General features: G+C 39.5%; 1 protein-coding gene across 1 annotated transcript; it reads right to left on the reverse strand.

The window, feature by feature from the left end:
• Nucleotides 1-3520: 3520 nt before the first annotated feature.
• On the reverse strand, nt 3521-43662 carry LOC149138855 (vacuole protein). Its single transcript, XM_089446859.1, has 6 exons — nt 43302-43662; nt 40652-40747; nt 40308-40348; nt 4635-4752; nt 4431-4511; nt 3521-4030 (listed from the first exon to the last, which is right to left on the reverse strand). The coding sequence occupies exons 1-6, from the start codon at nt 43506-43508 to the stop codon at nt 3959-3961; spliced, it is 615 nt and encodes a 204-aa protein (XP_089302985.1). The 5' UTR covers nt 43509-43662; the 3' UTR covers nt 3521-3958.
• Nucleotides 43663-72089: the final 28427 nt, after the last annotated feature.

Genomic DNA, 72089 nt, shown 5'->3' on the forward strand with positions numbered 1-72089 from the left:
ACGTTGACTTTCTGGTTAGGGCTTTTTGTTTCCGATATTTGACTAATCAGATTTTCACTATATTTGGGCAAGTGAATATTATACATTGTACTCTCTCTCTGTGCTGAACTTTGAAGAATTATAAAAAGAATTGATCAAGGGTTTCCCCACATTGGGGTTTGTCCCTGGCTAGTGCCATATCTTGTGTCCTCTTGTCTTGGCTAGTCTTCTACTGTTATTATTTATGTTCTATCTGCATTTACTATGTCATTGTTAAACTGGATATTGATATTGGGCTAATAAAGAAATTGAAGTAAAATTGCTCTAAGCATAGAACATACCATTGTTATCCTAAAATTAACAGCTCTGGTATATAATTGCGAATTTATGTTATTGCAAATTGATTACCTTAAGTGTTATTATTTATTTTGAGCCCTTTCTGTGCATTTACATTTTCAAGCTCTTTTAAGTTTTGCTAAGGAATTGGAGTGCTACAAAATAGAATCACCCTGTTCCTTCTTACTTGTGAGATAGAGCTTAGTGGTGGAAGTCATGGGCATGGTTCCCTAGGCATCCACCATGTGAGGTGCCAACAACCAAGTACCGAATTTAGAGCATTGTTGACTTATTTTCTTTATGATTGAATGTGATCAAAATTTTATTCTTCCTTTTCATTTAGTAAATTAAATTGTATACCAGTTGGCAGTGAGTGTGACTAGAGTAGATTCTTCTTCTGTGTATACAACAACAATTGCCTTACAAGATCTAACAAGACTTCGGGTTGACAATTAAATGATAGAATAATGTGAATAGGCCTCACTTTAAGGAAATATATATTCACACCATCAGCGTTCAATTATTAGTCTTGTAGGGTGTTTCTATCAGTTCAAAGAGACATGATGGTATCCCTATTGTTGGAGACCAAAAATAGGCATGTTGGTAAGGATGTACATATCCCAAAATATAACTTTAGATCATCTTTCATGTGTTGTCATAGAGTATATCACTTCTGGGGGAGTATTCATTTGACGAGTACGAGAAAGATAAGTCAAGAAAGCCCAAATTGCACTATATAAGATGATTGATTCACAACTATTACTTGCTATGGGGAGTGTTAGATATAACGTGTGCTTCTTTTGTAGTGTCATGAATTGTGATCAAGTTGTCATGTTGTGCAATTTAGTATATGCTTTGTAATGATTTAATAAGTTTTTGTGTTGTTGCAACAAAGGCACATGAGAAAAGCTTGGGAAGCGAGGAATGTCACTAGAAAAGTTCCAATGAAACTTTTATCATCATGGATCAATTGGAAACTTTCGTATTTAAAGATATCCTCATGGATTATTAGATCATTACATGGAGCCCATTAAGAATAAAAAGATGCATCTATGAGCATGGAGATTTTACATTGTATGAGGATTTTCACCATTATAACCCCAGTGTCGCATTGTTGTGATGCTAGTTCTCTAATTTATTTATTTTATGGGTTGTTTTAGGCCGTGGTTGTTTACTACAAAAATTTTACAGGGTATCAAATCCGAACGGTATTTTTCCTTCACCAGTGGTGTCTCTCATGACTTCACATAGCTAGAACAATGTCCTTCTTTCATGACTTCACATAGCTAGAACAATGTCCTTGATAAGGACTTCCATGGAAAAAGGCATAACCTATATACACAATCCACAAACCTCCCTTGGGGAATAAATTTTGTTCATGTTGGCGAAACCATGTCAAATTTTATCAGTAAATAACTAATGCCTAACAGCCCATAAACAAATAAACAATGTTCCACCAAGACTCCAGGACGGGGAGATGCAGGTGCGGGAAATGCACAAAAGGGACGTGTGGGAGTACCTTCAAATTTTAGGAAAATTTAGGGGGGACTGGGGGACGTCAAAGTATATAATTTTTTTACTTTCTAATATATATATATATATATATATATATATATATCAAATTCATATTCTATAATGAAAGCATAAATACAATAATACATACATATTTGAATTAAATAATGAAATACATTGATCCATACTCATCATCCTTACTAATAAATACATGATTCATCTATGGACCACGAGATTCAATAATGGAATACTTTGATCCATATTCATTATTAATTATTCACCATTCTAGAATCTACATTGATTTAAAAATTAAATTCATCGTTCTAGATTCTAAATTGATTTAGAATTTAAATTCATCACTCATCATTCTTGAATCTAATTAGTACTAAGAAAAATAGACTATAATAGATATTGAAATCTAAAGTCTGGAATAGTAAATTGATATAGTTAAAACTCAAAAACAGTGGAGTGATGAGTCTAAAAGTCACTCTAAAATACACAGAGGGCTTGGTGCTCTTGTTTAAATACTAATTCCATACCCTTGTACATGACAAAATGCAATGAAAACATTGCAATCCAACGAATCTTGAATCCCTGAAAAACAGTTAAGTCTGCTAGATTTTGAGTGAGATCTAAAATTCTACTTTCTCCATATGAAATCCAATGAGGCCGGAACCACTCTCAAACATCCTAAGTCATTTCATGGTAATGTTAAAAATTTAAGTAAAAGGATGAAAATGAAAAATAAAGGAGATGTCACTTTTACTTTAAGAATTTAACATTACCATGAATTGCATAGCATTGGTAGGTAAATATGGTCAAATACTAGGTTTTCCCTGTCATAAATCATTGTTAACAAGCAAATTTAAGGGGGGGCGCATAGCCCATTTTGAGGGGGGACGCCCAGACACTGGGGAAACGTCCCCCCCTACGTCTCCCTGCATCTCCCCAAAAGGGGGACGTGGGGAAACGTTTCCCCAAACATCCCCCATCCCAGGTGCGGGGGGTGCGAGGGGTGCCCGCACCCGACCCTAGGGGACACGTCCCCGTAGAACACTGCAAATAAATAAGAGAACTAGTAACACAACAAGGACACATGAGACACCAGTTACAGCGGCAAAATCCCCCATATGCAATAAATCCTCCACTCTCAAAGATGAATTTTTATATTTCCACGTACTCCATGTAATGATGCATGAGGACATTTCTAGAAAGAACACTGCCAATATAGGCATAGGCCTTGTCTAAGGCTTGCTGCTCACTGTATTGTGGCCTCTAGGCTAATGAAATTTTAGCTTCGGAGCAAATCTGTTTCTACGCTTGCCATTGTGTTTTAAGAGTAACATGCTTCGTGCAAAATTCAAATTTAATCAACATGTATAGAAGATTACCAAAACATTCGTTCTTAGCAAGGCTGGCAATTCTTACAAGTTTCTTTCTTAATATGGTTCATCTAATGTTTTGTTGCTGCAATCATAAGAGAACTAGATAGTATTTTATATGTTCAAGTTCGACATTGGAAAAACTGAAGAGCATAGATTAATCACATTAAACTACAACAGAAAAAGAAATGGATCAATAACATTTGAAGAAAAGTTTCAAGACATTTGAAGAGAACTGTAACTAAACATGACATAATGTTGCAATGTAAACATGTTTTTAATCCATACTTGAATGTGTTTTGAGTCCAATATCAATGAACAAGAAAAATGTGTACATTTAATGGAAGTTACAAAATCAAACTTGAAATGCATCAACTCTTATACATGTACATGGCTCCTTAACCGAAACACCAAACCAGGGTATTCAGCAAGGTGCTTACTACCATTAATTTTCTCATTCCTCTCAAATAACAGTTGAAAATAATGTCTGAAACAAAGTTGCAATGTCAACCCAATCCACATCACAAAGGAATAATCTTGTTGAAACATCAGATCCTCGTTCACAATTAGGAGAATATTATTGAACGATAAAATGCATATGCAATATTTGCCGGTGCTACCTTTACACAAAAAATGTAACCTCCATAATACACCTTTTCAGACCCCAATTCTGAGACAATAACTCATAGTTACATTGCAGAACATTACAAACACAATCATAGAAAGGGTTACCATAAGAGGGTTTGATATCAATCCCTCTCAACAGGCCCCGGAGCTTCAGTTAACAGGGCCCGGAGCTCCTCCCTGCGCCTCTCCAGCTCCTGGTATTGTAAAATACAATGAGAACATTATGTATTATCAGCTGATTATAAATCAGAATCGCATTGGATCTTGCTCAAAACAGAAAAGGAAAACCTAGGTAACCCATACTCATTTCTGAGATGCTCCCATACAAATTTCCAAAGAATGAAAGCCATCTACCATGATATTGCATATGAGAATTTTATTAATGAAAGCTGTCTGCCGTGATAAGAGAAATATGATCAAAATACATCTAGGTAGGCATAGTATCGTGTAGAATTTCAAGATCTCTAACAAGGTCTCTAATTTCAAGATTTGAGAGCTTGACAATTCAAACTTTCTAAAGGATCCATCTAACTTATCCTTCCTGCTACTATTAATTAAGTGAGTTACTTAACATAAGGAGCACTCTGCTCTTACCTCCAAATCCTTGGCTGCTTGTCCTCTTGAAACTGATTTGCTTAAACGAGAGCGCTTTAGCCAGCCACAGCAGAGTAATCCCTGTTGCATAAATGATAGAACAAATTCTCAAATGAAGTAAATTAGCAACGACTGAATCTATCTGATTCAGATGAAAAATTCAACAGTCAATACAGGATTGCAAAAGGGGAATGGAATGCAGACCGCAATGACATATATGACACCACATGCAAGCAACATGTAGCTTGCAATCTCACGCAAAAGAATGATATATGTTTTACTCGCTGTTCCTTCTGACAGAGCTCTTGTCATGACAGCAACACTGCACATGGAAAATAAATAAAAACAATTACTCTATAAATAAAAACAATTACTCTTTGGCAGTATTATAGAGCAGGATACCACTACGTCATTAACTATAGGACTGTAAATTTTTTTGGAGTAACAAAAACCCTATATTATTTATATGAAGGGCTCGATATCAGAACACAAATACAGAATAATAGAGTTTAGGCTTCTGTGATCCATATCAAGTTTACAAAAGATTTTTCAGCGAAGATCACATGAAACATCATTTGTCGACGCGTTTCGAACCAACCAGTGTGATTCATCGTCAGGACAAGTTGAAGAAACAGATCCAGCTTAGCAAGTCAAATAGACAGAGCAGAGCCTCCAACAGCTAAAAAGACCAACAGCTACTTTTGACTAGGTACCAAGGTCAAAACCCTTTTTAATAATCTAGGGGAACCAATCCCTTAAAATAAAATAAATAAAAATATTTTATGATAATAGTTAGTTAAAAATATTAATAAATAATTAAAATATTAAGTAAAAATTAATTCATGATAATAGTTAGTTAAAAATAAATAATTAAAAATTATATTTAAGGGAAAAAAATTTACCCAAAGGGGCCAATCCCTTAAAATAAATTAAATAAAAATAATTTTATGATAGTAGTTAGTAAAAAATAATTAATAAATAATTTTATGATAATAGTTAGTTAAGAATATTAATAAATAATTGAAATGTTAGTTAAAATTAGTAATTAAAAATAATTCATGATAATAGTTAGTTAAAATAAATAATTAAAAATTATATTTAAGGGAAAAATTACCCTAGGAGGACCAATCCCTAAAAATAAAATAAATAAAAATAATTTTAATGATAATAGTTAGTTAAAAAATATTAATAAATAATTGAAATGTTAGTTAAATTAGTAATTAAAAATAATTCATGATAAAAATCATTTAATGATAATAGTTAGTTAAAAAATATTAATAAATAATTGAAATGTTAGTTAAATTAGTAATTAAAAATAATTCATGATAAATATATAAATAATTAGTTAAAAATAATTAAAATTTTATAAAAATAATAAATAATTAAAAATAGTAAGTTAAATTAGTATTAGAGGAATTAAAAACAGGACTATTCTTATATAAATAAATGAATGAAAAAATTAAAATAAGTCAACTTAAAAATAATAAAGTAAGTTAAAAAAATAAAAAAAATAAATAAAAATAATAATAAAGAAAAAATGAAATAAATAAATTAAAAAAATAAATAATTAAATAAAATCAAAATCACAATCACAATCAAAATCAAATAAAAAAAAAGACGACTAGGTCGAGAGTGCTGGGACCCAACATCGAGAGTGGTTCGAAACGCGTCGACAAATGATGTCTCATGTGATCTTCGCCAAAAAATCTTTTGTAAACAAATACAGAATATTAAACTATGGGGACAACATACAACAGGAGCCAAAAAAATTTACAGAGAAAACATATTGTGGAAATACACAAAATAAAATATGAGCATAGAGTCAACCATGCATTGGTTTGGTGGTGAAGTTGAGAGTGTTAAGCCATCTACCATGATGTTGGTATTTAGAACCCGTAAATTTTATAAACAAGAAAGAAAATGTACACAACAAACAAAAACTAAATTCACACAAGTAGACATGGAATTTTTACGTGGATAAACCCTAATAGTGTGTCAAGGAAACCTCCACGAGGCAAGAGATTGGAATTCTTATTACTCAAGGTCAAAAAATGACTCTCCAACAATACATCAATCCTCTCGGGCAACATCATTTTAATATGAAGACTTTGTTACATAACTTCTATCGATACCCAACTGTCTGAACGGCAAAGCCAAATTTACTGAGATAATTACATTTTTAATAATCTTAAATTGTTGTCATTCTTAACAATCTACACCTTGAAAACAATTTCCTAATCCCTTGCCCATGCCCATCATCATTTTTTCTGCAAGTCAAGAGAAGCTAAACACCACTGCAGCTCCTCTACCAATACTGGTTTCGTGAACATGTCTGCACATTTCCCCTGTGTGGGGACCTTCTTGAGAGCTACTTTGCCACCATCGATTCCATGGCTTACAAAATCGTATCTTACATCAATAAGCTTATTCTTGCTATGATAAGCTGGATTAGTAGCCAAATGAATAGCACTATGAGTGTCACAGAATACATTCACTTTCTTCTACGCCCTTCCAAGCTCATCAAGTAAACCTTTCAACCAAATTGCCTCTTTACAAGCATTTGAAGCAACTATATACACTGCTTTAGTAGTGGACAAATGTTAAAATTGGCAACTAGGGCCAAACTCCATGTGTGTCACCTTATTCATGGCTGATAATATTTTTCCTAGATTCCTCTTGTTGAGAGGTGTAGGATTGATCTAAAGATCATCCGATTCCGATAAGTATTTACGGAGATATGAATTTATTTTGATTATGGACAAATTGTCAAAGTCGGCCAGCGACTTATGTAGCCTCAGATGCCCAACAAACACATCTATTCATCTTCAATGTTTGGATATAAATACAGAATGCCTCCTCCTCATTTGGACACTCACTCTCATCATATCTCTCTCTCTCCTGCACAGATAAGAGTCTCTTCTCTCTCCTACGCAGAAAGACTCTCTCTCACACGTGTGGAAAAAGGACGTAGATTTCTAGGGCTGAAGCTGCAGGAAGGTATTTTGACCAGCGTGGACTCCTCTTTGACTGCAAGTTTGGTGTGGCTGATCCTCCTTGGAAGGCCACCATTTTTGGCACAGGAATCAAGGTGATCTGACCTCCAGTTTGAAAGATATTGACTGCCCTAGTTTAGGGCTGATTTAGGGTTTGTTGTTGCTGATATAAATCAGATTTTTGTACTATTTCTCTCTGCTGAATTATTGAAGATAAAAGAAGATTTGATCAAAGGGTTTCCCCATATTGGGGTTTGTCCCTGGCTAGCCGCCACATCTTGTGTCCCTTGTCTTGGCTTGTTTTCTGTTGATCGTTTAAATGTTCTATCTGCACTTTACTTAATGTACATGTGATTGCTAATCTGTGGATAATAATAAGAAAAACAAGTAAACTGCTCTAAGCATAGAACATACCATAATTTAACATGGTATCAGAGTTGAGGTGAAGACAAAGCCAGAGCAAGAGCAAGAGCAATCACCGAAGAGAAGGTTGGCAAGGTTATCTTAAAGAAATCATGGGGTCCTCAACACACTTCCCTGCTGAAGACAAACTCCGTGAGAAATCTAACTATCACGGATGGAAGATGTCTCTCGATCTAACATTAGAAGAGCAGAAAGTGTTGGACCATGTGAGAGGCGGGATTGTTGAGCCTCCATCAAATGCATCTGCTGCTGCTGCTAGGAACAAATGGTCCAAGGGAGAATTCAAAGCAAGGAAGATCATCCAAGACTATCGACAAACGCTTGGTGGCCTATGTTTCCGAGCTGAACACCTCCAAGGAAATCTACGATAGACTGGTGAGTTTATTTAAAGTTAATGATGCAAATCAAGTCTTGTTTCTTATAAATAAGCTTAAGGAAATTAAGAAGGGCAAAGATGAGAGTATGCAAGCATATTTCTTAAGAATCACTGAGATCAAGAACGATCTCCTATCTATTGGGGAAGTAATTCCTGACAGGGAGATGACACTCACTACTCTTGGAGAACTACCATCTGAATGGTATATATTCAGGACTATTCTTCTCAACAATAACGTAATTCCTGGATTTGAGGAATCAATGGCCAGATGCATTCAAGAAGAAACAAGAATGGAAGAGCAAGAAATACCCATACTTAAAGGTCATCCCTCTGCCTTTTCTTCTCATACTAAAAGAAGAAACAATTCCGGGGCTAAATTCAAAGGAAAGGCTGGACCAAAGGGTGGAAGAAAATGACGATGTTTCAATTGCAATAAAACGGGTCACTATGCAAGGGAGTGCCCTGATAAAAGGGACTCACACCAGGATGATGATCAAAATCCCTCTCAAAGCAATCAAAGGAATGACAAGTCAAATGGCAAAGGTAAAAGAAGTGTCGCAAATCAAGGAAGAGGACAACCATTCAAGAAGGCTAGAAATTCTAGGTATGAATCTAACACTGTTAACCAGTGTTGCACACATCGCGATAAAATCGTAAAATCGCGATTTTTTAAAATCGCCGATTCAAAGCGCGATTTTTATCGAAAAAATCGCCTCTTTTTTTTTATAGCGATTTTTTCGATAAAATCGCGATTTTTACGCTTAAAATCGCGAGGGCGCGCGGCAGCGGGGTTTTATATGGAAAAAAACGAATTTTTTTTTATTCATTCAGCAGTCCGCCGCGGAGGAGAAGGAGAAGAAGTGAGGGAGAGGGTTGCCGTCGGTTGTGGGAGCGAATCGAAGCGATTTTAGGAGGAATCCAAGCCAAGATCGCCAATTTGTCCATAAACCAGGTATGTAGATTAATTTTTTTTTGTTTTGGTTCTATAAAAACTTTGTTTTTCATTGTTTTTAAAGAATTTTTGGAAATTTTTCATTGATTTGGGATGGGTTATTTGTTATGACTATGAGAACCAATTTTTGATTTTTATTTTCTCATTTTCTTTAAACATTGTTTATTTTTTTTTATTTTTCATTGTTTTTTGGCATTTGGTTGGGTAACTTGGGTTTAGAAATTGGGATTTTGGAAATAATTAGCTTGTAATTTTGCAAATGCTAAATTGTAATTTGTATTTACTATTATCATTTATGTAATCCTAAATTCCTATTTCCTAATCCTTATTTTTCCATAGGTTTGCAAATTCAAAATTCAAAAACAAACATGCCAAGGAAATTGGATCCTTTCTGGGAATATGGTGACCCTAAAACTCCGAATGATAGACAAAACTTGTATTGCAAGTTGTGTGGAAAGGAAATATTCGGGGGGGTGTACAGGTTGAAGTTCCACCTTGCACAAATCCCTGGACGTGATGTGGGGCCCTGTCTAAAGACAAATGCTGAAATTATCCAAAAAGCCATGAGAGCATTGGGAGAATTAGAGCACACTAGAGACGCCAAAGAAGAACTCAAAAGGCAACTAAAAAGGTCAGTTGAAGGAAGTGGGCCAAGTGGCACAGGTTCTACTGCAGCGTCAGTCAATCCGGTAGCTGCATCATCATAATTTGTTCCTCGAACCACACCTGGTTCACAACCAACTATTGGTTCAATGCTAAAAAGAACTGAAAAAGAAAAAGCTGACAAGTTGATGACAAAATTTCTCCTCTGGAGTGATATTCCTTTCAGCATTATAAGGAATAATCCATTTTTCCAACCTACTCTTGATGCTGTTGCCAGTGTTGGCCCGAGGTACAAACTCCCTTCTCTTCATGATTTCAGAGGCCGGCTTCTTCAAGATGAAAAGCGTGACTGCACCCAAAGATTGGAGGATTTTAGGGCATCATGGGCACAAACAGGATGCACTGTTATGTCAGATGGTTGGACTGACCAAAAGGGGAGAACCCTTATAAACTTCTTGGTTAGTTGTCCCTTGGGGACTATGTTTATCAAATCTGTTGATGCAACTCATCAAATGAAAGATGCAAAAACTTTATGTGATTTGCTGGATGTGTTTATTTTGGAGGTGGGTGCAGAAAATGTTGTCCAAGTCATAACGGACAATGCTGCAAATTATGTTGCTGTTGGTAGAATGCTTATGGACAGGCATCCTACTTTATTTTGGACACCTTGTGCTGCCCATTGTATTGATTTGATGTTAGAGGACATTGGGAAAATTCCCTTTGTCAAAGAGGTTGTTGACTCATCAAAAAGCATCACAAAATTTATTTACAATCACACATCTGTGCTTAGTTTGATGAGAAAATGCACCAACAACAAAGAGTTGGTGCGCCCCGCCATTACACGGTTTGCGACGAGTTTCATATCTCTTCAATCCCTCTTGAATTCTATGTGGGATTTGAAGAGAATGTTTCTTTCAGAGGAGTGGCGTGCTTCGTCAATGAGCCGCAAACCAGAAGGAGAGGCCGTCTGCAGACTAGTTTCATACCAGGAGGACTTCTGGGCGGGAGTGCAGGAGGTGTGCGCTGTTACAGAACCTTTGGTAAAGGTTCTTCGGTTGGTTGATGGTGAGAAGCCCGCAATGGGCTATTTGTATGAAGCCATGGATAGGGCCAAAGAAGCCATTCGGTCCTACTATGATGACAAGGGAGATGATGGGTTCCAGAGACAACTCCTTCTACGGAACGTCATTGATGAGCGATGGAACAACACACTCCATCGTCCCATTCATGCTGCTGGCCTTTTCCTGAACCCTGCATTTTCTTATGCATGTGGGTTTAATTTTGATGTTGAGGTCGTGGAAGGATTATTAACCTGTGTCCAGAAAATGGTGAGAACTTCAGAAGAACGTATGGAGGTCTCTAGACAAATTGAGCAATATAAGTTGTCAGCTGGCACATTTGGCTTTGAGATGGCTGTCATTGATAGGACGGTTAAAATGCCAGGTATTTTTTAGTTTGTAGTATGTACTTTGTAACTTTGTTTCAAATTTCATTGTTTCTTCAAATTCCATTTTTTTCTTATGTTTATTTAAAATTTTCTTTGTAATTTTGTTGTAGACGCATGGTGGAAGATGTATGGTGGCAGAGTACCCCTTTTGCAAAATCTTGCCGTGCGGATCCTCAGCCAAACATGCAGCTCCTCGGGATGTGAGCGCAATTGGAGTGTATTTGAAAAAATACACAACAAGAAGCGCAATAGGTTAACACTTAAACATTTAAAATATTGCAAATTTCCAAATAAATTTTTGAATTCATTAAAGTTTTAAACAATATTTTTTTTATAATATTAATTATTAATTTATTATTTCATGAACTTTGTACAGGTTGGAGTCCCATAGACTTAATGACATGGTCTATGTCTACTACAATCTTCGATTGTGGGTGAAACAACTAGAGAAGACACCTGATACGGAAGCCATCTCATTGGATGGGATTGACACCACTGCTGAATGGAGGGTTGAGACCGAGAGGCCTCTCATGGATCCCACTGAGGATTGGTTAGTGCAGGATGAGGGGGAGGAGGAGGGGGAGGAGGAGCAGGAGCAGGAGCAGGAGCAGGAGGAGTTGGAGGAGCAGGAGGAGGAGGTGACACCGCCTACCCGGGCTACCCGGGCTACCACTACCACCAGTAGAGGACGTGGTCTCCGTCCACCTCAGCCTCCTGTAGCTGCTACTACTAGTTCTTCAGCTTCTAGAGCACGTCAGACTCCACTGCCATTTCCACCACCACAGGCACCAGCTTCTACATCTAGAGGGAAAGAGAAAGTTGTGCCATTTTCTCGCAAGAGGGGCAGAGGAAATCAATAGGATTAGACTTTCATTTTATTGTATATGACATTATGACATGATGAGATACATTATCATATTTTTTGTTGATATTTTGAGGCTGAGTTGGACTTGGGACTCAGGACTTACTATTCAGGACATGATTCAATGTTATGTGTGATTTTAGCGCTAGAAATGATATTGAACATCTTATATATTAGTTTTTTTATCATATTTATGTGTCAATGTATTTATTTTATGTTGTAGATGGTTTAGATATTAAAAAAATTGAAAAAAAATGAATATTTTTGTGCCAAACGATTTTTTCCCGCTTTTTTCCGATTTTTTCCCGATTTTAACGATTTTTTCCGCTTTTTTCCCGGCGCCGATTAAATCCCGATCGCGATGTGTGCAACATTGCTGTTAACAATAAGCAAGATGAATATTATCTACCAGCTGCTCTATCTACTACTGCTCCCCCGAACTCGCTGGGAAATTGGCTTATTGATAGTGGTGCCTCAAGGCACTTCACTGGTGACAAAGAAGCTCTCTATAATCTGGTAGAGAAAGAAACCAACCTGGAAATTGTTCTTGGAGACAATTCAAAATATCCCGTGAAAGGCGTAGGAAATGTCACTCTTCAACTGAATCAGGGTAATACCATCCACTTACAAGATGTATTATATGTACTTGACCTCAAAAAGAACCTGGTGTCCATTTCGGCAATGGAAGACAAAGGCTACAAGGTGGCTTTCTGCGATGGCAAGGTACATGTATGGAAAAAAAACTTTAAAGATGCTTTTATTCTTGGGTTTCAAGTTGATTCATTATATCAGGTCGGAGGAAGTCCGTTGTGTGTCATGACTTGTGACACATCTCTTCAGTCCAAACTATGGCATAGAGGTTTACTCACCTTCATTATAAAGCTCTACCTAATGTAAGAAAAATGGTAACTGGGATGCCCGAGTTCATATTAGAGCAAGAAGGTGTATGTCCAGGATGTGTCGAAGGGAAGCTCAAAAGGGGACCATTCCCCTCAAGCCAAAGCAAGACCTTCGATATATTGCAGTTGGTTCACTCAGACATATCCAGTGTGATGCCTGTGAACTCTTTGGGAGGATATTTATATTACCTCACTTTTACAGATGATTATTCTCGCAAGACATGGATATATTTCTTGAAAAAGAAGGATGATGTGTTCTCCTGGTTTCGACACTTCAAAGCCTTGATCGAGAATCAAACCGAAAAGAAGATTAAGATCCTAAGGACTGATAATGGGACTGAATATGAATCCAATGAGTTTCATGCATTTTGCAAAGAGGCTGGCATTAAGAGGGAGACCAGTACACCATATACTCCTGAGCAGAATGGTGTGGCGGAAAGGAAAAACCATACAATTGTGGAAATTGTCCGTGCTATGCTCCATGATCAAAGATTTCCGAAGTTTCTATGGGCAAAAGCTACAAACACCGCCATATATGTACAAAATCGATGCCCTCATCAAGCAATGGGTTCCAAAACTCCTGAAGAAATATCCACCACTAAGAAACCTGACGTATCTCATTTTAGAATTTTTGGAAGCCCTGTATATTTTCATGTGCCGAAAGAGAAAAGGAATAAATTGGGTGCATATGGAAAGAAAGGAATCTTTGTGGGTTATAGTGAAAATACTAAGGGCTATAGAATCTATGTAGTTGGTCAAAGGGAAGTCAAGATTAGTCATGATGTCACCTTTGACGAAGATATGGCCCTTAGCAAGGTGGACAATCTTCCTACTTTGAGGAGCTCTCAAGAAGCTGACACCAGGAAACCAAAAGAAAAAAAAGATGAGACAATGCCCGATGTGGAAGAACCCCTAGATCCTATTGATCCTCCTCCGCCTAAGCCTTCCTCTTCAAAGAAGAGGCCTTCATGGCTTAGGGGAGCACTTGATGATGCTGAAGGACACTAGCACCCCGAGGAACCTTCCGTGAAAGTAAGAAACCGAACAGGTATCAAGGATACCTGACCATCATGAGCACGATCATCCAAAATGAGCCGTCATCATTCACAAATGCCGTCAAGCATCAAGTATGGAAGGATGCTATGACCAAAGAATATGAGTCTATCATGAAGAACAATGTCTGGGATGTAGTCCCCAGACCCCAGGACAAGGCAGTGGTCACTTCAAAATGGCTTTACAAGATAAAGCATGCAGTTGATGGAAGTGCATAAAAGTATAAGGCTCGTTTTGTCGCTTGTGGCTTCTCCCAGAAGGAAGGTATAGACTATGACGAGATATTTGCACCTGTTGCCCGATATACCACCATCCGCTCGATCATAGCCCTTGCTGCTTCGCAAGGATGGAACCTACATCAGATGGATGTCAAGACTGCGTTCTTACATGGTTCGATCAAAGAAGAGGTCTATGTGGAGCAACCCGAAGGATTTGAGATTCATGATCGAGAATCTCATGTGTGCAGGTTGAAGAAGGCCCTCTATGGGCTAAAGCAAACACCCCGAGCATGGTATGAGAGGATCGATAGCTACTTGATGAAGCTAGGATTCACTAGGAGTAAAGCCGACCCTAACCTTTACTTTAAAGTTATAGATGACAAGCCTCTCATACTGGTGCTATATGTTGACGACCTCTTTCTAACAGGTGCAGACCCTCTCATTCACGAATGTAAGAGGGAGCTGGCTTCTGAGTTCGAGATGAAAGACCTAGGACTTATGCACTATTTCCTAGGATCGGAAGTCTGGCAAAAACCAGCTGAGATTTTCCTATCTCAAGGAAAATATGTGGTGAAAATATTGGAGAGATTCGGCATGGTGGACTGCAAGCTCGTAACCACCCCGATGGAGCTTGACTTCAAGAAGTTAAGCGGCAGTGTTGCTGGACCTGTTTTACAAAATACCACCGAGTATTGATGTTCCTAGTGAACTCCCGTCCAGATATATGCTTTGCAGTCAACACGTTGAGTCAACACATGGTTGAATCTCACCACATACATTGGATTGGTGCCACGAATCTGTTGAGATATCTTCGTGGCACAATTACTTATGGGTTAAGATACACTGTCGGAAATGTGAGACTACTTGGATATACTGATGCTGATTGGGCACGCAGTGTGGTGGACCGTAAGAGCACTACCGGGTGTTGTTTCTCCTTGGGATTTGCTTCGATATCCTGGATGAGCAGGAAGCAGAAGTCGGTGGCTTTGAGCACCGCCGAGGCAGAGTACATTGCTGCTATCATAGCCTCCTGTGAGGCAATCTGGTTACGAAAGCTCTTCAGTGAGCTGTTTGGATTTACATTGGATACCACCATGATCCTGTGTGACAACCAGAGCGGGATTTGTTTATCTGAAAATCTCGTATTCCATGATCGCTCCAAGCATATCGATATCAAGTACCACTATATTCGTGATATGGTGCAGCGGGGAGCTATAAGGCTCCAACATATCGATACAGATGAACAGGTCGCCAACATTCTAACAAAGCCCCTAGGAAAGGTCAAATTCCTGACTTTCCGAGAACGACTTGGAGTCGTTCAGAGACCCTCTTTTGAGGATCAAGTATGATGTACCAAGCTCTGGGAGCTCCAGGGGGGTGCGGGGTACTTCTTGGAGCGACACATGACCACAAAGTAACTCACCATCCCCTGTTGGTGCACTTTGTACAGGGTAAAAGGTTCAACCTTCCCCTGACACCCCGTGGCGACTATGGAACAGGATGATTAGTTCTCGTGGGCCAGGATGATTCGTTCTCCATGGCGATTGTGGAACAGGATGATTTGTTCTCCTGTAGGCCAGGATGATTAGTTCTCCGTGGCATCCACTGGACAAGATGATTCGTTCTCCTGTGGACAGGATGATTAGTTCTCTTGTCAAGGCATCCTACCCATGCAATCTGGGACTCATGGGAAGTCTCATCTGACCAATGAGCAGGGAAATGAGGATAGGGACCATAGTAGTTCTATCGATGCAAGCATCGTTGTATCTACTATACTCCCTATGCTAGGATGACCTCCATTGCCCTGGGATCAATGATATTGGTCTAGGACCAGTGAGAGTGGTACACCCTCTGAAACTGACTTCAGGTCAGTAGAGGACTGGTCTGGGACTAGTGAAAGTGGTACACACTCTAGACTGACTTCGGGTTAGTGGAGGATGGTATGATACATTCTCGATCACTTCTTCTTCTTCATAGTTCGAGGAGAGCATAACAGAACACAGCATAGCAGAGCAAAACAGGGGTCAAGCTGTACGAGGTAGTGCATTTGATGGATAAATAGTAGTGACGGTCAAACGAATTGCAGATGGAGTTCTCCCTAGTTGAGAGGGAGTGTTAAAATTGGCAACTAGGGCCAAACTCCATGTGGGTCACCTTATTCATAGCTGATAATATTTTTCCTAGATTCCTCTCATCGAGAGGTGTAACATTGATCTAAAGATAATCTGATTCTGATAAGTATGTATGGACATATGAATTTATTTTGATTATGGACAAATTGTCAAAGTCAGCCAGCAACTTATGTAGTGCGCAGAAAGACTCTCTCTCTCACACGTGTGGAAAAAGGACATAGATTTCTAGGGCTGAAGCTACAGGAAGGTACTTTGACCAACGTTGACCCGTGGACTCCTCTTTGACTACAAGTTTGGTGTGGCTGATCCTCCTTGGAAGGCCGCAATTTTTGGCACAGGAATCAGAGTGATCTGACCTCCAATTTGAAAGATATTGACTGCCCTAGTTTAGGGCTGATCTAGGGTTTGTTGCTGCTGATATAAATCAGATTTTTGTACTATTTCTCTCTGCTGAATTATTGAAGATAAAAGAAGATTTGATCAAAGGGTTTCCCCATATTGGGGTTTGTCCTTGGCTAGCCGCCACATCTTGTGTCTCTTGTCTTGGCTTGTTTTTTGTTGATCGTTTAAATGTTCTATCTGCACTTTACTTAATGTACGTGTGATTGCTAATCTGTGGATAATAATAAGAAAAACAAGTAAACTACTCTAAGCATAAAACATACCATAACTTAACAACAAAGCAATTGTTTCCTGAAGCTTTGACATCCAACTAATCACTCCACCTGCAAGAATAAAGACATATCCTGTAGTAGATCTCCTTTTGTCCAAGTCACCAGCATATCCAACATCAACATATCTGCAAACTGAATCTCCACAGCCATTAAAGATGATATAATGGTCACTTGTGCCTCTCAAACGCCGAAGCACACATTTCACTGCTCGCAAATGTTGTTCTCCTAGTTTTGCCATGAACCTGTTGACAACTCCAACAACATGTGAAATGTCAGGTCTTGTTGATACCACCACATACATTAAGTTGCCTACTGCGTTTGCCTATGGTACACGAAACATATACTTCTTTTCTTCATCAATTCTAGGACTCAAACCCGAAGAAAGCTTAAAATGGGAAGCTAAAGGAACATTAACAGGTTTCACATTCTTCATACCGAACTTTGCAAGTATTTTCTCCACATATTTTTGTTGTGATAACCAAAGCTTTCCATTTTTCCTATCTCTATGTATCTCCATGCCCAAAATCTGTTTTGCAGCTCCAAGATCCTTGATATTAAATGTCCGAGAAAGTTGAGCCTTTAATCTGTTGATCTCTTCCATGCTTTTGCTGGCAATAAGCCTATCGTCAACATACAAAACCAAGATAATGAATATGCCATTGAAATGTTTAAAGCACACACAATGATCATATTCACTTCTAATGAAGTTTTGGCTCACCATGAAGGAGTCAAACTTCTTGTATCTTTGCCTAGGAGACTACCTCAGACCATACAATGATTTCCTGAGCTTGCAAACTAATCTCCTGTTGTGACCTTGTACAAAACCTTCTAGTTGTTCCATATCCTCATCTAAACCTCCATGAAAAAAAGTTTTTTTAACATCTAACAGTTCTAACTCAAGGTCAAGTAATGCAATTAGTACTAACAACATACGTATTGAAACAAGTTTTACAACTGGCGAAAAAATCTCATTAAAGTCAATACCTTCTACCTGAGAGTACCCTTTTGCTACCAACCTCGCCTTATATCTTTCAATACTTCCATCAACATTTCTCTTCAATTTGAAGACCCATTTACATCCGATAACACTTCTCCCTTTAGAAAGTTCCACAAGATCCTAGGTTTTGTTTTTGGTTAAGGAATCCAATTCCTCGTCCATAGCCTTCTTCCATTTTTCACTATTTGCATCGTTCATTTCTCCCTGATAACAAGGTTCCCCATCTTCAATAATCCACGTAACAAATGAAGTAGAATCTTCATACCTCTTGGGTGTTCTTCTTTCCCTTGTATATCTCCTAAGGGTGACTGGTTGTTGAACTTGTTCTTGAACTTCTACAGTTTCCTTTACATCTTCTTCACCTTTTCCTTCAGAAGTTTCTTCTTCCTTCTGACTTTCTGAAAAAGGTTGAGTCTCCAACTGAGTTTGTTGATTCAACGATACTCGTTCCTGTTCAAAGTTTTCAACGTTTGATTTTAGAAAGGAAGATTCATCAAACGCTATGTCTCTACTAATTACTATCTTATGAAAAGAAGGATCCCACAACGTGTATCCTTTCACAGCATTGCCATATCCAACAAAGACATAACATTTTGATTTTGCGTCTAACTTAGGACGTTGATTCTTTGGAATAAGAGCATAAGGCATTACAACCAAAAATTCTTAAATATCAATAATCACAAGATCGACCCCACCAAACTTCTTCAGGAATTTTACAATTAATAGCACCTGAAAGTGATCTGTTTACCAAATAACAAGCAGTGGATACTGCTTCTACCCATAGCTCCTTTTGAAGGTTAGCATTATTGATCATGCTTCTGGCTCTCTCCACAAGAGTCTTGTTCATACATTCAAAGTCTAACCATTAGAAATTTTATTTGTATTCTTCTGGTTTATTTCTTCTACTTGTTAATTACGAACAAGTTATTTAAACATATAAATAACGAAATAAACACAATACAGTCTCAACCATCTACAGATCAACAGCTGAAAGAAAACAAACACACAAGTGACACCGTTATTTTTGGACAACTCGTCCCTGGAAAAACCCAATGTGGAAAAACCAGTGCAGCAATTCTGAGGGTTATTTATTATGCAGTATATCCTTGAGTACAACTAAGTGCCAAATTGGCTCACCCGATAGAGAAAAATAACCGGCAGTAATACCTCTCTATTCGGAAGCAAATATTCAGAAAATATGCCCCACGAAACCCTCTCCAGCACAACTGAAGCACTGCATCAGCCCTCTTGGCCTTTGCGTCAGCCTCAAACCCCTATGCGTCAACCCTCTGAGGCACCGCGCAACCTCTACGACCTTCTACGTCACTCCTACTGCCCTCTGGGTGGATGACGCAGGCCCTATGGCCTCTGCAATGTCCCAGCTAGCCTCTGCGTGACCTACTTTGGCTTCTGCGTCTGCCTCTTTGTCTCTACACTGGTCTCTCGGCACTATCTTTGCCTCTTTGTCCAATACTCACTTCCCCTCGCTGCAAATTGATCACTGATTCGACTTTTATTAGCAAACCCCACTCTAGGAAATCGAATGACTGATCACTCTGGTGTTTTCTCCCACTGACCCTCAAGCCTCTTCTTATAATTTTCCTGTTGGTCCTTCAACGGCCGAGATTACATCTTAATCAACAGCTAAGATTAGATTTGGCTTGATCCATGTCTTTTGGAACTTTCTAACCCAGTTTTATATTAATACCCATTAATATTTTATTTTCCTAAGTTTAGACTTAAGAACTCCATTAAAAATATTAATTATTTTAATATCTCCCAAACCGGGTAGAATCTGCCCAAACCATTTCTGGGTCTTGGAGATTTCATGTGCTTTAGCCTCTCCACCAATTTTCATGGCTAGAGCACATCCGATGCAACCCCAAATCAACACTCCCTCTTAGCGAGGATTGTGCTCTAATAATGCTCCACACTGAGCATCACTCTAATTATACGGCACCGGTACTTGTGTTGATGCTAGGCCTCCCCGCCCAACATCCTATGCACTGTTGCATCCTGTACTGCTGCCCATGGCTCTGCCACTGCCACTGCTACATGCGTACGGCAGCTCCCTCTGCATCCATGCTATTGTTGGTTCTTTCTCCCAACACTGCATCTGCACTGCAACCCCCTCTCATCATGTTGCATCATGCTACTACTTACCGCTACAGCACTGCAACCCCCCTCTCATCATGCTACTACTTACCGCTACAACACTGCAACCCCCTCTCATCATGCTGCATCATGCTACTACTTACCGCTACAGCACTGCAACCCCCTCTCATCATGCTGCATCATGCTACTACTTACCGCTACAACACTGCAACCCAGTTACTAAGAAGTAAGTAACTAATCCACCCAACTACTGACATCCCTGTCAAGCCAAAAACACACCAGATGCTGAAGCTCCCTCTACCGCTATCTCGTGCTCCCTCTACTGCCTCTACATCGCTGCAACAACTCCTTGCCTCTCACACCGCTGCAAACCTCTCTGTGCCATCCTGCACTGCTGCAACGTCCTTCGTGCCTCTCACACTGCTGCAGCCTGCTAGTTGTGCCATGCCCAGGACTACTACATTCTAGCACTCTCTGTCACTTCATCCGCATCTGTTTCTACCAACATCCACCAGTCCTGCTACTTCTCACTTCGAGGCTCCTGTAGCAAGGATCTAATCCAAGAGTTTGGGTACCTCAAGGATCCTACCCCTCATCGCCTGTAGTCTCCCTGACTACAGCTCAATGTCTCTTCACCTTTTCTTTAGAGGTACATGAGAGCTCATGGCACAATAGTCATCTTCCTCTACCTCCTTTTCCGCCTTCGTTGGCGATGCCTTGGAGTTAGACGCCTCTCCCTTTTTCTTCTTCCTCGGACACTGGTTCGCATAATGCCCCAATTCCCCACAGTTGAAGAATTTGACCTTGAAGAAGTCCTTTTTCTTCCTCTTCTCCTGCTTTCCCGCAAATGCCAGAGCTGCGTCCTCTTCCTCTTCCTCCTTGATCCGGACTCCTTTGCTGCTACTTCCCATCTTGCTCAGCTGTCTGATCTCTTCTTAACGAAGAGCCACCCACAATTCTTCCCACTCCTCGGAGACTGCGTTTAGAGCGGTCCTCACCATCAACTTTTGATCCGACGTGGCCCCTATGGAAGTCAGTTGATCCCAGATCTCCTTCAACCTACCAAGGAAGTGATCTATCTGCTCCCCCTTCTACATCTGGTATGAGCGCAGCTAATTCTCAAGTAACATCTTCCTCTGCACGGAAGTATGTTGGTACAATTTCTTCAAGGCATCCCACATTGTCTTTGTCGTCTCCTTCTCGACAATATGTTGGACCACATAATCCTTGACCCCATCAAGGATGATGCATTTCGCCTTGGTCATTGCCTCCTCGTACTTTTCATTATCAACTGGGTCAACTGGGATCACCACTGTTCTCAAGGCAAAGGCCTTGATGCGATGTCTATCTAGAATGGACAGGATCCTAGCCTTCCAGACCACAAAGTTGGATGCCCCGTCCAGCCTGTCCTGATCCCTCAGCCCATTCATGGCCATCTCTCTGCTCTTCTTGTCGACTCCTCCGAGTCTCTCTACTTCCCTCTGGAAGTTCTCTCTTCGACTCTTATTGAGTCTCTTTACTTCCTTCCTGGAAGTTCTCTGCTAGACTCCCTCTGAGTCTCGATTTCCCTTCTGGAAATCCTCCTGCCAATCGTCAAGTCGCACCTCTCCAATCTTTTGTGCACCTGCAACACTGATCCGGATTCCTTGGCTAGAAATTTGCTTCAGTGGCAACAACCTATACCTTGGTTTTTCCCTGTTAGGTACTGTTCTGCCCACAGTACCCCACCAGCTTCACTACCACAACTTCCCACAGCTTCCTATTCCCCAGCGACTTAAGGACTGAGCCTCTAAGCTCTGCACAATCCCAGCACTAGCTAAAATGCTCCCTCAGCGAACTGTGTCAACCCTCATGGTCTCTGCGTGGCTCTGCATGAGCCTTGTTTTGCCCTCCTCAGCCTCTGCGTTGGCCTCTCTCTGGCCCGGACTAATGACGCAGTCACTCTGCATCAACCTCCTTTTGTCGCTTTCTGCAAGGAACAGCTTCTGTCACTCGGAACAGTGCTCTCTGTTGCAAATGCTCTGCTTCAGCTGATGCCTTCAGCTCTCCTGTGATCTGCAACCACGCTCTGATACCATGTTGAAATTTCTAAGTCTAACCGTTAGAAATTTTATCTGTATTCTTCTCGTTTATTTCTTCTACTTGTTAATTACGAACAAGTTATTTAAACATATAAATAACGAAATAAACACAATACAGTCTCAACCATCTACAGATCAATAGCTGAAAGAAAACAAACACACAAGTGACCGTTATTTTTGCCCAGAAAAACCCAATGCGGGAAAACTGGTGCAGCAATTATGTGGGTTATTTATTATGCATTATATCCTTGAGTACAAGTGGGTGCCAAACTGGCTCACCCGATATAGAAAAATAACCACCAGTAATACCTCTCTATTCGAAAGCAGATATTCAGAAAATCTGCCCCACGAAACCCTCTCCAACACAATTGAAGCATTGTGTCAGCCCTCCTGGCCTCTACGTCAACCTCAAACCCCTCTGCGTCAACCCTCTGAGGCATTGCGCAGCCTCTACGGCCTTCTACGTCACTCATGCTGCCCTCTACGTGGATGATACAAGCCCTCCAGCCTCTACGCTAACCCAGCTAGCCTCTGTGTGGCCTGCTTTGGCTTCTGCATCTGCCTCTACGCTGGTCTCTCGGCACTATCTCTGCCTCTTTGTCCAGTACTCACTGCCCCTCGCTGCAAATTGATCACTAATTCGACTTTTCTTAGCAAACCCCGCTCTAGAAAATCGAATCACTGATCACTCTGGTGTGTTCTCCAACTGACCCTCAAGCCTCTTCTTATACTTTTCCTGTTGGTCCTTCAACGGCCAAGATTACATCTCTAATCAATGGCTAAGATTAGATTTGGCTTGATCCATGTCTTTTGGAACCTTCTAACCCAGTTTTACATTAATAACCATTAATATTTTATTTTTCCTAAGTTTAGACTTAGAAACTCCATTAAAAATATTCATTATTTTAATATCTCCCAAACCGGGTAGAATCTGCCCAAACCATTTCTGAGTCTTGGAGATCTCATATGCTTTAGCCTCTCCACCAATTTTCATGGCTAGAGCACATCCGATGCTACCCCAAATCAACAAGATGCACCTCCATAAGATATTATACAAAATGGTCCCCAAAAATCAGAATGAAGATAATCCAAAATTCCTTTACTATTATGACTATCGACGTTAAATTTTTGTCTACATTGTTTTCCATATACACAATGTTTGCAAAATCCAAACTCTACGATTTCAAATTAGGTAGTAATTTGTGATTCATCGGTGCCTGAAGGCCCTTCTAGCTCTTGTGGCCTAATCGTTTATGCCATAGGCAAGTTTCTTCTCATGCCTCCTCAATTACAATCGTTTCCTCATTGACTTGAGTACATCTGGCAATTATATAAAGGTTTCTGATCTTCTTTGCTTTCATAATAACCAGAGTGCCCTTTGAAACTCTCAGCACTCCACCTTGACCTATAAACTTGTAACCTTCCAAGTCCAATACTCCCAAATAAATCAAATTCTTTTTCAAGTCAGGTACATGTCTAACATCGGACAATGTTCTAATTGTACCATCATATATTTTAATTCTGACATTTCCCACCCCAATAGTTTGACAATATACATTATTACCCATAAACACAGAACTACCATTCTTGATATGAAGTGAACCAGTTTCTGTGCGAACTCATGTGATGAGAAGCACCAAAATCTAACAACCAATCTTCATAATGTTGAGAAACATTGCAATTAGACAAAGCTTCATCTATCATACCTAATTCAGCAAACAAAACTTCATCAATCATACCTGACTCGACTTGATTTGCTTCCTTCTTTGGGTTTTCACCGAACTCTTTTCTTTTCCAACAATCTTTCTTCAGATGCCCTATTTTGTTGCAAAACCAGCATTTTCAACAGACAAAACTTCATCAATCATACCTGACTCGACTTGATTTGCTTCCTTCTTTGGGTTTTCACCAGACTCTTTTCTTTTCCAACAGTCTTTCTTGAGATGCCCTATTTTGTTGCAGAACCAGCATTTGGCTTTACACTTCTTGCCTCTTGACTTTGATTTGGAATAACTTGTTGCTTTTTCTCCTCTCTCCCTAGACCTTCCTTCTTTGGGTTTTCGTCGGACTCTTTTCTTTTCCAATAGTCTTTCTTCAGATGCCCTGGTTTGTTGCAGAACCAACATTCGGCTTACACTTCTTGCCTCTTGACGTTGATTTGGAAGAACTTCTTGCTTTTCTCCTCTCTCCCTGGACTGGCCTCTGGATACCATAGCTTCTAGCGTGGAAGTTTTAATACTAGAGTTCCTTTGTACTTCTTCAGATAACAAAGCTCCTACAACATAATCAAATTCTAAAGATTCAGTTGTGCTCAAACTGATAGAAGTCACAAAGTGATCCCAAGACTCAGGCAAGGAGCATAACAAAGTAATGTCTTTATCTTCTTCTTCAAATTTGACATCCATATTAGTCAACTGGCAAATAAGTCTATTACATACGTTTCAATGTTTTGCAATTTTAGTGCCCTCCATTCAGAGGCTATACAACTACCTCTTCAAATAAATTTTGTTGGTCAAAGACTTGGTCCTGTACAGAGTTTCCAATTTACCCCACAAACCTATTGCTAAGGTTTCTTCAACAATGTTGAAATTTGTCAACTGCATAACCTGATGGTACTAAAAGCTCAGGCATCCAAATCCTCTCATTCCAAATTTGTCATGCCAACAAGTTTCTTTCTAACCCCATATAATGCTTTTTACAACCCTTGTTGCACCAACAAATCTCATACCTTCAGTTTCCACAATGCAAAATTGTTTTTACCAGTGAACTTCCACATCAAACTTCGCATTAGTCATTTTGACCATTTCTTCCTACAAGGGCTATTTCAAATTTCTTTTAAACATTAAAAAATTGAGTGGATTCTTTCAAGGTTTCCTTCTCCTAGGGTTTTTCTCCCTTCTAAAATTTCTGCTTTTAGCTAGAGTTTTCCATGAATTTTCTTCTTCTGGTTTTTTCCACTAGGGTTTCTATTTTTTTAAATAACTCCCAGAACTTTAAATATATATTTATGTTCTTTAGAATGCTTTCTTACTAGAAAAACAGAATTCATTCTGTTAAAAACCAGAATTTAAAATTTGTTTTCAATTCTCCAAACAAAAAACCCCACTTCCTTTTGACAGAATTAAAAAATAACAAAAAATTTCTTCAATAGTCTTCAGAAACTTTATTCCAATCTTCTTGTTCATAGAAAAAACAATTCTTCAATGATTACTTTCAGAAGTAAAACCAAAGAAAAAATTTACCCCAACCTAGCAGCTGGATTTCTGCCTAAACCCGACTGGTTTTGCTTCTCCCGTCTGGTTTTCTACTGGTCACAGGGCAACGTTTCCTCAGTCAGCCTGGACACGACTTTTGTCCACAAATAAAGCTTTCTTGCTGAATCTGGTGGTGTTGGAGGCTGCCCTCTTGGATTCGTAAAATACAACAGACTGCCTCACACTATGCTACGACCTAGATCGTTGGCACTACAGCTACCTGACAAGGACAAGATGGGCCCTCTGCATCTTGCCTACACCTCCGCTCCGAGACTCCTTTTTTGCATGCTTCAGTGGTTCCAGAAAACGACGGCTCCACTCAACGGTCTCTTCAATCCAGCAGTCTTTTCAATCAGCCTGCGGCCCACTCAAATTGATTTTTACTAGACAGGGCGGCGGCTCCCTGCGGCCCTATAATCTTTTTGAAACGGCTGGTTTCAAATACGTCAGCGTCAAATAGACTCCTCAAAAGATTAATCAGGTCGACTTCTTCACTTATTCAGTGACAATTGCAACTGGGATGATAACAAACTGAGAACCAATCGCTGACCGGTTCTTTCCACGGGCTTCTTTCTTCCTCTCAGATTCTTCTCGGGCCTCTATAGGATCTTACTGGGTGCTCTGATACCACTTGTTGTTCATTAGAGCCTATAAATTTTATAAACAAGAAAGAAAATGTATAGAACAAACAAACACAAAATTCACACAAGTAGACACGGAATTTTTACATGGTAAAAACCCTGACAGTATGACAAGGAAACCTCCACGAGACAAGGGATTGGAATTCTTATTACTCAAGGTCAAAAAATGACTCTCCAACAATACATGAAGCCTCTCAGGCAACATCATTTTAATATGAAGGTTGTGTTACATAACTTCCTATCGTTACGCAATTGTTTGAATGGTAAAGCCAGATTTCCTGAGATAATTACCCTTTTAACAATCTTTAATTGTTGTCAATCTTAACACAGGGTTCCCTGTTTGATGTGGTCTGCCCCATTCATATGGCACAAATTTCAAAGGGATAAGGCCAGGTGTGAGTCATGGGCAATTTTGGTGGAAAAGCCATTCCTTAACTCTGATACCTAAGTTAAATGAAGTTTAGAATATTTTTTGAGAAATGCATCATATATTACTCCATGGATCAAAGATTTACAACATGAAAGTTGAAACATGGAGAGTTACAGCAATCTAAAAACAGGATTACAAGAAAACTCCCATCATGTAAAGCCAAAAATGCTAGCATATGAGTTCCAATAAGAAGGTTGTCAAAATCTTTACAGGAGAAACTGAATTTGACTTCAACAAGCAAAGCCAATTCCTCAAAAGCCTCATTTTCCTAAGCTGAGAGAATAGTTCCTCATAGAAAGTAGTATGGCATGGGTTTTTCCACAGAAAACCAATATCAGACAGCCCAACTATGTGCCAAAAATCTACCCTTAAGCCCTTAGGGCATGTTTCTTGAAGCACTTCCTATATGTATGGCACGAACATCCAAAAATGTAAAGACAAATACCGAAAAATATAATGTTAAGTTATGGTATGTTTTATGCTTAGAGCAGTTTACTTCTTTTTATTATTATTATCCACAGATTAGCAATCACATGTACATAAAGTAAAGTGCAGATATAAAATTAAACGATCAACAAAAAACAAGCCAAGACAAGAGACACAAGATGTGGCGGCTAGCCAGGGACAAACCCCAATATGGGGAAACCCTTTGATCAAATCTTTTTTTATCTTCAATAATTCAGCAGAGAGAAATAGTACATAAATCTGATTTACAGCAGCAGTAGCAAACCCTAGATCAACCCTCAACTAGGACAGACAATATCTTGCAAACCGACCATCGGATCGGCTGGATTTCTTCACCAAAAAATGCGGCCTTCTGAGGAGAGTCAGTTCCACCTACAACGCAATTCTGAGAGAGTCTGATGGTCAACGCTAGTCAAACTTTCGATCTGCAGTTGCAGCCCTAAATCTACGTCCTTCCTTCCACACGTGTGAGAGAAGAGCCCCTTTCTGCGCAGGAGAGAGAGAGAGATGTGATGAGAGAGTGTGTCCAAATGAGGAAAAGACCTCCTGTATTTATATACAAATGTTGATGATTGAATAGATGCAACTGTTGGGCTTCTGAGCCTACATGAATTGCTAGTCGACTTGATAATTATTCCATAATCAAAATAAATTCATATCTCCATAAATACTTATCGGACTCGGATGATCTTTAGATCAATCCTACACCTCTCGACGAGAGGAATCTAATAAAAATATTATCAGCCATGAATAAGATGACCCATATGGAGTTTGGCCCTAGTTGCCAATTTTAACACTCCCTCTCAACTAGGGAGAACTCCATTTGTAATTTGTCTGTTAGTCGCTACTATTCATCCATCAAATGCACTACCCTGTACAACTTGACCCCTGCTCTGCTCTGTTCTGTTTTGCCCTGTTCTGATCTGCTTTGTCCGAATTATGAAGAATTATGAAGAAGAAGAAATGATCAAGGATGTATCATACTAACTCAAAGTCAGTCTCAGAGTGTGAACCACTGGTCCCAGACCAGTCCTCAACCGGCCCGAAGTCAGTGTCATAGTGGGTACAACTCCTACTACTGGTCCCAGACCAGTATCATCCTCCACTGACTCAAGGTCAATCTCAGAGTGTGTACCACTAGTCCCAGACCAGTCCTCAACTGACCCGAAGTCAGTGTCATAGTGGGTACAACTCCTACCACTGGTCCCAGACCAGTATCATTGATCCCAGATCAATGAAGGTCATCCTAGCATAGGGAGTATGGTAGATACAGCGATGGGTCCATCGGTACTACTATGGTCCCTATCCTCATTTCCCTGCTCATTGATCAGATGAGAGGTACTTCCCATGAGTCCCAGACTGCATGGGTAGGATGCCTCGACAGGAGAACTAATCAATCCTGTCCACAGGAGAGCGAATCATCCTATCCCACAAGAGAGCGAATCATCTTGTCCCACAAGAGAGCGAATCATCTTGTCCACAGGAGAGCGAATCATCCTGTCCACAATCGCCATGGAGAACACATCATCCAAGCCTCACGGGAGAACTAATAATCTTGCTACACAATCGTCATGGAGAACACATCATCCAGATCTCACAGGAGAACTAATCATCCTGCTACATAATCGTCATGGAGAACACATCATCCAGACCTCAGGAGAACTAATCATCCTGCTACATAGTCGCCACGGGGTGTCACAGGGAAAGTTTTGATTCTTTTACACTGTACACGTACACCACCAGGGGATGGTGAGTCACCCTGTGGTCATATGTCGCTCCAAGAAGTACCCCGCGCCCCCCCGAAGCTGCCAGAGCTCAATACATCATATAGGACCCTCATCAGAGGGTCTTTGAACAACACCAAGCTAGTCTCGGAAAGTCAGGAATTTGACCTTCCCTTAGGGCTTTGTCAGAATGTCGGTGACCTATTCATCTATACCGATATGTTGGAGCCTTATTGTTCCTCGCTGCACCATATCTCGAATATAGTGGTACCTGATATCGATATGCTTGTAGCGATCATGAAATATGGGATTCTCTGACAAACAAATCCCACTTTGGTTGTCACATAGGATCACAGTGGTATCCAATGTAAACCCAAACAGCTCACTGAAGAGCTTTCGCAACCAGACTACCTCACAGGAGGCCATGCTAGCAACAATATACTCTGCCTCGGCGGTGCTCAAAGCCACCGACTTCTGCTTCCTACTCATCCAGGATATCGAAGTAGATCCCAACGAGAAACAGCACCCGGAAGTGCTCTTACGATCCACCGCACTGTCTACCCAATTAGCAGTGTATCCAAGTAGTCTCACATCTTCGGCAGTGTATTTTAACCCATATGTAATTGTGCCACGAAGATATCTTAACAGATTCTTGGCACCAATCCAATGTATGTGGTGAGGTTCAACCAAATGTTGACTTAATGTGTTGACTGCAAATCATATATCTGGACAGGAGTTCACTAAGAACATTAATGCTCCGACGAGTTGCCGATACTCAGTGGCATTTCGTAAAACAAGTCCAACAGCACTATCGCTTAACTTCTTGAAGTCAAGCTCCATTGGGGTAGTTATAGACTTGCAGTCCACCATACCGAATCTTTCCAATATCTTCACCACATATTTTCCTTGAGATAGGAAAATTTCCCCTAGCTTTTGCCACACTTCAAGTCCTAGGAAATAGTGCATCAGTCCTAGGTACTTCATTTCAAATTCAAAAGCCAACTCCCTCTTACATTTGTGAATGAGAGGGTTTGCACTTGTTATAAAGAGGTCATCCACATACAACATTAATATGAGAGGTTTGTCATCTTCAACCTTAAAGTAAAGGTTAGGATCGCCTTCAATCCTAGTGAATCCCAGCTTCATCAAGTAGTTATCGATCCTCTCATACCATGCTCAGGGTGCTTGCTTCAGCCCATAGAGAGCCTTCTTCAACCTGCATACATGAGATTTTCGATCATACATCTCAAATCCTTCGGGTTGCTCCATAGAGACCTCTTCTTTGATCGAACCATGCAAGAACGCGGTCTTGACATCCATCTGATGTAGGTTCCATCCTTGTGAAGCCGCAAGGGCTATGATCGAGCGGATGGTGGTATATCTGGCAACAGGTGCAAATATCTCGTCATAGTCTATACCTTCCTTCTGGGAGAAGCCACGAGTGACAAAACGAGCCTTATACTTTTCCGTACTTCCATCTACTGCATGCTTTATCTTGTAAAGCCATTTAGAAGTGACAATTGTCTTGTCCTGGGGTCTAGGAACTACTTCCCAGACATCATTCTTCATAATAGACTCATATTCTTCGGTCATAGCATCCTTCCATACTTGATGCTTGACGGCATCTGAGAATGATGAAGGCTCATTTTGTATGATCGTGCTCATGATGGTCAGGTATCCCTGATACCTATTAGGTTTCTTACTTTCACGGAAGGTTCCTCGAGGTGCAGTGTGTCCTTCAGCGTCATTGAGTAGCCCCCTAAGCCAAGAGGGCCTCTTCCTAGAAGAGGAAGGCTCAGGTGGATCAATAGGATCCATGGGTTCATCCACATCGGGCATTGTTACATCATATTTTTCTTTCGGTTCCCTGGTGTCAACTTCTTGAGAGCTCCTCAAAGTAGGAAGATTGTCCACCTTGCTAGGAGCCATATCTTCGTCAAAGGTGACATCATGACTAATCATGATTTCCCTTTGACAGGCTACATAGATTCTATAGCCCTTAGTATTTTCACCATAGCCCACGAAGATTCCTTTCTTTCCAGATGCACCCAATTTATTCATTTTCTCTTTCGGCACATGAAAATATACAGAGCTTCCAAAAATTCTAAAATGAGATATGTCAAGTTTCTTACCGGTGAACATTTCTTCAGGAGTCTTAGAACCCAATGCTTGATGAGGGCATCGGTTTTGTACATATACAGCGGTGTTTGCAGCTTCGGCCCATAGAAACTTCGGAAGCCTTTGATCAGGGAGCATGGCACGGACAACATCCACAATCGTACGGTTCTTCCTTTCCACCACACCATTCTGTTCAGGAGTATATGGTGTAGTAGTCTCCCTCTTAATGCCAGCCTCTTTACAAAAGTCATGAAACTCTTAGATTCATATTCAGTCCCATTATCAGTCCTTAAGATCTTGATCTTCTTTTCGGTTTGATTCTCGATCAAGGCTTTGAAGGGTCAAAACCAAGAGAACACTTCATCCTTCTTTTTCAAGAAGTATATCCAAGTCTTTCGAGAATAGTCATCTGTAAAAATAAGGCAATACGATCTATCTCATGCTCCTTGTAATAGCTCTCATGCTCCTTGTAACTCCTCTGTCTGTCTGCCATATTCCTTTACCTGCGCCCTTTGTCAGATAGAAGGTGTCTGTCCATGAATGTTTGTTGTTCTGCCATATTCCATTTATAAGAACTGCGCCTACCATTAAACCGTCGCCTGAAAGAAAAGTGGTGGTCGAGAGTGTCGTTGTGGTTCGAGCTGCAGAAACCGGGTATCGCAGTGCGGTTTGGCAGTTAGGGTCGCTGTCGATTAGACATCCTCTGTGCCACGGAGTTTGCATTCTCCGGTGTCATTCGAGACGGGACGTAAAGTTGCTGGAGGATTCGAATAACCGCTCGCCTGTCTGTCCATGAATGTTTGTTGTTCTTCCATATTCGATTTATAAGAACTGCGCCTACCATTAAATCGTTGCCTGAAAGAAAAGTGGTGGTCGAGAGTGTCGTTGTGGTTCGAGCTGCAGAAACCGGGTATCGCAGTGCGGTTTGGCAGTCAGGGTCGCTGTCGATTAGGCATCCTCTGCGCCACGGAGTTTGCATTCTCCGGTGTCATTCGAGACGGGACGTAAAGTTGCTGGAGGATTCGAATAACCGCTCGCCTGGCTTGTCTTTGTCTGGCTCAGGCCATTAACGGCTTTATTCTTGTTTCTGTCATTGTTTATTTATTTCAAAGATCTTGAAAAGCTAAGCCTCGGCTGGCCTGGATTGCTTGGAGGACTGTTGAGTTGTATATGAAACGATTCACTATTGAAGCGTGGGGATCCGAGCAAGAAAACAATGTTTTCGATTGCTTACTTCCGAGCTCATTTGCGCCTCCTGGGGCGTATGACTGCCGATTGTAGTTGCAAATAACCTTGTCTCAATGTATATGCAAATAACCTTGTGCGTATAGCGTATCTCTCTACATTTTGATGGTCGTAGCATGTCCTTTTTTAAGGTTGGTTTGATAGATTGAAAGACTATTAACTACAGATTGATATATTGTATGACTGCCATTGCTGGGAATTGGAGAAGAGCTGTGGGTGATGCGCGCCATAAAAAGGATTTTTGTATCTTGGTTTACAAGATGCAAAGATAGTATCCTCTGAATGCCATTTTGGAGGATCTCTTAGTTCTCTGGAAACTAAATTTGGAGAAGCGCTTAAGCTTTTTGCAGTTTTGTGGCGTATTTCATGTGGCTTAAAATCAGAGATACATCTGTCTCAAATTATTCTAAATATTTCTCTGTATGACACAATATCTAAGAGTCCAAATACGTCTAGACTACATTCTTCAGTTTTTCTTTGGTGAACGTAGCGTTGTTGAGGGTATTTTATACTGCCATATTTTGTGCTTTAACATTGTGCAGAAGCATGCAAATTGATATTTGAATCTGATGTCCCATTATATCATAACTATATTTTTTTTCCCATTAAGAATAAAAGTTTTGCAGCCAAAATTTTATTTGCTACAGTATGCATTCAATCATATATCCATGGTGGGAATAGTTCTCACTGGCAAGGAGAACTATCCTGAATGGTCCCGGATGATAAAACACACCCTCATCTTCAATGAGTTGTGGAAAGGAGTGTGTGTCGGAGAAGGAGACAATGACCCAGTACAGCCTACCTCAGACAAAGAGCTCGTCATTTGGGAAAACAAGAACAGCAAAGCTTATGCATTAATCGCAGCATCTGTAAATGAAGAGGTGAGTCTCCATATTTCGTCATATTCAACTGCCTTTGAAGCCTTACAAAAGTTGAAAGAACTCTATGACTCACATTCTGCACTTGAAGTTGTTCAACTCATGATTAAACTCTTCACTCTTGAACTGCAAAATAAAGATCCTCTTGCTCTTGCATCTGAAGTAAAGTCTATAATGCATGATATCAAATCTACTAAGGTTGAATTGGATATTCCTCTTATTGCTTTTCTCAAGGCACTTTATCCTACTTACTCCAAGTATCTTGAGTCATTGCAAGCTAATGGAAATCTCAAAGATATAACCTTTGACTCTCTTGTGAAAAAGTTTGCTGAAAGAGAAAAAGCTTTTGGAAAGAAGACAACCCCTGAATCTTTTGAAGAGATTGTGTGCCTTGCTCATAAAGAAAAGCATCCTGCTCAAGATTCTACAAGAGGAAGAGGTGGACGAAGAGGAAGAGAAAGATATTTCAGAGGCAGGGGGGCAAACATTCTCAAGGAGAAAAGGCAAATTTGCACTGCATTCGCTGCAAAAGAAATGGATCACATGATGCCTCTACATGCAAGCTACCATGGGACAAAATTGTGCAGAAAAAAAACCAACAAAAAGGTAAAACTGATGATACAGACAAAGGTAAAGCACCTGAATCTGCTCACTATGTTGAGGCACAATGTAACATTGGAGTAAATGAAGATTTGTTTAATGCTTCACTTGCTTCATGGAAAAATGATTGGTTGCTTGATTCAGGAGCAACTTGCCACATGACTCATAGAAGAGATTTTTTTGAAGATTTCACTGACAATGTTGATGGAGCAGTATACTTTGCAGATCAATCAAAAATCAAGCCATCAGGGCTTGGCACAATCAAGCTTAAACTGCCTGGTCTTCTAGACTTTCTTCTAGATCACGTTCTATATCATCCACAGCTCAAGAGAAACTTGTTGTCCTTGGTCCACATCTGCCAGCAAGGTCACTCCATTCATATGTTTGATGGCAAGCTTGAGGTAAGAAAAGCATCTGACCACTCACTTGTCATGAGGGGAATAGAAGAAGAAAGGCTTCTCAAACTGCAAGGAACCTCTGCTGATGCACAACATTTCTCATACAATGCTCATCATGAAGAAGGTACACTTCCATCAAATTTATTATGGCATGCTAGATTTGGACATTTGAACTATGACAATCTCTGCTTATTGAAGAAAAATGGTGTTGCTGGTTTGCCTACAATTCCTAGGAAACTTAAGCAATGTGATGCTTGCATTCTAGGAAAGCATAGCAAACAGTCTCTTCATGATTCACATTCAAGAGCACATAAGAAGCTTGAACTCATTCATTCAGATTTATGTGGTCCAATGCCTGTTCCTTCTGCAAATGGAAATAAATTTATCATGACATTTATTGATGACTACACCAGAATGTGTTGGGTTTATTTATTGAAGTAAAAATCTGATGTTTTTCAAACATTCAAGAATTTTCATAAATGGATTGAAAATGATGCACAATCTCATATTGGGTATATTCGCACTTATAATGGAAAAGAATACACATCAAATGAATTTGAAAACTATCTTCGCCAACATGGGATCAAACATCAAACAATTGTGCCTTATAATCCCCAACAGAATGGTGTAGCTGAAAGAATGAATAGGACAATCTTAAATATGGTACGATCCATGCTTTCAAAAATGTAAAGATAATGTTTTGGGCTGATGCTATTCTATGTGCTGCATATATAAAGAATAGATGTCCATCTAATGCTATAAGAAACAAGACTCCATATGAAATGTGGTATGGACATGTTCCTTCGGTAAAGCATCTCAGGGTCTTTGGTTCCACCTGTTATGCTTTGATACCAAAGGTACATAGAAACAAACTTGGTGCTAGAAGTCGTAAGTGTATCTTCCTGGGGTATTCAAACACGTCTAAGCATATCGACTCTATGATGAAGTAAATAAGAAATTTGTTGTATCTAGAGATGTAATTTTCCTTGAATCATCCAAAACTGACAATGTTGTTGAGTGGCAACTTGATCGCTTGGATAGATTCGCAAAAGCAAAATCATTTCAAGAATTTGATAATCAGCTTCCACATCTTGAAGGGGGGATTCCTATACTAGATCAACATGTGGAATCTTCTTCTGAAGAACACTCTCCCCCGCATGAAACTCCAACAACGGATGATGTTTTAAGTGATGTAATTGATAGAATTGGGAGACTCAATCTTGATTCAATCCCAACTCAATCAACGGAGCAGCCTGGACCATCTTAGAAAGGTCCCCCAAAGTGGTTGACAAAGACACTTGAAAGTGTTCATCCTGATGAAGTTGGAAAGACACGAACCAGAAATTCAAACCAGCAAAATGGAGATGATGTAGATGACTCTAATTCACCTGTTGATATGGATGTTTCTTATGATTGTGAATTGAACTTGTCTACAGATTTTGAACCAACTTCCTTCAAAAAAGCTGCTTCTCATGATGAATGGAAAGAAGCAATGCAAAAGGAGTATGATGCCCTCATAAAGAACGACACTTGGAAGCTGGTTGATCCTCCATTTGGAACCAAACCAATTGGCTGCAAGTGGGTCTACAAGAACAAGTATAAAGTTGATGGCTCACTTGACAAACACAAAGCTAGGCTTGTGGCAAAAGGTTTTGCACAGAAAGAAGGGGTCGATTATGAGAAGACTTTTGCCCCCACAGCAAAATGGGTTACCATCCGGACACTTTTTGCACTAGCGGCTCAGAACGGTTGGAAAGTCCATCAAATGGATGTAAAAACTGCTTTCTTGAATGGAGATTTAAAAGAAAATGTTTTTATGTCCCAGCTTGAAGGATTTGCTGCGAAAAGACATGAACATAAAGTATTGAAGTCCTTGTATGGCCTCAAACAAGCACCGCGAGCCTGGTATGAAAAACTAACTGAGCATCTTCTAAAACTCAATTTCAATCATTTTGATCTCGATGATGCAACTTTATTTGTCAAGAAAGTTGGCAAAACAGTTGTATATCTTGTGGTATATGTAGATGATCTTTTAATGACAGGGAACAATGAAAGCTACATTGCATCCATAAAGAAGGAATTGGGGAAAAGTTTTGAAATGACTGATTTGGGCTATGTTCATTATTATCTTGGCATTGAAGTAACCCAACATCCAAAGTCCATATTTCTTTCTCAAAAGAAATACATTGGAGATTTGTTGAACAGATTTGGCATGACAGAGTGCAATCCTCTTACTACTCCAATGGAACAAAACTTAAAGCTCACATCTATTGAAGGAAAGGAATTTGAGGATGCAACAAAGTATAGACAGCTTGTAGGAAGTCTCAACTACCTAACTACTACCAGACCAGACATTTCATTTGTTGTTGGAATCCTCTCCAGGTTTATGCAAAAGCCTTGTGAGGGACATTGGTCTGCTGCAAAAAAAGTTCTAAGGTACTTGAAGGGAACTCAAGACTTTGGAATCAAGTATACACAGGTGGACGACTTCAGCTTGATTGGATACTCTGATTCAGACTTCGATGGAGACAAAGAAACTGGAGTATCTACTTTAGGATCAAGAGCTGTTTCCTGGAGATCACGCAAACAATCAGTTCCAGCAGATTCCACAACAGAAGCAGAATACGTGGCAGCAACTGAAGCAACAAAAGAAATTGTGGCTCAGGAAAATTCTTGAAGATTTGCAGGTAAAACAAGTACAATCAACTCCACTCATGATTGATAATACCTCTGCAATAAAGTTGGCCAAGAACCCAAAGTTCCATGATCGAACGAAGCACATCAATATTAAATATCATCTGATTCGACATCATGTTGAGGCCAAAACAATCCATCTCCGTCATTGTTCCACAAATGAGCAAATTGCAGACATCTTCACCAAAGCACTTGGGAGGGAAAAGCTTGAACGATTCAGAATGATGCTTGGAATCACCAACATCCCTTCATATTAAAGGGGGGAATGTTGACACCTAATCCTTGTGATTGGGTGAATTATTGTAAATAGATAGACAGGAATATGAACACTCATCGGGAAACGAACTGAACAGTCTCTCCCTCATGTATATAATGAGGACCTACCTGATGGAATAATACAGTGAATTAATTTCTGCCCAAGGAGTTATTGCCTGCCCTGACAGAGATGTCTGAGTGAACCAACTGTAATATATCAGAGGTCTTGCTTTGGCTTGAGGGGAATGGTTCCCTTTTGAGCTTTCCTTCGGCACATCCCAGACATATACCTTCTTTCTCTACTCGGAATTTGGGCATCCCTGTCACCATTTGTCTTACATCGGGTAGAGCTTTATAATGAAGGTGTGCAAACCTCCGATGCCAAAGTTCGAACTGAAGAGATGTGTCACAAGACATGACACCTAGCGGACTTCCACCAACCTGATATAATGAATCAACTCGAAACCCAAGAGTGAAGGCAATTTTAACATTGATTTTTCCATACACGTACCTTGCCATCACTGAAGGTCACCTTGTAGCCTTTGTCTTCCATTGTTGAGATGGACACCAGGTTCTTTTTGAGGTTAGGTACATATAATACATCCTGTAAGTGGATCGTATTACCTTGATTCAATTTAAGAGAGACATTGCCTACACCTTTCACGGGATATTTCAAATTATCTCCAAGGACAATTTCCAGATTAGTTTCTTTCTCTATCAGATTATGGAGAACTTCTTTGTAACTAGTGAAGTGCCTTGAGGCACCACTATCAATAAGCCAAATTCCCAGCGAGTCCGAACGAGCAGAGGTAGATAGAGCAGATGGTAGATAATATTCATCCTGCTTATTGTCAACAGTGTTAGATTCATACCTGGAATTTCTAGCCTACTTGAATGTTTGTTCTCTTCCTTGATTTCCAGCACTCCTTTTACCTCTGCTATTAGATTTTCCATTCCTTTGATTGCCATGAGAGGGATTTTGATCATCGTCCCGGTGTGAGTCCCTTCTATCAGGGCACTCCCTTGCATAGTGACCTGCTTTATCGCAAATGTAACATCGTCCTTTTCTTCCACCCTTAGGTCCAACCTTTCTTTTTGATTTAGTCCCGGAATTATTTCTTTTCTTAGCATGAGAAGAAAAGGCAGCAGGAGGACCTTTAGGCATGGGCATTTCTTGCTCTTCTATCCTTGTTTCTTCTTGAATGCATCTTGCCATTAATTCCTCGAAACCAGGAATTACATTATTGTTGAGAAGAGTAGTCCTGAACACGTACCATTCGGATGGTAATCCTCCAAGAGTCGTGAGTGCCATTTCCCTATCAGTAATAATCTCCCCAATAGATAGGAGATCGTTCCTGATCTCGGTGATTCTTAAGAAGTATGCTTGCATACTCTCATCTTTGCCCTTCTTAATTTCCTTCAGCTTATTTCTAAGAAACAAGACTTGATTTGCATCATTAACTTTAAATAAACTCACTAGTCTATCGTAGATTTCCTTGGAGGTGTTCAGGTCGGAGATGTAGGCCACCAAGCGCTTGTCGATAGAGTCCCGGATGATCTTCTTTGTTTTGACTTCACCGGTTTTCCATTTGTCCCTGGCAGCAACAAGTGCATTTGATGGAGGCTCAACAATATTGCCTCTCACATGGTCCAACACTCCTTGATCTTCTAAGGTTAGATCGAGAGACATCTTCCATCCGTGATAGTCAGCTTCTCACGGAGCTTGTCTTCGACAAGGAAGAGTGTTGAGGACCCCATAGTTCTTTTAGGATAGCCTTGCCAATATTCTCTTCCGTGATCGCTCTTGCTCTTGCTCAGGCTTTGTCTTCACCTCGGCTCTGATACCATGTTAAGTTATGGTATGTCTTCTTTTTATTATTATTATCCACAGATTAGCAATCACATGTACATAAAATAAAGTGCAGATAGAACATTAAACGATCGACAGAAAACAAGCCAAGACAAGAGACACAAGATGTGGCGGCTAGCCAAGGACAAACCCTAATATTGGGAAACCCCTTGATCAAATATTCTTTTATCTTCAATAATTCAGCAGAGAGAAATAGTACATAAATCTGATTAACATCAGCAGCAGCAAACCCTAGATCAGCCCTCAACTAGGGCAGACAATATCTTGCAAACCGACCATCAGATCGGCTTGATTCCTTCACCAAAAAATGTGGCCTTCTGAGGAGAGTCAATTCCACCTACAGCGCAGTTCTGAGAGAGAGTCTGATGGTCAACTCTAGTCAAACTTCCGATCTGCAGTTGCAACCCTAAATCTGCGTCCTTCCTTCCACATGTGTGAGAGAAGAGTCCATTTTTGCGCAGTAGAAGAAAAGCCTCTTTTCTGCGCAAGAGAGAGAGAGAGAGAGAGAGAGAGATGTGATGAGAGAGTGTGTCCAAATGAGGAAAAGACCTCTTGTATTTATATATAAATGTTGATGATTGAATAGATGCGACTGTTGGGCTTCTGAGCCTACATGAGTTGCTGGTCGGCTTGATAATTATTCCATAATCAAAATAAATTCATATCCCCATAAATACTTATCGGAATCGGATGATCTTTAGATCAATCCTACACCTCTCGACGAAAGGAATCTAATAAAAATATTATCAGCCATGAATAAAATGACCCATATGGAGTTTGGCCTTAGTTGCCAATTTTAACAAAGATTTACAGCATGAAAGTTGAAACATGGAGTTACAGCAATCTAAAAACAGGGTTACAAGAAAACTCCCATCATGTAAAGCCAAAAATGCTGGCATATGAGTTCCAATGAGAAGGTTGTCAAAATCTTTACAGGAGAAACTGAATTTGACTTCAACAAGCAAAGCCAATTCCTCAAAAGCCTCGATTTTCCTGAGCTGAGGGAATAGTTCCTCATAAAAAGTAGTATGGCATGGGTTTTTCCACAGAAAACCGATATCAGACAGCCCAACTATGTGCCAGAAATCTACCCTTGAGCCCTCAGGGCATGTTTCTTGAAGCACTTCCTATATATATGGCACGAACATCCAGAAATGTAAAGACAGATACCGAAAAATATAATGGCAGTAAATTGGCTCTGTTAACATCTACAACAGAAAGTGAATAATTTGGGATGTAAGTCCACCCATTTCCCTTCAGACATACGAATAATGAAAGTAAAATTATTTCTCTGACATTAACAAACATGGTTCAATTGCAAAAGTTGCTTGGTGTTCCAATGTTTACAAGAATGAAACCTTTTTACACTATTTTTCAAACATTAAAACCAAATCTGTACTAAAAAAATTCACAAACAAGAAATGACAGGAACCCATCTGCAACTCAGTTTTATCAGAAGAAGCAGGACAGCTGATCTTACAATATTTGAAGCATTCCTCTTCCCACCCAATACTCCAGAATCTGCATTCAAACAAACCCCATTAGCTGACAACATAAAATACTCACAACAGAAGTAAATCGTAACAACTTGAATCACTCTTTATTAAATTTTGATCAAAATTGACTTTTGTTTCATTCTAAAAAAACAGGCCCTGTACAGTATAGACCAGACGGGTCTCAAAAGGGCATTAAAAGATAAACATAAACAAACAGGGGTCCATATTTGGATGGCATTCGCCATTCGCCAAGCAATCTTAAATGAAGAAACCCATAAATTGCACAAGTGAGGTTTGCCGCGGGGACAACACAGGTTCGATAACTTACTATCCAGAACTTCTGAATCCGCTCCCATTCAGTCTCCGCGACCACAACAAATAACGCAATAAGCACTGCATAACACCGGAGGATGCCATCAAAGATCTGCACAATGACACATTAAAATTAAAGTAAATATTTTAAGCTTTGCACTGAAAAAAATGAGGTTCATTCTACAGCTTAGTTGCCTAATAGGGAGTAATTCATCAACTCATATATGTGTATCCAGTGTCCACAATGCATTAGCTACACAATTGAAGATCGGCAATGGATCGAATACATTAAAAGTGAGCACTAACACAGACCTATCTACACCCAGACCGATATGCACCTCAAGGTCCCAAGACTTGATCATGTATATCTCTAGTTCACACAATTAAATCTAAATGATGCATTTATTCGATGGGCACTAACACAGACTTAATACACTCCTCAAAGTTGCCAAAACTCGAGGATGTATATCAAGTAAGGTTTACATCATTGAAGATCAAGAAGTTAGAACACATTAGGTATATTAAGCCTATCTAAACCAAATCAGATATGCATCTCAAGGTTCCAAACTCGACTATGTAGTATGGATATGTCTAGTTCACACGATTGAATCTACACAGTGCATTGGGTACATTACAATGGACATTAACGGAGACCCATATAAATGCAGGTCTCACATACACCTCATGGTCGCCAACCTCAAGGATATCTCTCGACTTTACACAATTGAGGATCAGCAAAACATTGATGATCGGATACATTGTAACTGAAAACTAACACAGACCTATTTACATTCAGTCTGATATGCACCTCAAGGTTCCAAAACTTGATTATGTATATCTCTAGTTCATACAATCAAATCTACTCGGTGCATTGGGTCCATTGAAAATGGGCACTGACACAGACCCATCTAAAAACAAGGTCTCCTATACACCTCAAAGTTGCCAGACTCAAGGATATATATCTCATGTTTATACAATTGGAGATCAACAACACATCGGGTACACTGAAACTGAACACTAACATAAACCTATTTAAAACCGAGTCTGATATGCACCTCAAGGTTCAAGAATTTTACATCGTGCGTTGGGTACATTGAAAATGGATGCTAAAATAGGTCTTATATACGCCGCGAGATTGCAAACTCAAGGATGTATATCTCAAATTTACACAATTGAAGATCAATAATATATCAGGTACGTTAAAACTGAATGCTAATACAGACCTATCTACAGCAGCTATTCTCGACTATGTATGTCTCTAGTTCACACAATTGAATCTACAAGGTGCGTTGGGTACATTGAAAAGGACATTAACATAGAAATAGCTAAACGCAGGTCTCATATACACCTCAAGGTTGTCAAACTTAAGGATATATATATTCTGAGTTTACACAACTGAAGATCAATAATATGCTGGGTACATTGAAACTGAACACTAACACAGATCTATTTACACTAAATCTGATATGCACTTCAAGGTTCGAGAACCCCACCCACGGGTATATATTAAATCCACGGTTAATATGCTCAATGTATTGTTGTTTAAACTTAAGAAATGCATCCTTGAGTGAGCTTGTGACCTTGAGGTGTAGCTCTCAAATTTAATCAACAATACATTGGGTATATTGAAAATGGATACTAACACAGACATATCTAGACCAAGTCGGATATGCACTTTATGGTTGCAAAGCATGATTGTGTATATCTGTATTTCAATTTTCACACAATTTTGCACACTGGATTGAGTACACTAAAGTACATAAAAATGAACACTAACACAAACCCATGTAGACTTTCGTCCGATACCCACCTCAAGATTCCAAAACTTGACCATGCATTTCTCTAGTTCACACACTTGAATCTACACAATGCATTGAACAGATTGAAAAATCAATGAACTCTGACACAAACCCATCTAGACCATGCTCTGATATCTGTCTCGGGGTTCTAAACCTTGACCATGCACATCTTTACTTCACAGAATTTAATCCACAGAATGAAATGGGCACATACCCATCTAGACTTCGGTCCGATATCCACCTCTCAGTTCTGAATTTTATTGGGCTAGCTTCCTCTTATCACAAAGTGACTAGCGATCCACATCCAGGTTCCGAATTTTTTTGGGACTGGCTTCCTCTTGTCAATGTGGTTAGCGCGCCTACAACTACCTTCCTACTGAGAGAAACTGCAGTTAACATAATTTAATTCACAATCCTTTGGGGTGGGGTATCTATTTCTCTAAAGATGTCCAAGACTTGCACCTGGGCAACCTGTTACTGTGTACAGTGACGCATACCCAAACTTATCATGCCATTTCAAAGACTTAAACCTAAATAGGCCATTATCACAGCCCGCTGTCACCCAACCCTCACCGGAGCACCATTGACAACGCTCCAGAAATTGACTATGCATATCTTAGTTCACACAAGTGAATCTAAATAATGCATTGGGTACACTGCAAATGAACACTAACACAAACCCGTCCACTTCAAGGTTCCTAAGCTTGACTACCAATATCTCCACTCCACGCAATTTTCAAAAAATTGAATCCAAAAACTACATTGGGTGCATTAAAAAAATGAACAGTAAGATAGGCCCATCTAGCCCCGGGTATGATGGGCCAGTGTTATTTCAAATTTTCAAGCTCATGGAAATGGAGAATTTACATCTTCACCATTTTTGAAGGATTGAATGGCTGAGAGCACGTTGACAACAACGCAGAGAAGCGCGCTGAGGATGGTAACGGCGCTGAAGCATCTGCAGACGACCAAGAAGGGATCCGTGCGGTTCACATATTTTGTTCGCAGCTCTGCATCGATCTGCCCAGCCTCTAACGCTTGCTGCACTGCAATCTGGTGTTCGTTTTGACTCATTGTGTACAGAAATCAGTCTTTTGCCATGAACTAGTGGTCTTTTTCTTAAGCTTCACGAGTTCGAGTTTCCCTGGTGATGACAGTTGCGGAGATATGAACTCCTACCCGCCCAGTTCAAGATCACAGAGTAACTACACCTGCCCTTCAACGCTAACGGAACTCCTAGTTTTCACCTCGACCTTGTTGCTTGGCCGACTTTGCTTCTTTGCAACGTGGCATTACAGCTGGCACATGACATACTTTATGGGCGTCACTATCCACGTGGCAAAAGTAAAATTTCTTGGATTTTGCTTCCCGCTTTTATTAATTTTTGCGTTAAAAGAGCAAGGAGGAATAATTGAAGTTCAAAAAACCCTCATTTCCTCTAACTTTCTTTTATTTGTCCAAAGAGCAAATAAAAACAAAACAAAACAAAAAGAAATTATTTTAATGTCTACGAGGTTAAAGATAGTCTATGGGACAGAGTGCTTCTTCATCTCCTTGATGTATTCGGTCCTTTTTTCGTGAAACTTCACAATAAATTCTCCTAACTTCTTGACTAATCCCTCGCTAAATAGATTATCCCAAGAGCTCGCTACCAGCATATCTGGATAACTTCCCCTGTTGTCTTTGATGGCGTCACATTCTAAAATGAAATGTTTTTTGTTTCCACTTTTCCAGAAGAACAAAAAATGCATACCCTTTCCTCCCACACTTCCTTTGGCCTTTTCTAGCGCCATGTTTCATAGCGGAGTTGATGAGAATTAGTCATTAATTGAGCAATAAGAATTTTGGCTCTCCAAGAGATATTGGCCTCTATGTATGCTTTTGGTTGATGATTATGAGTGGGATTAAACACTTCAATATGGTAATTTTTCTTTCTAGCTCCTTATCCCAAGTACATTTGTGGAACTTTTCCATAACAAAAGCTTTTATCTCTTTGCTATTTATGGGACACGCGTTCAAGCAAATGCCCCATTTACTAAACCATTTGTTATTTTGTTGCATCCAAGTTTTTTGCTCTTGCACAATCTATCATTAAAAACAACCTTAGGTCATCTACCATCTTCCATTTGCTCAATTTTTTTTATATACCTTATGACTCGCCCCATAGCAATTGCTCCAATAGGAGCAGTGCCCGTTTCACTTAACGAGATATCATAAGGAACTGCACTTTTCATCTTAAATTTGTTTGTAATCAAACACTTCTGAATTTTCTCAATTTGTCTCAACTGCATGTCGGAGGTACTACTAGCCCACAGTTCACAACCATAGAAAATCACCGGAATCACTAGAAGCCCAAAAAGAGTTTGAGTGGTCTTCCAGTACCATAACTCTGTCTCTTTGCACCTATTTTGAAAAGCATAAAATGCTTTCCAACCCCCCAAAGTTCTTTTCTTTCTACAACCATTCCAGCTTAGATTTTTGTTGAAGTCAATCCCGAGGTATTTGTAATCCGCAACTTCTTCCAGAGTGTTGCCTTCAAAGTAGAACTGATGTTGGTTATGGTTTCTTTTTTTAGAGAAGACCACTACTTTCATTTCGCTGATATTGACTTGCATCCCCACACTTCTACAAAAATGCTCAAGGGATAGTAAGTGCTCTTGCAAACCAAGAGTCGATTTAGCAATCAGAATAAGGTCATTTGCATACAAAAGAAGCCTTACAACAAACTTGCACAAATAGATACCATCACCCCCTTGTGAATTTAGCCACTCCTCAAGCTTGTCGATATATAAACCAAAAAGGGTAGGAGACAGTGGGCAACCTTGCTTGACCCCGATATTGCTTCTAAAACTTTCAGAAATGCCTGTTGAAGTTCTAATTTTGACTTTCACATCTTCATACAAGCTATGCACCGCTGCTCTCAAATGTTTAGGAACCCCAAGTTCCTCCATTCTCTGCTAAAGTTTATCCCTAGGAACCGAGTCAAACGCTTTTCTGAAACCAACAAAGCAACAAAAGGCTTCTTCCTTTTTCTCCCAAACTTTTTCAATGATGTGCCTTAAAGTTATGCAATGATCAACTGTGGAATGTTTAGGTCTAAAACTTGTTTGCCCTTTAGCACGCTTATCTCTTTCTTCTGGCCACTTGCTAATTTTGTTTTCTAGCATGCTTCCAAATAGCTTTACAAACAAAGGGTTTATCATGATGGTCCTATAATTGGAGGGATTATTGACGTCACTGCTCTTGAAAAGAGTTATTGCCAGACTAGTTGACCAATCTGTGGGGAGCCCTTGTTGCATGATGTTGTTGAAGATTTTTGTAATGTGAGGTGCAAGAATCTTTGAGCCCTATTTTAGATATTCTACTTTGAGTTCAGCTAAGTCTTTTGCTTTTCCAATGCCCAACTTCTTGATACCTATCTCTACCTCTTGCACTGTGAAGAGTTTAGTATCAGTGTTGACCAAGGGGGAGGGTCAACCTTGAGAACCTGCTCGTAGAGTTGTCTTGCATTGAAATTCAATCAAATAATTTTTTATTCTGTGATAAAGGTAGATAAGCGAAACTAGAATTTAGTATAAAATTTATTTTATTTTTTAATTGTATGGGGGATTGTGGAGTATTTTTTTTTATAAGGGTGTCGGAGTGTCTCTTCAAGGAGGGAGAGGAGAACACCTGCTACTCATGCATTAAAGAGTGGGAGTGGGGTGGCACGGCCAATTATCTCATGCAATTACACATGTTTATGAGTTATAACAATGTAGAGTATTAAATTAGAAATTGGTGAAATTAGTGCTTTTTTCTGGCATTGTTAGAGTTACTTTGTTTTTTTGTGGAGATTTCGTTACAACACCGGGTTGCTTGTAGGATATTTACACTCTTACACCTAGAATCATCTTATGAAAGCCCAAACCCTCTGAGTCAAGCCTTCCAATCTTCTTTCATTATAGTTGGTTGGATTCTTTGCAAAATTCAAACGGTCAAAAGGGTGAATATTCTCCATAAGACTTATTCATCCTAAAGGATAATTCATTTAATTTAAAAACAAAACCGAAAAAAAAAAACAAAACAAAAAAAATCTAGCCCGGGGTCTGCATCGATCTGCCCACCCTCTGACGCTTCCGGGTACAAAAATCAGTTTTCTTAAGCTTCACGACTTCGAGTTTCCGTGGTGATGACAGTTGCGGAGATGCGAACTCCTACCCGCCCTTCACCGCCAACCGAACTCCTAGTTTTGACCTCGACCTTGCTTGCCCGACTTTGCTTCTTTGCAACGTGGCATTACAGCTGGCACGTGACAGATATGTCAGCGATCACTGATTGTATACTCTATGGGCGTCACTATCCACGTGGCAAAAGTAAAATTCCTTGGATTTTGCTTCCCGCATTTAATAATTTTTGCGTTTAAAGAGCAAGGGAGGAGTAATTGAAGTTCAAGAAACTCTGATTTCTTCAACTTTCCTTTATTTGTCTAAAGGGCAAAGGAATGATTGAAATTCAATCAAATAACTTTTTTAATAAAATAAAATAATTTTTTTTTTTTTTTTTTTTTTTTTTTATAACAAGGTCGGATGCTATGTATTGATTGAAAAAAGAGATAAGGCATAAAGCCGTACATAGGATGCTTCAAGAGCGTTACAATTCCAAAGACACTGCTTGGGTTCCCTATCCTGAAATTGATTTCTGAAAATTCTGACTACTAAAGAACTAATACTACTATAAATCCGGACAAATTGGTGACACAAAAATTTGCATTTGCAATACATAATCAGTCAATGGAGATATGGCTGATATTTCTCGCTGTGGAGTCCTCGGGGTGCTGATCTGCTTCCATCGGCTTTGCACTTGAAGATGTTGATTTTTCTTTCTGTTTTGCTTCCAAAATTTCCCTTAGGATTGCCAGCGATTCCTCAGCATGGATACATCTGTTGCTGAGCCCATTAAACTGTTCCTGAAGAGAGTAAACCTTGTGGAGAAACAAATTCATTTCTGTACGGTATTTGGTATGGAGATTTCTGAACTGCTCCTCGAATTTTGCTTCCAGACTTCGAATCTGCTCGACATGCCTACCTTCCATATTGCGCACTTGATCTTCTAGAATTCGTTGCTGGGCTCTGACCTCATCAAATTCCGCCTGAAGGTCGCGGCAATGAAAGCATTGCTCAGATCGAGCCATATTAAAAATGAGGTGGTTTCTAAGAAGGACGGGTTCACAGAGATGTTCAATAGACTCCTTTTGTCTGCAGGATAAGAAGGGGAGGGGCCGTAAAGGGAGGCGCGGGAGGATGACAGAATTGAAAGGGGCAGGGTTAAGGCAGGTCAAACCCACCGAACGCTCTTGCAAGAGGGAGGAACGATAAGAGGGAAGGGTCTGAATATGATCGATCCGAAGAAGAAGATAAGGAAGAAGGGGGGGTGAGCCAGATAGATGCAAACTGGAAGGGCAAGATGGGAGGCAGGGTAACAGCCAGCAAGGGCACTTAGCGAGAAGCAGAAGCTGGAGAAGGAGGGGCTCCAAGGCTCTTGGCTTCCCTGCGTATCTGATCCTGAAAAAAACCGCAAGCTTGGTTAAAGTAAGAGTATACAGAGAGAAAAGAACCGATACCAGAGCAAGGAATCTCCTTGTTGACTGATCCAAAGCGCCTTCTTCGCTTCCACGGGGCTGTTCTTGATCGAAGCACTGAAGGTCATTAGGATGCCTTCCTTCAAATTTATAGATCGAAGCCATCTACAGCGCCCTGGTTTCTTATCATAGATCGGATTCTCTGTGATTATTAGATTTTTTTTTATTTCTCCAGAACGATTCACTGTGACAGCAGGATCCGTCCTCCATCTCTCGCTGTGGTTAAGATTTTTGCTTAGGATATCTACTGTCTTGAAGATCGCATCCTGAGCGTGACGGCTTGAGCACTTCATGTAGCTGTGATTATGAGTTTTACTTGGGATTTCAGCTGATCTGAAAGGCGGATCCTGGGTGTGACTGTATACGCATTTCAAGCTGTACCCTGGAGCAGAATTTACCATACCCCTCACACGCTTACTGTATTTGCGCGCTTGAGGATTGTCAGTATTGACTTGATTCATGGCAGAGGTTGGAAGAAGGCTTGTTGACTGTGCCTCAATGCCCCTTCCTGGCGCCCGACTGCATTATTAGCATGATTATCCGCTTCCCCATTGTGAGTGCGGAGGATATGGCAGAATCGAATTTTTTCAAAGTTTTCAATGAGAAGTTTGATGCGTTGTAGGTGCTGCTGAAGACTACTGTTTGCAGAGGTCCTGTAATGATTCATATGGCCAATGATGACTGAGGAATCTCCTAGGACAAGAGCGTTTTTAATTCCCTTATTTTTTAATTGCAGTAATCCTTGATACAGAGCAAGGGCCTCAGCATTATTATTTGTGTTTTCCCCTAAACTCCATTCATAGCTGCATATTTCCTCTCCTGATTCATCTAGAATGATACCTCCTGCGCCTGCTGGTCCTGGATTGGACTTGGAGGCTCCGTCAAAAAATAGGATTGGACAATTATTGCTCCTTAGCCATCTTTTGAGTTCCTGAGAAGTAAGCCTTATTTCCCAATCTTTGATCTTATGCTGAGGTTTAATGGCTTTCCTATGAATGCCATTGTGTTGACTTGGACTGCCTAGAATATACCTGATCATGAGCCTCTCTTCAATTGTGTAATCTGTTGCTTTAATTGTCCCCGAAATTTTGACAGCCATCGTCTCCTGAGCCAGTAGATGGGCACTGCTACTTGTTTTCCAGACATTACCTTCTTTATTTTGGAATATTTTCTTGTTTCTAGTTAGCCAGATTTTCCAAAGGAGGTTGTGGGGGATGATGTCCCAGGTTCTTTTAACAATCTTGCTCCGCTTGTCTTTCCAGGGGCAGTTCCTCCTCCAATCCTGGATTGTCTCAGCAATGTTTTGTTGAGGCTGCCAAGTTATGTTGCCCAGGTTGGCCATGATAGTCCAGCATTTCTTCGCAAAGGCGCAATCAAGGAATAGATGGTGGATGGTTTCCTCCTCAGAGCAGCAGTTAGGGCAAATTGAAGGACCATGTATCCCTCTCTTTCTCAGATTTTCCGAAGTGAGAATTCTGCCCTTAAGCAGCAGCCAGATGAAGAATTTGACCTTTGGGATGGCCTCAGACTTCCAAATTATTCTCCATTGATTCCAGACCGGGGCCTGATATGTATTGTTGCAGATGAATTGGTAGCCCGATTTAATGGTGTAACCTGAGCCCGTGGGATCCCATCTAAGCCCATCTAAAGCTCCTTTTTTGATAGGGGCTCTGTTTTGAAGATTTTTGAGAAGGGCTTGATAACTAGATTCCAGATTTGGGGGAATAGCTGGGAATTCCCAGCTAAGCCAAGCACCGCATTCAGCGTCCCATTTTGAGATTTGATCCAGCCTTTTGATGCCTTTGCTGTGAAGGTAATGTATGATGGGAATGGCTTCATCGACAGTGTTTAGGGGTTGGAGGCCCATGATTTTGTCAGTGGCATAATTGATACTGCTTCCATCTCCCGGAATCTTTGAGGTGTTTTGAATAAGATTGGGAATTGCTTTCTTGCATAGTTGCCAGATTTTGGTGGAGTTTCTTAAAGGGATATCAGATTCAAGGAGTCTTTGTCTATGATCCGAGAGATATTTGCATTCCATGACCTGTTTCCACCAGGCTTTTGGTTCACTAATGAGTCTCCAAGCCATTTTGATCCCAAAGGCTAGGTTTAGAATTTTGGGCATTCTGATTCCTAATCCACCTCTGTCTGGAGATTGAATTACACTTTTCCAGTTGACCAAATTATATCTATTTTTTTCTTTTTTTCCTCCTTGCCATAAAAAATTCCGGAGGATAATTTCTAGCTTGTTGTGGAACGAAGCAGGAGCTTGGTAAAGAGTGAAGCGATATAAAGGTAAGGAGGAAATACCTGATTTAAGAAGGATTAGTCTGCCCGCTGGGTTAAGCCATTGAGTCCCCCATTGCTGAACCTTTCTTTTGACTTTGTCGATTATTTCATTCCAGGTAGCCGCTTTTAGAGCACCCAAGGTGACCGGCATCCCAAGATAGGAGAAGTGATCCCAAGTTTCTTTGTATGCTACTCCAAAGATATTAGCAATATTATGAGCTGTTTGTTTGGAGATATTCCAGCCATATATGCAGCTTTTCTGAATGTTAACTTCTCCTCCAGAACACTCCATAAATTGATCAAGAAGAGTTTTGAAACGCTTTGCAATTGTGGTGGAAGCCCCACCAATAAGCAGGGTATCATCAGCAAATTGCGAATGATTAATGTTTTTAACTCCATTCCCGAACTTGATACCAGAGATGAGGCCGACTCTTCGACAGTGGTCGAGGTTGCTGCTGAAGGATTCTGCCATCAATATGAAAAGATAGGGAGAGAGAGGACATCCTTGCCTTAGTCCTCTTGAAGATTGAAAAGCTTCACAGGGGCGGCCATTAATGAGAGGCGAGATCCAGGGCCCAGAGATGCATGCAGCAATGGTGCTTATGAATTCAGGGTTAAAGCCCATTTTTCCCATAACAGCATACAAGAAAGAGTGTCTTACTCGATCGAAAGCGTTGGCTAAGTCAAGCTTGAGGACGAAACCTTTCTCTTGTCTAGAGGTGCTAGAGTGGATAGCTTCTTGGACCAAGGAGATGGAATCATGTATTTGCCTGTTAGCCATGAAGCCCCCCTGATTTTCAGATATGATGGAAGGGAGCAAGGGCTGAAGTCTAGCTGCTATGATTTTTGCAAAAATCTTATAAGAAGTGTTGCACAGAGAGATAGGCCTGAATCTGGAAAAGGAAGTGGGCCTGGTTTCCTTAGGAATGAGAGCAAGAAAGGTTGAATTTGTGAAACCTCCCATTTTCTTTTTTCTTTGGATTCCTTTCATCATTTTTACGAAATCTTTTTTTATCAAGTGCCAATGGTCCCTGTAAAAATTAATAGAGAAACCGTCTGGGCCTGGAGATTTATCTGGTTGAAGAGTCCAGATAGCTTTTCTTATCTCTTCCTCTGTTATTTCACTATTCAGCTTCTCATTCTCCTCAGCTGAGATTTTTCCTGGAAGGTGTCGAAGAAAAGCCGTATAGTCCATGGCGCCTTGAGTTTCAGTGAGAAGGCACTTGTAATGGTGGAAGGCTGCTCTTTTAATAGAATCCTGGTCATCATGCTGGCTACCTTGACTGTCTGTGATAGTAGTAACAATGTTCCTTGATTTTTTTACTGTGGCCTGCTTATGGAAATATGCCGTATTTTTATCACCTTCCTTCAGCCATATCTCTCGTGATTTGAGCCTCCATTTGATTTCTTCCGCCCTCTTAATTTGTGTTAGCTGTCCCTGCACTTCCCACTCCTTACTTTTTAGCTGATTAGTGAATCCATGTTCTTCTATTTGTTTATGTATCTCTTCCAATTTCTGCTGCACTTTTCCTTTTATTTTTTCTGGTTCTTGGTAGCTGAGTTTTGCCCAATCCTTGATTGCTTTCCTTGTGTTTCGTAGTTTGGTTTCCCAAATGTGGTTTGGGGAGCCTTCCACGTGATTCTTCCATGTATTTTCTATAATTGATTCGGCCTCAAGGCTGTCTCTCCACAATGGATTGTATCTGAATGGAATGGGTCCCAAATTAGCGTGGGTGTCCAGCTCTAATAAGATGGGGAAATGATCTGAGGCTGTGGCACTAAGGATTTTGGTGTGGCCTGCTGCAAAGGAGGAAAGCAGGGAAACATTAACCATAATTCTGTCCAACCTTTCCATAATGTTACCTGGACCCAGGCGTCTATTGTTCCAAGTGTATTTTCTATTTTTTGGAATGATGTCCATCAATTCGTGTTCAGCCATGATAATTTCCAGCTGCCTTCTAAAGGGGTCAGGTGTGAAGGTACCCCCCCTTTTCTCATTTGCGTGGAGAATTAGATTGAGATCTCCAGCAAGAATAATATTTGAATTCTGCTCCTTATCAATTTCTTCCTTTAATTCTTTCCAACATTGTTCCTTTTCCCGGAAATGGTTGGGGATATAAACATTGTAAATAATTAAGTCACAGCTTTCTTCCTTGTTGACGAGATTGGTCCTGATCCAGTTTGGATTGAGGACAGAGAATTTGGAGTTCCACTTCTGCTTATTCCACATAGTTGTGATTCCTCCAGAGGCTCCTCTGGAATTGCTACTGGTCCCTGTGAAGGATTTTTGCGCTTCTATAATTAACTGCATATCATTCTGATTTTGCTTGGTCTCCTGAATAAGAACAATTTCAGGCCTTTCTGAAAGGAGGAGGTCTTTTAGGGCAGCTGATTTAGAGGGGTGCCCCATACCCCTGCTGTTCCAAGATAAAAGCTTCATCATAAGACTTTCGAACGGAGAGGTGCTCGCCTCTCAAGTTCCTTAGCTACTGTGTCATTCTCTTGAGAACCTGTGATGAAGGAGTCCATAGGAGTTTGTATCCCTAGTGCTATGTCCTTTTGCGTACTTTCTTCCCGATGCTGCTTGGCTGATTTTCTACCTGGTCCAGGTTTCTTGTGGATTTCGCCAGATGCACCAAGGTCCTTGGAGGAACTTCTGGTAGCCCTGATGGGCTGTGATCCGAGGACTGGCTGAGATGGAGTCGAAGAGATCAAAGGAGGATCAGCGCGGATTAGAACTGGTTGATCAGGATGTGGGCCATCATCAGACACTTTCGATTTGTCTTTGGATAAGTTCCTTTCCACTGAGTGAGGAGGGGATGCTTGGAGGGGGGAAGAGGAGGGGATTCTGGGGCCTTTGGGGGAGGGAGGGGGAGAAGGGAGGTCCTCTGAAGCAAGGGATCCAAAGGGGTTGGAGGACGAGGGAAAGACAGGGGGTGAGGGAGGAGTTCCGGAGTGAGGTACCTCAGGCTCAGGAGGAGGGTTTGATTTCTTCTTTTTCCTTACTATTTCCCATGCTTCCTCATGAGATTCAGAATTATTATTGGCGACTTCTGAATTAGATTTAGGACACCTATTGGCAAAATGACCGTACTCATGACATACCTTACACTTGAAGGGAAGTTGTTCATAGTCCACCTGTTGAATATGCGTCCACTGGTCCACTCTGAGTTTGACTGCCTCTGGAAGGCCTTTGCCCAAGTCTACCTCCACACAGATCCTCGCGCATGCATACATATTTTCCTTTGGTTCAGATCTGTCCACGTATTTGCCTATCGCATTCCCAATCGCTCGAACAGTTTCATCAGCCCAGCAATGGAGCGGCAGATGCGGAAGACGAACCCAGACAGGGACTGCATTGGGTACATCCATTTCTGGATCGAAATCCGGAGTCCAGCGGTTGAGGTAAAGGCCTCTTGTGTCCATGAAGTATGGGCCATTCCTGAAAATTAGATTGCGATCCTCCACTGACTCGAAAAGGAAGGTGAAGAAGCCTCTTCCACAGAACCTTATGGCAATTTTTCCTTGGACCATGGCGTTCCAATTTCGTTCTACCCAACGTTGAACAGTTCGAGGGGAGGGCCATAGCCCCGTGAACTGGCCAACCAATCCACGTTCAGCTAAGGCTACAGCCGATCTCCTTGGAAGAGAGAGAGGAAGAGGGATTTCCGGGATTTCATCAAGTTTTTTAATAAATTTGGAGGCAGCAGGACGGATCTTTTCAGAGTTATTCTCAGGAACTAGAGATGCAAAGGCTTTCTCAAAATCGGTCTGTTGAGAAGAATGAGAATCCATCGGGCTGGGACGAACCTCGAAGGGCAAGGGGGAGGGGGGCAGGAGGCCCAGGGAAGGAAATAGCGGCAGAAGAGAGCTGCCCTCAGGGCAGCACGAAGGGCCAGGGACGGGCAGGAGGCCCAGGAAGCAACGAGCAAGGAGGGCGCAGCAAGGGGAGCCCGAGGGGGCCTGCAAGCCCGGCAGCAGGGCTGCCAAGCTCGAGCGGGAGCGATCAGGGTTTACAGCGGCGGAAGAGCTCCATCACCAGCGCGTCCTGCTCCCTCCAAGTATATTCTTTTTCAATCTCAAAATTTATTTTATTTTTAATTGTATGGAGGATTGTGGAGTATTTTTTTGATAAGGGTGTTGGAGTGTCTCTTCAAGGAGGGAGAGGAGAACATCTATTAAAGAGTGGGAGTGGGGTGGTATGGTCAACTATCTTATGCAATTACACATGTTTATGAGTTATAATAATGTAGAGCATTAAATTAGAAATTGGTGAAATCACGCTTTTTCTTCGTATTGTTAGAGTTATTTTTTTTTAAATAGAATAGAAAGAATATGTGTAAAAGAGAAATTTAATAAACTATTTGAAAATTAATTATTTTGTAAAAAATATATTAATGTGAATATATAAATTAACTTTTTCTATGATATGTATATTAGTTGGTTTATTTGCAATTTAGTTTTTATTGGGTTTTAGGTTCAAATTTTATGAAGAGGGGTTGAAGATGGGAACCACTTGTGAGGTAAATAAACTATCCTAAGGGGTGTCAAGGTTCAACTAAGATTCACACAATCCTTGGGAAAGCATCTTGCTAGTAAGGAGATCATTTTTCCATTCAACATTAAGGTTACCCCAACTTAGATTCCACTAGCTTAAAATAAACAAATACAATACATAAAACATACAATTCTTTATAAATATAGAATATCTAACTACAATCCTATTTTTTTTTAATAAAATTATTCTTATTATATATATATATAACCATCAAGGCTTTTGCTACAAATATAATGTCGCTCTCTACTAGTATTATTGTTTCAAAAAAAACATAACAAAATAAACATATTTATTATTCATTAGTATTTTTTTTAATAAACTATAAATATATGGTTTAAAATAATTTACCATAAAAGTATCACAAGCTAAAATATCATATACTCAAAAGTAAATGCATTAAGTTAAATAATTCAAGTATAAAGTACAATTAAGAAGTTATGAGAATGGTCTTTGCATATGAAGTGGGGCCTTTATCCTTTGGGTTCAACTTATGTCTAGTGTGAACTCAAGATCAACAAGAATTGGCTCCCATACGTTGTTGTCCTTCATGAGTTTTGTATGTTGCTTTACTTTGAAGATGCCAAGAAAAAGTAATAAAATAATCTATCAAATTAGGATGGTTCAAGAAATTGGGGTAAAGATCTACTTTTATATCACCCTTGTCATTTATGAATATCACAACTAGCTCTACTTAGCTGCTCTTTCTCAAATCTACTTGTCATAAGGCTAAGATGCAATTATCTTAATAATCATCCCAAATCGTTTATCATGTCTTTATGGTTCAAATGTCCCATGGCCTTACAAAAATGTAATGACCCAATTGATAGCATATCCCCACTTACATATTCATCCCACACATCCATTAGGCCAAGGCATTAAATTCCATGCTCATTTGATGGTTTGAATACAAGTTGGAAATTTTGTCGAGATACATTAAGTATAAATTTAGGCATCTATATTTTAACTTATATAGTACTTTAAGAGACAATAAAGATTATGTGGCGCTGATCAAATGTCCCATGGCCTTACAAAAATGTAATGACCCAATTGATAGCATATCCCCACTTACATATTCATCCCACACATCCATTAGGCCAAGGCATTAAATTCCATGCTCATTTGATGGTTTGAATACAAGTTGGAAATTTTTGTCGAGATACATTAAGTATAAATTTAGGCATCTATATTTTAACTTATATAGTACTTTAACAGACAATAAAGATTATGTGGCGCTGATCAAAGAGGGTAATCTCACCCAGTGCCCACACATACCTCCTTGTATTGGAGTCAAAGAACAAAAGGTCGTGTTCAACAAGGATAACTCAATCAAGTTGCTTTCATGCTCTTTCATTACCTTTTTAGAAATTTAACTAAGTAATCCATATATTAGGAGAGTCCCAATGACAAAATTTGTTGCAGTTGTTACATTGGACCTTCACCTTTAGACCATTCTAAGTTATTTCTTCCCTTAGAAACATTAAATGGGTTAAAATTGGCTTAATAAGAAATTTTCCTTAAGAAATTTCACCCCACAACCATTCTTTGACGACATTCAAAGACTTCTACACAGCTTCACTCAAGTTATCTTATCTCATATATTTCAAGAAAGAAATCAAAAGGGAAACCCCTTATCAAAAGAAATTTTTCAACTTGCTTATGGGATGTGGTAGGTTTAAGAGAGCTTAAATGGCCAAAACACTTAATATACTCACTCCTCTTTTTTTTGTGATTTTCTCTCAATAATGTTTTTTGACTTGTTAGGATATTTTTGTCTTCAACAATATCAAATCATACATCATAAACACAAGAATATAGAGAAGTGCCCTTAAGGATATTTTCCTTATGGAGGGAATCACTCCATAACCCATGCTTCTTACAAGAAAATACATCCAACATAACTTAATGTACTTTATCATAAGTATAATTAGGGGTCCATACAAACTACCCCATATTATTATATAATTAATTTTAGCTACCTAATGGGAATATCTATCACCTATCAATTACTAAGTGGTCCTATTTATTACCGATCAACTATTAAGTGGGATTACTTCATGATTATAACCATCTTACATTGATTATCGTCTTGTTACATCGGACAATCCCTCTTGCGGAAAAGAGCGATCTCCCTAGATCCTAAATGGAAACTAGAAACAATCATGACAAATGAACTGACTCTTTCCTTAAGTTGAACTTGTTCGAATTATAAGCAGTATATCTAATGGATAAACCTCTTACCGGTTTCACGAAATGCCTGATGAAGATCCCTTATTGTGACTTGAAGCAACTCTTAAATGCTTGATAGGACCTGCAAACATAAACCATAAAAGGATCAAACACCATAATAATTCAAACACCATAGTCTAATTATCAAGGAAATTAGGGATTGAATTTGCCTTAATAAATATAATCAACAATTGTAAACTATTCATCATTCACAAAAGACAAAATCAATGGGAAAAAGTGCTCATTTGTAATGATCACGAGATAAAAGGAGCCTTACAACCTTCTCCTTGATGTTGTGAGGTCCCTCCCAAATGCCTTCAATCTCCTCCTCAGATGACAAGCTCTCCAATCTCAAACCAACAATATAAGTTTGTATTCTCTGAATCCTGACCTCAGGTCTCGATAAATCAAAAAAATTAGAAAGCAAGGCTAAGGAAAAAGACGAGAACAGATACGTTCCCCAATATGGTCACTAGTTTGTTACACCGGACAATCCCTCTTGCGGACAAGATCGATCTCCCTGGATCCTAAATGGAAACTAGAGACAATCATGACAAATGAACTGACTCTTTCCCTAAGTTGAACTTGTTCAAATTATAAGTAGTATAGCTAATGGATAGAGCTATTACCAATTTCACAAAATGCCTTATGAAGATCCCTTATTGTGACTTGATGCAGTGCTTCAATGCTTGATAGGACCTGCAAACATAAACCATAAAAGGATCAAAAGCACATGTGATATAATAATTCAAACAACTTAGCCTAATGATCAAGGAAATTAGGGATTGAATTTGCCTTAATAAATATAATAAACAATTGTAAACTATTCATCATTCACAAAAGACAAAATCAATGGGAGAAAGTGCTCATTTGTATTAATCAGAAGATAAGAGGAGCCTTACAACCTTCGCCTTAATCCCATGAGGTCCCTCCCAAATGCCTTCAATCTCCTCCTCAGATAACAAGCTCTCCAATCTCAAACCAACGACATAAGTTTGTATTCTCTGAATTCTGACCTCCTTCATCCCTCAACCCTCTAGTCCTTTCATAGATCAAAGAGGGGGAAGTTTTAGGTCCCCAAGAAGAGGATGAACCTCCTTTAATGAAGGAATAGGTTACCATGAGAAAAGAATTAACAAAACAAGGTTGTAGCTCCAAATAAATTTTTCGTTGAAGTTCCTGAACCTTCCCTCAACAAAATTTCCTTTGAGCCTCTTCAAGATCCGGAACACGACAAAATTACTCCTTTGGATAATCCCCAAAGGAGGATCAATGAAACTTAGTAATGTCGGGGGAGAATGAAGAGAAAAATCCTTCAACGGTTTTCTCTTCAGATACAAAATCACGCTTTGTGGCAAAAGTATTAACAATGTCATATTTTGAGCTTGCAGAGATGAATAAATCTAGTCCAACGTTTTACAAACAAGCTATGAAAATCAAAGCAACTCACACTAAGTCAAGTACAGGGGGTAATGTTGGACAATCACTCTCCAAGTGTAAGTCAATTAATTACACTTAATATAGCTCTTGTGGTCCAATAATTAAGCGAAGAGATTTAGTCTCCATGACTCTTGTGGTCCAATTTGAAACAGAACTATCTATATCCAAAAGCAACTCCTAGTAAGATTGAAAAAAACAATACGGTTCAGAAATTGAATTTTTCGATTATGAGAGCCTCCTCCAAAAGGTAGTTTCTCTGCCCTGACCTATTTGTTTTTTTCTTCTTAAGCGTCACGAGTTCAAGTCTTAGTCGTGATGACAGTTGCGCAGATATGAACTCCTAGCCTCCCAGTTTGAGAACACAAGAAACTACACCTGCCCGTCAATACTAAAGGAACTCTTAGTTTTGACCTCGGTCTTGCTTGGTCGATGTTTGCTTCTTGGCAAACATGGCATCGTGCCATGATTATTTAGGGTTTTGCGATTCATAATGAATTAAGAAAAGTCTTTAGGTAGAGATCACATAAGAGAAATTTTTGGTCGATGCATTTCGAACTAACAAGTGTGGTTCATCATTAGGACCAAATGAAGAGGCATCATATCAACCAACATTGTTATATATGGCAAGGCCTTGACTAACAGATCTATCTCTCCACAAGATCAGAGCACAATGTTGGCGAGACCAATGATTTATAGACATACTAATCATTGTCTCTCTAGTAACATACCCCACCTGGGTTCACTCAAGATATGCTCCATAAGGACTGTTCTTTTATTGGACTCCCTAGTCCCAATAAGACACACCCAAAGGATTTGTTGGTGTGTCTTATTGTTCAAATCTTTGCATGTGGGTGTGTCTCATTCGACGATAGATAATTATACTATAGGGTTCATGTTATGGGTGGAGTGTGTCTTGACTGTATCTAGTATCAAGTGGTTGGGGTGGGGTATAGATATATTGGTAACTAGTGTGTTGTAAGAGTTTCGTCTCTGGGTTTGAGCACTCTATAGATTTCTGGTGGTGGTAGATTGTGAGGACACTTGAGGAAAGAGCCCACCTCACGCATCATGCCTTCTAGACAACAAATGCATAACAAGAGAGGTAGTGGTGGAAGCAAAGCCTAGGGTCAACGTAGGGTTCATTTGTTTTCCCACGACTTAGTTGAGGTTTATTTTAATGGTGTACCTCATAAGACTCGATGAGAAATCACAAGTTGGAAACCATGGCGGGCTCGGAAAGACAATCTCACTCTGATTTTGAGATTTTGGAGGAAGTATCCTACTAGATAGTTGACCCTAGTCATATCAGGGGACAAAGGAAGTAGTATCTTAATGCAATCTCTTTGCACTAGAAAATGAAGATCCTGTTGGGTATGGTTTTAGAGGATAAGCAGGTGGAAAGGTACGATGTGTTTGTCTCATTGGAGGACATCCAAAGAATGCTGAGAAATCAATGTTTTGTATGGATAGGATTGATGTTACACTGGCCCATGCAGAAGGGCATCTTCAATGTGATTTTGACACACATGTTCCTCCTGGTTCAAGCACAAGGGATCGAGCCCCTATATCTTCTTCAAACTCCTAATGGTCTTCCAATTTGACAGTGCTTTTGATCTGATCTTATGTTTTGTACTACCTTATTACAACGAGAGTATCGAGTTTTGCTTTTTGAGTCTGGCTATAAAAGGCAGTTGGAAGATTTCATTGGTCCTCCCAATGACAACAGAATTCCCAAATATGATAGGAAGAAGCAACACAGTATGGTTGATATATATAATTTGTTTGTAAAGATATTTTAAAGCAATATAAATTTCAAATTTACCCAAAAAAAATATATAAATATTTCAAAATAAATTATACAGAATTTGATAAAATTTTAAAATTAATATAAATTAACTTATTTAGTTCGATTAAATTAACTCCAATATCAATGCATTTAAACTCAATTCCATCCTCAATCATAAAATAATAAAAATATATATTAAAAATTTAATGCAAAATTATAAATGCAATTATGGAATAAATCTAATAGTCTCCGTAAGACTTACTCATCCAATTCATTTAATTTAAAAACAAAAACAAAAACAAAAATATCTAGCCCGGGGTCTGCATCGATCTGCACTGCAATCAGTTTTCTTAAGCTTCACGGCTTCGAGTTTCCCTGGTGATGACAGTTGCGGAGATATGAACTCCTGCCCGCCCTTCAACGCCAACGGAACTGCTTGGCCGACTTTGCTTCTTGGCAAACGTGGCATTACAGCTGGCACGTGACAGATATGTCAGCAATCACTGATTGCATACTCTATGGGCGTCACTATCCACGTGGCAAAAGTAAAATTTCTTGGATTTTGCTTCCCGCTTTTAATAATTTTTGCGTTAAAAGAGCAAGGGAGGAGTAATTGAAGTTCAAAAAACCCTGATTTCCTCAACTTTCCTTTATTTGTCGATTGAAATTCAATCAAATAACTTTTTTATTCTGTGATAGAGTTAGATTTTTTTTAAGGGGGGCCGCACAAGAAGTTTTATTATATTACATATTGTACATATGTTGTGTCATGCTGATCATAACTCACTATAATCAATATACGATGCGTAACAGCATCCAGCGGATACAAGCAGAATTGATCATGAGCGGGGTGCGTGAAAACCGACTTCCCCGTGGTGCGTATAAAATTTATTTTATTTTTTAATTGTATGGAGGATTGTGGAGTATTTTTTTTGATGAAGTGTTGGAGTGTCTCTTCAAGGAGGCAGAGGAGAATACTTATTAAAGAGTGGGAGTGGGGTGGCATGGCCAACTATCTTATGCAATTACACATGTTTATGAGTTATAATAATGTAGAGCATTAAATTAGAAATTGGTGAAATCACCCTTCTTCTTCGTATTGTTAGAGTTATTTTTTTCTTTTAAATAGAATAGAAAGAATGTGTGTGAGAGAGAAATTTAATAAACCATTTGAAAATTAATTATTTTGTAAAAAATATATTAATGTGAATATATAAATTAACTTTTTTCTATGATATGTATATTAGTTGGTTTATTTGCAATTTAGTTTTTATTAGGTTTTAGGTTCAAATTTTATGAAGAGAGGTTGAAGATGGGAACCACTTGTGAGGTAAAAGAACTATCCTAAGGGGTGTCAAGGTTCAACTAAGATTCACACAATCCTTGCGAAAACATCTTGCTAGTAAGGAGATCATTTTTCCATTCAACATTAAGGTTACCCCAACTTAGATTCCACTAGCTTAAAATGAACAATAATAATAAACAAATATAATACATAAAACATACAATTCTTTATAAATATAGAATATCTAACTACCATCCTTTTTTTTTAATAAAATTATTCTTATTATTATAATTTTTATTTATTTATTTTTAACCATCAAGGCTTTTGTTACAAATATAATGTTGCTCTCTACTAGTATTATTGTTTAAAAAAAATAGAACAAAATAAACATATTTATTATTCATTAGTATTTTTTTTTAATAAACTATAAATTTACCATAAAAGTATCACAAGCTAAAATATCCTATACTTAAAAGTAAATGCATTGAGTTAAATAATTCAAGTATAAAGTACAATTAAGAAGTTACGAGAACGGTCTTTGCATATGAAGTGGGGCCTTTATCCTTTGGGTTCAACTTATGTCTAGTGTGAACTCAAGATCAACAAGAATTAGCTCCCATACGTTGTTGTCCTTCATGAGTTTTGTATGTTGCTTTATTTTGAAGATGCCAAGAAAAAGTAATAAAATAATCTATCAAATTAGGATGGTTCAAGAAATTGGGGTAAAGATCTACTTTTATATCACCCTTGTCATTTATGAATATCACAACTAGCTCTACTTAGCTGCTCTTTCTCAAATCTACTTGTCATAAGGCTAAGATTCAATTATCTTAATAATCATCCCAAATCCTTTATCATGTCTTTATGATTCAAATGTCCCATGTCCTTACAAAAATGCAATGACCCAATTGATAGCATGTCCCCACTTACATATTCATCCCACACATCCATTAGGCCAAGGCATTAAATTCCATGCTCGTTTGATGGTTTGAATACAAGTTGGAAATTTTTGTCGAGATACATTAAGTATAAATTTAGGCATCTATATTTTAACTTATATAGTACTTTAAGAGACAATAAAGATAATGTGGCGCTGATCAAAGAGGGTAATCTCACCCAGTGCCCACACATACCTCCTTGTATTGGAGTCAAAGAACAAAAGGTCATGGTCAACAAGGATAACTCAATCAAGTTGTTTTCATGCTCTTTCATTACCTTTCTAGAAATTTAACTAAGTAATCCATATATTAGGAGAGTCCCAATGACAAAATTTGTTGCAGTTGTTACATTGGACCTTGACCTTTAGACCATTCTAAGTTATTTCTTCCCTTAGAAACATTAAATGGGTTAAAATTGGCTTAATAAGAAATTTTCCTTAAGAAATTTCACCCCACAACCATTCTTTGACGACATTTAAAGACTTCTACACGACTTCACTCAAGTTATCTTATCTCATATATTTCAAGAAAGAAAACAAAAGGGAAACCCCTTATCAAAAGAAAATTTTCAACTTGCTTATGGGATGTGGTTGTTTTAAGAGAGCTTAAATGGCCAAAACACTTAATATACTCACTCCTCTTTTTTTGTGATTTTCTCTCAATAATGTTTTTTGACTTGTTAGGATATTTTTGTCTTCAACAATATCAAATCATACATCATAAACACAAGAATATAGAGAAGAGCCCTTAAGGATATTTTCCTTATGGAGGGAATCACTCCATAACCCATGCTTCTTATAAGAAAATACATCCAACATATCTTAATGTACTTTATCATAAGTATAATTAGGGGTCCATACAAACTACCCCATATTATTATATAATTAATTTTAGCTACCTAATGGGAATATCTATCACCTATCAATTACTAAGTGGTCCTATTTATTACCTATCAACTATTAAGTGGGCTTAGTTCATGATTATAACCATATTACATTGATTATCGTCTTGTTACATCGGACAACCCCTCTTGCGGAAAAGAGCAATCTCCCTAGATCCTAAATGGAAACTAGAAACAATCATGAGAAATGAACTGACTCTTTCCCTAAGTTGAACTTGTTCGAATTATAAGCCATATAGCTAATGGATAAACCTCTTACTGGTTTCACGAAATGCCTGATGAAGATCCCTTATTGTGACTTGATGCAACTCTTAGATGCTTGATAGGACCTGCAAACATAAACCATAAAAGGATCAAAAGCACATATGATATAATAATTCAAACAACATAGCCTAATTATCAAGGAAATTAGGGATTGAATTTGCCTTAATAAATATAATAAACAATTGTAAACTATTCATCATTCACAAAAGACAAAATCAATGGGAGAAAGTGCTCATTTGTAATGATCACGAGATAAAAGGAGCCTTACAACCTTCGCCTTGATGTTGTGAGGTCCCTCCCAAATGCCTTCAATCTCCTCCTCAGATGACAAGCTCTCCAATATCAAACCAACAGTATAAGTTTGTATTCTATGAATCCTGAGCTCAGGTCTCGATAAATAAAAAAAATTAGAAAGCAAGGCTAAGGAAAAAGACGAGAACAAATACGTTGCCCAATATGGTCGCCAGTTTGTTACACCGGACAATCCCTCTTGGATCCTAAATGGAAACTAGAGACAATCATGACAAATGAACTGACTCTTTCCCTAAGTTGAACTTGTTCGAATTATAAGTAGTATAGCTAATGGATAGACCTCTTACCAATTTCACGAAATGCCTTATGAAGATCCCTTATTGTGACTTGATGCAACGCTTCAATGCTTGATAGGACCTGCAAACATAAACCATAAAAGGATCAAAAGCACATGTGATATAATAATTCAAACAACTTAGCCTAATGATCAAGGAAATTAGGAATTGAATTTGCCTTAATAAATATAATAAACAATTGTAAACTATTCATCATTCACAAAAGACAAAATCAATGGGAGAAAGTGCTCATTTGTATTAATCAGAAGATAAGAGGAGCCTTGCAACCTTCGCCTTAATCTCGTGAGGTCCCTCCCAAATGCCTTCAATCTCCTCCTCAGATAACAATCTCTCCAATCTCAAACCAATGACATAAGTTTGTATTCTCTGAATTCTGACCTCCTTCATCCCTCAACCCTCTACTCGTTTTGTAGATCAAAGAGGGGGAAGTTTCAGATCCCTAAGAAGAGGATGAACCTCCTTTAATGAAGGAATAGGTTACCATGAGAAAAGGGATGGAGATGCATCTTATGAGGGTTATAGTTCAAATAGTCATCACCTAGAAGCATTCAATTGAGAAATATTCAACCAACTATGTTTCTAGAATGTACTTTTTACTTTTACTTTCTAGCATTCACCTACGCGGGTTTATAGTTGCAGACAGAGCACAACTCTGTGTTGTTCTCAGAGTCAATTTCAGCGCATGCGCGGGAAACTCTAGAGATATCGGTGCAGGTGGAACTTAACAAGGTGTAAGGACTATTTGACCCAAATTTCTCATGTACTTCAACATATTTTGAGTTGCTTGACTTCTAAAGGAGTTGGTTTCAACATGTTCACGGATGGTAAAAAGATCCATAAACTGACCAAGTGTCATGGCGACAAATTGACTTGTAACACATCTTAAGTGCCTCTACAAGTACCCCACATTATCCTCCCTAGGTGCATTATATTCCATCTCCCTTTTGCATGTTTCATCACTACAAACACAGGAAGAAGCCATATAACATTAGCTACTAAGCATTATAGTAAACTGGCAGCATATACAATCATGCATCCATCCTAGTGAAATGTCGATATGGGGTCCAATTGTGGCCTTTCCTCCTCAATCTTGACTTTGGTTTCTCATGAGGATCCATGTTATAACAATATCCATGTTGGTACCTCCCAACAATACAAGTCATATTGCAATAATTACAAATAGGGTTCAAATTGGGTTGTTACATATCTATCCATGGTATCTTCAAATATTTAAAAAAATGAACATTTTCACTCTCTACCTATGTGCTTTGTATATGTTTTATGGGTATTTGCAATCTTTTAGCCAAATTAACATTGATGAAATTACGTTTGTTGCTAAGATTCATATAAATAATAATATATTTTATCGTTGAATGTATCCTTAAACCTATAATAAGAAGTTTGTGTGTGAAAACAAACCCTTGGTAATTTCTTTATCCTTCTTTCAAACATGAAACCACTCATCTTAAAATACTTGTTCATTTTTTTCTTTCTTTTTCAAGTGCCTTCGTCATGTCATAGTTAAGAAAATTCCACCAGATAGTTGCATCATCTCTTAAATTAAGACATAACCAAAATTTCTGCTCATGTTCCCACACTCACTTCTTTTCCTTTATCATCTTTTCTTGCAAAATTTTTTTTTTAAAGGAACAGGTAATAGTTTGTATTAGATAAAAAAAAAAAAAAAAATTGGTTTTTGGGCAAGTACCCTTACAAAAATCCTCATGTTCCAAAAATTCAATGTTATCAGAATACCAAAACATTGAAACTATGTTATTATGACAACTTTTTCCCCCTATTCTAAACACATATCTGCTATAAACTCGATGGAACACTCATAACAACATTATATATCTATGAAGAATCAAAATAAATCAAAATCAAGAGGAACATATCAACATGCCATGACAGAAATTCATGTTTATCCCAATATTCCATCCACGTGCTAACCTCAGGCCTTTTTCTTTGCAAGTTCCACACTAGTTCAATCTGTTTCTTCATTGAACAAATCAACCCTAATGGAAATTTTCTCCAAGTTCGTTACCCAAGCATTTAACACTTACAATTCAGTCTGAACCTCCATCTGGAGTTGCTCCAGTTTTCTTCTAAATAGCTTGTTTATGGTATCCATGAGAAGTTGGATGGACTTTTGCACATTTTCCTCTGCATCTTTTTTGTGGAGAGTGACCAACAATACTGCAACATAATCAATCAAGCGTGCCAACAAACCGTTGAATTAGGATTGCTCAACATCCTAAGACTAACCACACAAAGTCGCCATAATAGAGTGGTGATGCTTCAAACTATAAATTGCAATGCAAGAAAACCACTTATGGTCACAGAAGTGTATCCTCAACCACTACGTATGTGAAACTACATTCCTCCTTAAATAATATAGACTCTTTCTGAATTGTAACCCTATGCCAATGATATATTGGGCTCCAATATCTGTGTTTGTGAATAAGTGAACTCCAAGAATTATCATGTGATAGATATGGAGGGATAGGAGAATTAACACCATCCTGCAAATAATTGAATGTTTTGCATCACCGAGGCTTTCAACATTGATATAGTCTAGTCCAACCGTTTGAGATTTAACACATGATGCCACTTATAAACTCCACCCATTACTTGTAATTGCGAGTTGTTAAGGTGATTTAGATGGGGATTAAATCCATTTAAACCGCATGGTTGTGTTATTAATTTCGGCAACCTTCCCTTACCTGTTTGTGCCAACCTTCAAGCTGAGGACACAATATTTGATGTGATAGGGTCCACCTTTTAGGCTTGTTCAAAGTTCTTTATTAAAAAGTTATGTAAACCTTATAAAAAAATTATTTTCTAACTCCATGTTTAGGGGATAAGAGAATTAAAATTCAATCCCTCGTCCAATACTAGCTTCTCCTGCTCCAAAGTAGCTCCTTCATTGGCCATGGAATTTGCTATTGTGTTTAAATATCTCAAGACATGGAAAAACTCAATCTACTCAATTTGCATTGTTTGCAAACTAATATGTTGAATGATTGAAGGGAAACATGTGCTTTGCGACCTTTTAGCTTTCCATATATGGCCGATGGCAATCATTGAATCTTCCTAAACTGTTAGTTTGGTAATCTTCTTCTTCAATGTGATTTCCAAGCCAAGCCAAAGGGTTAAGTATTCAACTTGGTTATTGGATGTAATACCCAAACCCTAGGCATATTTTGTCCATGTTTGTTCATCAAGGAAAAGAATAACCCCTCCTTCCCATGCCACCGCCCTTGTAAAATACATTCTGATTATTACAACCCGAAAACATAACTAGGGTTTCGAATATATAACTTATCTTTTAATTGAGGTCCTTTATGTAGTGATGGCTTGAAGTGGCAAATATAAAATGATAAAAACTCTTGCAATACTTCTTAGGTTTACTATTATAACCACAATTATGAAATGGTACAGACACTCTCAATCTATTGGTGCTTATCTAACTGAATTTTATACACTTTATGAAAGGATATCTAGTTTGCAAACCATGTGATCATCGTTTAAAACAAACAAACAAAACAAAAAACAAAAACAAAGAAACAAAAGACAAAAAACTCTTAGAAATTGTTTACATTAAATCAATGGTAACTTTACTTCCCAAATTTTGATTTGCAAGATATATATATTTTTTTAATATGACTTTTTCAAGAGAAACTCAGATCTACCAACGATTTCTTATAATTATGCATAGAAAGTTTTAGAAATGAACATGAATGTTGTCATCCAAAAAAAAATCTCCCAATTTATGTATAACAAAGAGCTTTGATACCACTTGAGACAATCCTTGGCGATTTGAATCGGCCTCCCGCGCGATTGCCCCAGCCCCAAGGCCCTGCCTGGCTGGGCCTCTGCCAGCCTCGTTCCCTCCCCGATCAGTCTGACTCCGCTGGTCCCTGTTGTCGGGGCCCAGCTTCAGTTTCCCCTCTGCGCTGATCTCCCCTCGCTGCCCTTGTGGGCCTCCAATGGCCGGGCTCGCCCCCCCTCCTCCAGAAGCTGGGAATCATGAGGAAATATTTGCCTCCCTCTTCTCTGAAACTTCAGATGCCAGACCCCGCCCCTCTGTGACCAAATTTATCAAGAAACTCGATGAAATACCTGAGGTCAACCTCCCCCCTTCTCTTCCAAGGAAGTCTGCAATAACTCTAGCGGAAAGAGGACTAGTAGGCTAGTTCACTGGCCTCTGGCCCTCTCCAAGATCAGTTCAGAAATGGGTCGAGCGCAACTGGAGCACGATGATACAAGGGAAGATTGCCATCAGATTCTGTGGACGCGGATACTATACATTTCTTTTTGAATCAAAGGAAGACAAGAACCTCATCTTCAGAAACGGCCCTTACTTCATGGATTCAAGAGGACTTTATCTGAACAGATGGACTCCGGACTTCGATCCGGAAATGGACATCCCAAATGCAGTCCCAGTATGGGTGCGGCTTCCTCACCTACCGCCTCATTGCTGGGGAGATGAATCAGTAAATGCAATAGGAAATGCAATAGGTAAATACATTGATAGATCTGAGCCAAGGGAGAACATGCATGCGTGCGCAAGGATCTGCGTGGAAGTAGATCTTGGGAAAGGTCTGCCGGAAGCCATTAAGATTAAGGTGGACCAATGGACCCACATCCAGCAGCTGGACTACGAGCAGCTTCCCTTCAAATGCAAGGTATGTCACGAGTATGGTCATTTTGCAAATAGATGTAGCAAGTCCAAAAAAAATGATGAATCTACTGATAATGAGGAAAATCAAGAGGGCTCATGGGAACCTGTTAAAAGGAAAAAGCCTTCTCCCATCCAAGGACCCAACTCCAAACCCCCTCCAGAACCTCTCCCCTCTCCTCCTCCCCCCCCCCCAGCTCAGCTTTCCCTTCATCCTCCAACCCCTTCGAATCCTTGTCCGTCGAAGAACCCTCCTCCCCTCCCCCCTCCCCCCGTGCTGCTCCCTCTTCCCCCCGCACGATACCCCCCCCTTCCCCTCCGCCTACCATTGAGAGAATTCTTACCAGAAACAAATCGAAAGAAGCCAGTCAACCCTCAGATCCACCGAGAAAACCTGGCAGAAAGTCAAATAAAGAGCTCAGAGATGAAACAGCGGCAAAAGAGATGGCAACGGGAGCGCAGCAACCAATGGACTCATACTTAGGCAAACTAAAAGGGAGTGGAGAAAAAATAAAGGAGAAGAGTGGACCTCACCCAACAAATGGTAAATAATGATCTTGGTCTCTTGGAATTGTAGAGGGATGGGCTCCCCCTTAAAACTAAAAGCAATCAGGGATCTATTAAAGCAGGAGCAGCCAAACCTTCTCCTCATCCAGGAGACCAAAATCACTGAACATGACTTTAAAAAACATTTACAAAATTCCAAAAACTTCATAGGGGTATCAATTGGCTCAGAAGGTGCTTCGGGAGGAATAGGAACAATATGGAATAAGAACAAATGGGAAATCATCAATTCCCAATTTTGCAATTGGTGGGTTAGAACAGACTTGAGAAACAAAGGAAATCAGGAAATCTTCTATATCTACAACATATACGCCCCCAACCACTACAGGGACAAAGGTCGATGTTGGGACACCATAGCCTCAGACATCCAATCAGTACAAAGCAGGAATATAATAATGGGAGGAGATTTGAATGTAATCAGAAATGTGGATGAAAAGTTAGGAGGAAACTTCCATGCAGACCCCTCAAGAGACATGCTCGAGACAATAATACAGTCTCACAATTTGATGGACATCCCTCCATCTAACGGGAAATACACTTGGAGTAATAAAAGATCTGGTCACCACAACATTAAAGAGCGATTGGATAGAATTCTGATACAGGAAGGAATTGCAGCAAGTTATCAGTCTATTAAAAGTCAAATAATTCATGCTTCAGCCTCAGATCACAAGCCTGTGCTCCTAAATTTGGACAACGGCAGAAACTTGGGGCCACTCCCCTTCAAATACAATAAAACTTGGGATCTTCAAGAAGATTTCCGCACCCTCATTCAAAATCAATGGACCAAGGAGGTAATCAGATCGCCCTACTATATCTGGGAAACGAAATTAAAAAATCTAAGGGCAGTTATCAAACAGTGGGCTAAGGAGGCAGCGATCTTGGAAAACAAAAAAAAACAGATCTACTCATGCAGTTGGAGCAGTGGCATAAAGATAAAGAGAACTTACAAAATACCAGTGAAGAACTAGAGCAGGAAAAAGAAATGTACAGGGAACTCTACCGACAAAATAGAGTAGAGGAAGAGGATCAAAGACAAAAATCCCGGTGCCTTTGGCTGAAAGCCGGAGATAAAAATACATCCTTTTTCCACAACAATATTAAACTCAGGAGAGCAGGAAATCAGATAGAGAGAATAGAGGCCGAAGGAAAAGAAATTACAGACCAAGAAGAAATCAAAGAAGCAGCTTACAATCATTTCAAATCCCTTCTCTCTGCTGCTCCTCAGCAAACGGACAGCTCAGAATTCCTTAGCGCAGTTGAGAGCAAAATATCAGACAGCCAAAACAAAGAGTTGGACCAGGACATCACAGAAGAGGAAATTCGAGCTGCCACCTTCAGTATGCAACAGGATAAGGCCCCAGGCCCGGATGGGTTCACGGTTGCCTTTTATCAAAATCACTGGGAAACAATAAAAAAGGACTTTGTGCGAATGGTAAAGAATGTTTTCAAAATTCATAAGATGGGAGAAAACTCCAAGTCTTCCCATATAGCTCTGATCCCCAAGGAATTGAATCCTCTCTCGTTTGATAGGTTCCGCCCTATATCCTTATGTAATGTCTCTTACAAGATTGTAACAAAAATTCTAGCCAATAGGCTAAAAAAACTTCTCCCTTTCCTAATATCTGAAAACCAGGGAGGCTTTGTCCCTAACAGGCAAATAACCGACAATGTCATTTTGATCCAGGAAGCCATCCACAGCAGCCTAAATAGAGGAGAAAGAGGGATGATAATCACACTCGACATGGCAAACGCTTTTGATAGAGTTGACCACTCCTTCCTAACAACAACGCTTAAAAAATTCGGGATCTCAGAAAACTTCATAAGCATTATCAATGGGTGCATCTCCAATCCTTGGACCGCTCCCCTGATCAATGGTCGCCCAAGCAAATACTTTAGAAGCTCTAGGGGACTGAGACAAGGATGTCCTCTCTCTCCATTCTTATACGTCATAATGGCTGAGACTTTAAGTATTCATCTAGAATCCCTTCGCAGACAAAAAGAGATCACTAGAATTTGTATAGAAAGAGGGATCAAAGAGATCAACCATTCGCTCTTCACGGATGACACACTTCTCATTGGGGGAGCCTCCAACGTAATTGCAAAAAGATTCAAGAAAGTGTTTGATGCCTTTTTAGCAGTTTCAGGAGGGAAGTTGAACAATAGGAAATGCAAGATATATACTTGGAATGTTCCCCTCCAAATTCAGCAAAGAATATCTCTGATACTGGACATCCCAGTACAAAGAAATTGGAACTTGTTTTCCTACTTAGGTCTACCTCTTGCTAAAGAATCAGTAAAGGCGGAGATCTGGATCAAACATATAGAAAAGATGAGAGGCCTTCTCCAGAGTTGGGGAGTGTCTTGGCTCAATTTGGCAGGCAGAACGATCCTCATCAAGTCCATCCTCTCTGCTCTTCCAATCTATCAATATGCGGTCATCATGGCCCGGGCCAGTATTCACAAACATATGGAACTCATCATGCGAAGTTTTCTAT

The sequence above is a fragment of the Pinus tabuliformis genome, chromosome X (assembly GCF_031772625.1).
Source record: "Pinus tabuliformis cultivar Carrire ecotype Pingquan chromosome X, CPIR1, whole genome shotgun sequence".
Taxonomy (NCBI): domain Eukaryota; kingdom Viridiplantae; phylum Streptophyta; class Pinopsida; order Pinales; family Pinaceae; genus Pinus; species Pinus tabuliformis.

Coding starts and splice junctions, on each gene's coding strand:
- LOC149138855 (XM_089446859.1), bottom strand. CDS start 43,508: ATGAGTCAAAACGAACACCAGATTGCAGTGCAGCAAGCGTTAGAGGCT. Junction 4,753..40,307: donor AGAGGAATGCTTCAAATATT/GTAAGATCAGCT, acceptor TTCCATGTGCAG/TGTTGCTGTCATGACAAGAG. Junction 4,031..4,430: donor AAGCAGCCAAGGATTTGGAG/GTAAGAGCAGAG, acceptor TTACAATACCAG/GAGCTGGAGAGGCGCAGGGA.